A 72,089-nucleotide genomic window follows, 5' to 3' on the forward strand; every position below is an offset into this window, starting at 1 on the left:
GAAGAAACCATCGACGAGTGGCTGCGAACGGGAATCATGCGCGAGAGTGTGAATACGATTCCCGTGAATACGCAAGTCCCGTTACACTTGCACCGAAGAAAAACGGATCGCTGCGCGTGTGTGTCGATTACCGACAGCTAAACCGGAAAATAGTGAAAGACTGCTTCCCTATGCGGAATATTGAGGACCAAATCGATAGACTTAAAAATGCCAAAGTCTTCACCACTCTTGACTTGAAGAATTCTTTCTTCCACGTGCCGGTGGAGGCTTCCAGCCAAAAATACACAAGTTTTGTGACGCATATGGGACAGTATGAGTTTCTGAAGACCCCGTTCGGACTATGTAACAGCCCCGCGAGTTTTGGCCGTTTCGTCTTGGATGTGTTTCGTGATTTGATTAGGCGAGGAAAGCTGATCATTTACGTCGACGAGGCGATTATCGCGTCAGACACGCCGGAAGAAAACCTCACTATCCTACGAGAGGTGCTGAGCGTGGCAAGTGAGAACGGACTGCAGTTCAACTGGGAAAAGTCGCAGTTCCTGAAGAGTGAGGTCGAATACTTGGGATACCTAATCAGTGAAGGGAAGTACCTATTGTCTCCCGAAAAGATTCGCGCGGTGAAGAATTTTCGAGTGCCGAGTAACGAGAAAGAACTGCAACGATTTCTGGGACTGACCAGTTATTTTCGAAAGTTCGTGCCCGGTTATGCGGTAATAGCAAGACCGCTAACTGATCTGCTGAAAAAGGACGTGTCATTTATGTTCGGCGAGAAACAACGTGAGAGTTTCGAGCAGCTGAAGGAATGTCTTGTGTCGGATCCGGTGTTGAAGATCTATGACACAGCTGCTGAAACTGAAGTGCACACCGACGCGAGTAAAGAGGGATATGGTGCAGTGTTACTCCAGCGGGATGCAGATGGAAAATTCCATCCCGTTTACTACATGAGCCAGAAGACGAAGAGTGCGGAGAAAAACTACAGTGCTTATCACCTTGAAGTGCTCGCGGTCGTGAATGCAGTGGAACGTTTTCGAGTGTATCTGCTGGGCATACCGTTCAAGATTGTGACCGACTGTGCAGCGTTCCAGCATACACTGAAGGGGAAACATCTTAGTCCAAGGGTGGCTAGATGGGCGTTGGTACTTGAAGAATACACATACACAGTGGAGCATCGACCGGGCAGTCGAATGCATCACGTCGACGCTTTAAGCCGAGCCCCGGTCATGGTGACGACTGGTGACCCGGTGTTGGAGCTGATCAAAAATGCCCAAGGACGCGAAGAGAGACTACGAGCGATCTGCGAGCTGCTCAAGACGCAACAGTTCGAGGATTACATAGTGACAGGTGATCTGCTGATGAAAGTTGTGGATGGGCGCGAAGTGGTAGTCGTTCCTGTGGAGCTACAGAGCGAGGTCATACGGCGTGCTCACGAATGCGGACACTTTGGCGTAAAGAAGCTGGAAGACGTAATCAAGCGCGACTACTACATACCGCACCTCGGTGCCAAAATTAAAAGGCAAATCGAGTGCTGCATAAAGTGCATCCTTGCGGAGAGGAAACGAGGAAAAACTGAAGGACTTCTATCGCCGATCCCAAAAGGCGATGTTCCGTTCGACACGTATCACGTTGATCACGTGGGACCCATGGACGCTACGGAGAAACTCTACAAGTATCTGTTCGTGGTAGTGGATGGTTTTACAAAGTTCGTGTGGATTTACCCTACGAAGACGACGACTGCAGCTGAGGTGATCCAACGTTTGCGGCAACAGAGTGAAACCTTCGGAAACCCTAGGCGTATCGTCAGCAACAAAGGATCGGCCTTTACCTCCCACGATTTTAAGGAGTATTGCGCCGAGCAGAAGGTGGAGCACATCGAGATAACTACAGGTGTTCCCAGGGGAAATGGTCAAGTCGAGCGTGTTAATCAGGTGATCCTGGCCATGCTGACGAAGCTGAGTGTGGACGATAAAACCAAATGGTACAAACACGTCGGCAACATCCAACGCTGGATTAATGCTAGTGTTCATCAAAGTACGAGTGTAACACCGTTTGAAGCTCTCTTCGGTGTACAAATGCGACATGAAGGTGACGTACGACTCGGTGAGATGTTGGAGGAGATCAAGATAGCGCAGTTCGACGACCGTGACGTGAAATCCGAGAGAAGGCGAGAGCTGCCATTGATAAGGCGCAGGAAGATCAGCGTTCGGCGTACAATCGTCATGCGAAGCTGGCGACGGAGTACAGAGTAGGAGACGTCGTGGCCATCAAGCGTACGCAGTTCGGATCGGGAAAGAAGTACGCGGCGGAGTATCTGGGACCATACAAAGTGGTGATTGTAAAGCCAAACAACCGTTACAGCGTTGAAAAGGTAAGCGGCGAAGGGCCGAGACAGACGACAACTGCGGCGTGCTACATGAAGAGGTATCGGATCTGGAGTCCAAATCCCTCTCAGGATGACCGAGATGTAAGGCAGCAAGAGACCGCCGACGAGTAAACGGTGAGTGGCGAATCAAGAGAGAACCCGAAAGGAGTGTACCGCGAGAACCCACAGCAACAGGACGAGTTTTTACGTTGCTCCGCGTGAAAGTCAAGAACAGAAGGAAATCCCGTTACATTTTCAAATATTGTTATTGATCATTTGCCAAATAAAAACAATTACTTTATTACATTAATTTTACTCGTGGGAATCGTTCCGGTCACTTTCGGAGTCACCAAACATTCGATTTGGTTTCTGTATTCACTGTTTCGAGAGCAAAAGCGCACCGTAATATTGTCGCGTGCGAGCGTTCGCAGAGCGTTGATCCCAGTAATCGAGACATTGCATTTTTCTTCGGAATAGCTAATCGGTTAGCCATCTGTTCGGTGGTGAAATTAACAGTTGTGCAGTTGCAAGAACAGGTCGTATAAACTGGTGGTATATTCGTTGTGATTGCACTCGAAACCTCGGCTGACGGTTGTGATTCTTTTGGAATAGCAGCATTCAAACTTACATCGCGGTTTGCAACTTCTATATCGTCATGCAATTGCGTATGATGTCGCTTCTGGCATTTATGACACGTTTTCGGCGAAGGGCAATCCTCAGAACGGTGTCCCTTTCAAAGGCAGTTGAAGCATATTCCAAGTGATCATACCTTATCAATTCTCTGAGCAGCAGATAAATCGTTCAGTTTGTTAAACTGAAAATTCAGATGCTGACCTACACAAAAAGCGCAAGCGTTGGTGATGGTTTTTTCTTCGGCAGGTTTCGTGATAGCAGCGTGGCTTCTCGTTGCTGGCAGCTTTACAAGAACAGCTTTCGGTTTCGATTGTGATCCCGGCGGTTGAGTTGCATTCTCACAATTCTCCAATATCTGACATCTAGATTTGAGAAACACAATCGTCGGTTCGTATCTTGGCAAATTCGCCTCTCTTCAAAGTTGATTCCCAAGCCTTGCGTGTGGACCTATCTAGAGCATTGGCAATTAGATATACAACCATGTTCAAATATACCAGTGAGGTTTTGTTGTAGATAGCGCAAACTCTCAACATGGCGAGTTGCTTCATCAAGCAGTTTTCGTAAATCCTTGTGCGATTCAGTGGACATCTTGGGCAGGCTTAACAGTCCTCGAATGTGTGATTCAACAATCACTCGTTGGTTCTCATACCGTTCGGTCAGTACTTCCCATGCTTGATTATAATTACCTTCGCTCAATATTTTTGCATCAAGTACTATAACAGCTGATCCGATGAGAGCTTTATCAAGGTGATAAAGTTTGATAGAATCACTATCACCTGACATCGCCATCAGATCTTGAAAGACAGCTTTGAATTTAGGCCACGCGGAATAACTACCATCGAAAGTAGGTATCGGTGCTTTTAATGGTTGCTGTTGTATTATAACTTGCGGCTTGATTGTCGAGTTTTCATTCTTCGCGGTGAGAATTAAATCTTCCACAATCATTGACACGAAATTATACAGGTTTTCGAAATCCGCATAAATTTCTTCTTCTGCCGCAACTTCGTCGTCGGAAATAAGTGCCACCACTTCCCCGTGAAAGCCACTAAATTTGGTGTACGCTGACGATAAGTTTTTCGTAAAAACATTCATTCCTACATTTCGTTCCGCTTGTAATGATTTCTGTATGCGCACAACTTTTTGTTTGACCTGGTTGCGCTGAAGAAAAACTGCTGCTAGTTCTTTCGAACATAATGTACTTGCAGCACTCACATCACTTTCGTTGTCAGGAAAACCATGGAATGATTCATTATACTGCTCATCAGCATTTTACTGTTTCGGATTCGGGGAATGTTCTAGCGGCATTGTACCTATTTTCACTGGTGATTTATTTCGCTTTATAAATTCACACGCTGAATAAATTCAATCACATCGAGAACACGAGGCGCAAGCGAACAAGCCACGAAAATTTTCCACTCCACACGTGGAGAATCTCTTTTTTCGAAACAAAATGGTACTTTTCCACTGCTCGCGGAGTCACTTTTTCAGGATCGAACCTTTTTCAAAAACACTTTCTTCGCAAACGGATACACTTATGCTTGCGAGAAAAACACTTTTGACGTAGGACTACGTCTTTCATTTCTATACCGGGGTGTAAAACCAAAGTTTCGAGAACGAAAGCGTTACGCTGGAGACCGAGATTTTGAGCGTTAATAGCTCTTAAACAACTGAACGAAATGGTATGATAAACACTTCATTTGAAAGATAAAATGTCTACGCGTCATATACTTGTTACTTTTTCATCCAAAAACTTGTTTCAATAGTCTTAAAATTGCTTTCAAAACAGGCTATTGAAATCAAAAATCGGTATATAAGCGAGCGGCGCTCGTTAACCCACTCAGTTATGATTGAACAGCGATTGGAGCATGTTGTCGCTGTTGTTGTGAAGCTAATTTCGTTTATCATGAATGCGCTGATGAACGGTGTCACCAAGAGCCTGTTTGTGCACCTAAGGCCAAAAGGGAATCCATCAGGAGGAGAGTGCTGCCACGGTTCCGCTTGAAACATCGGAGCAGCCGCCACACATACACACACACACATACACGCGTGGAATTCTCGTTGCTATCATCGTTGCTGAAAAATAATCTGCCAGTTCCCCTGGGAATTGAAAAATACATTCATGCGAAATAGTTTATTTTAATGTTTTCTATCCATATAACACTGCAACCAAATACATTTGGTTTTGTTATTTTTCAATCAATCGCAATTAACAGGAAAGCTTCTGAATATTTTTTTCCCCATCAGTGGAAATTTTCGTATCCAATATTGGATGCATAACATGAAAAACGGAAAATGTTTCACATCGCGAAAATCAAGTCATTTTCGAGCGATTATTTGCTTTCTACTCATATAATGCTTCGACCAAATACATTTCGTTTTGGATTTTTTCAATCAAGTGCGATCAACGTAAGACCACGTCTTTCGGCAATTTATTAGAGGTGCAATGAATCTTTAGGAATTCCCGCTCTACGCGCACTAGCAAACAATGTTTACTCAACAATTTCTCAAACTAGAAATGGGTGTTGTGAGAGAGGATTAGCGAACGCGAAAACGACAAACGGGAGAAAGATACGTTTGGAGGTTGAAGGAAATTGGCAGAAACTTCTTCATTCTATCATTCAAATAATGTGATTCATACCACATCGTTTTGCCAGAAAGAGATTATTAATGCTCAAAGGATGAATCGAGTCCTCCGAGGAAATTACCCAGCGCAAATTAGAGTCGACTATCGATTGCGGCATTCGTACACAAATAATTTTATAATGCAGTTTCACCAAAGTGATTTCTTCGGATATATTCACTACATCATGTCATGTATTTCATATTCTTCATAAGGAAATCCATATCCATGGCACCTATCGGTAACGAATTATTATCGAAACCACGATTTTCGCTAAATGCTCCTTTCAGTTCGGCCTGTAAAAAACTTTTCTGTACTCTAATCCATCAAATTTGGAGCCCTGAAAAGGGCCGTTGATTATATGCTAAGCTAATATAGCACGCTCTCCTCGGATACGATGGGCCAGCTGGATGTCCTTGGGCATGATGTGACGCGTTTTGCATGGATAGCACACAAATTGGTATCTTCGAATAAGCCTCCTGCAGCGTCATAACCGCGGAACTTTGGAAGCGCAAGTCGGTTTTGAAGTCCTGAGCAATTCCACGAACCAAATGCTGCAAAGGTAGCTTACGGATCAGCAATTCGGTCGACTTCCGATAGCGATGAATTTCACGCAAAGTTCCCGGTCGATAGCGATGTGGCTTCTCCACCTATCCTGCTACTGGTGCGCTTATCCGAGCTGACTTCGTGTGTCTTACCACCGAATGACTAACGAGCTGTCTGCGAAAGACTAACGAGCTCGAGTCCTCACGGTGCGAGAGTAGAGTAAGAAATGAACGAAAGCAAAGGAAGTGTCATTTTATAAACCATAAAAGTATAGAATCTAAATCCCACCCTTATTATATTCGTGAGTATACAGTAAGCTTATACAATAAAGAGGGTGGGGTTTACATTCGATTCTTTTATGTTTTATAAAATGACACTTCCCTTGCTTTCGTTCAATTCTTACTCTACTCTCGCACCGTGAGGACTCGTTTCATCGGGACTAAGCAGACAGCTCGTTAATCTTTCGGTGGTAAGGCACCACGAAAGCAGCTCGGATAAGCGCATCAGCCGCAGGAAGCGTGAAGAAGCCACATCGCTATCGACCGGGAACTTCGCATGAAATTCGTCGCTATCAGAAGTCGACCGAATTGCTGATCCGCAAGCTACCTTTGCAGCATTTGGTTCGTGGAATTGCTCAGGACTTCAAAACCGACTTGCGCTTCCAAAGTTCCGCGGTTATGACGCTGCAGGAGGCTTATTAGAAGATACCAATGTGTGTGCTATCCATGCAAAACGCGTCACATCATGCCCAAGGACATCCAGCTGGACCATCGTATCCGAGGAGAGCGTGCTATATTAGCTTAGCATATAATCAACGGCCCTTTTCAGGGCTCCAAATTTGATGGATTAGAGTTCAGAAAAGTTTTTTACAGGCCGAACTGAAAGGAGCATTTAGCGAAAATCGTGGTGTCGATGATAATTCGATACCGATAGGTGCCATGGATATGGATTTCATAATGAAAAATATGAAATATATGACATGATGTAGTGAATATATCCCCATATCGAAGAAATCACTTTGATGAAACTGTTTATCGTTTGTCGTTTTTAATTGTTGGGAAAGGGCATTATTTCTGCTGACTAAATTCCAAGAAAAAATCCATTCCTTCTTTAAGCGTGATTCATTCTGCTTCGGATCAACGGAACAGTATGATAATCATTTCATACAAAAGATAAAATGTCCAAGAGTTATATGATTGCTATTTATTGAGTCGAAAAATTGTTTCAATAGCTTAATGATAGCTTCGAAAACAGGTTATTGAAATCATTCGTATCCGTATGTAGCGCGCCCACTTGGAAACCCATTAATCTTATTGGAATGTGAGATGGGGAAGCTCATACTTACGTCTATGCATTATGCTGTACACTACAGACTTTTTTCTCCGTACTGATTAAGAAGCCGACCGAACTATCGGTCGACAAGTCAGTCTGCAGTCGGCGGGGGCTCTTAATTTCGTTTTTGCAGGTCGAACCGAAAAAATTTCAGTCGAGTTAACTCTTTTTTACAGTAATGCTTTTGAATCCGGACACTTTGCATTACATTCAATATCATACCACAGCCATAACATTTTTTTCATGTTGAATTTATGCGATTAATAGTTGCTAATATAGTTACTGATAGTTTCTTGATAGTTACTTATCAATCGCATTAATTCAACATGCAGAAAATGTTGTGGCTGCGGTATGGTATTAAATGTAACGTAAAGTGTCCGGATTCAAATACATTACTGTATACTTACTTCGATGTTATTCGTTTCTCTCTCAGGGTAAGCAACGAATATAATAAGGGTGGGGTTTAGATTCTATACATTTATGGTTTATAAAATGACGCTTCCTTTGCTTTCGTTCATTTCTTACTCTACTCTCGCACCGTGACGACTCGTTTGTTTGGGACCAAGCAGATAGCTAGTTAGTCTTTCAGTGGTAAGGCACACGAAAGCAGCTCGGATAAGCGCACCAGCCGCAGGATAGGTGAAGAAGCCACATCGCTATCGACCGGGAACTTTGCGTGAAATTCATCGCTATCGGAAGTCGACCGAATTGCTGATCCGCAAGCTACCTTTGCAGCTTTTGGATCGTGGAATTGCTCAGGACTTCAAAACCGACTTGCGCTTCCAAAGTTCCGCGGTTATGACGCTGCAGGAGGCTTATTCGAAGATACAAATTTGTGTGCTATCCACGCAAAACGCGTCACATCATGCCCAAGGACATTCAGCTGGCCCATCGAATCCAAGGAGAGGGTGCTATATTAGCTTAGCATATAATCATCGGCCCTTTTCAGGGCTCCAAATTTGATGGATTAGAGTTTAGAAAAGTTTTTTGCAGGCCAAACTGAAACGAGAATTTTCGTTTGGATGCCATACAGCATCGAGAAAATTCCGGAAAGATCTAATCGTTGCTGAAAAATAATCTGCCAGTTCCCTGGGAATTGAAGAATACATCCATGCGAAAGAGTTTATTTTAATGTTTTCTAATTATATGGCGAACACAGCGACCAAATACATTTGATTTCGTAATTTTTCAATCAAGTGTAATTAGCTGGAAAGCTTCTGAAGATTATTCTTTCCCATCAGTAGGATATTTTCGTATCCAATATTGGATGCATAACATGAAAAACGGAAAATGTTTCGTATCGCGAAAATTATATAATTTTCAATCGATTATTGCTCAGTCGCCGAAATTTTCATACTCAGAGAGTTCATTCTCCTCTAGTTTGCCTTCCAAATTGCCATCGTAAACCACACCTTCTCTCGATTCAATCACGCACGAAAAGCATACTGAAATGATATTCTGGTGGTGAAACCGATTCATTTTTCGTGAGGCATCGTGCACAAATTACGTAACGCGATAAGGGGGGAGGGGGTAGATGTTGCGTTACTTTCTGCTTATTAGAGATAGGAAATTGCGTTACGAAAGGGGGGGGGAGAGGCGGTTCAAAATACGGATTTTTAGCGTTACGTAATTTGTGCACGACGCCTGAGGACATCGACAAGACAACATCGTTACTGAACGAGCTGAACGGCGAGGGATCGAGGGATTCATTACCTGGCCTGACCTGACCTGAAATGCAATCAGTTTGTTTTAACTGTGAGGGAGCGCAGAAAAGCCGATGCTGATACTCTCGTGACCAAGAGAGTATCAGCATCGAAATACGGTTCCTCGGGAAGACATAGAAGCAGCCGCCACACACACACATACACGCGCGCAACTCTTTTCGTTTGCTGGTAATCGAGAGGAAACCTGGAAAGAAATGATCGTTGCTGAAAAATAATCTGCCAGTTCCCCTTGGAATTGAGAATTACATTCAAGCGAGTTTATTTTAATTTTTTCTATCCATATAATACTGCTACCACATACATTTGGTTTTGTGATTTGTCAATCAAGTGCAGTTAGCAGGAAAGCTTCTGAAGATTATTCTTCAGAACAAGGTTTTTTGTATCCAATATTGGATGCATAAAACCTTGAGTCTCCAACGTAACACTCTCGTTTTTGAAGTCACCCAAATATTTATTTATTCATTCATTCAGGATGGATTTAGATTCAACTTCAAACAAATGATCTCTAAATCAACGATAGTCCTACGTCGCCCTTGCGGTTATACCATAGATATAACCCACTTCCTGTTTTTATGCTAGCGGAAAAACCCTTTCACTCGGGATCGATTCATTCACTGTAATCCGGTTCGTTTTGGACCAAATTATGTTCGGGGTCGGTTCTTCGATTTCGGTTCTCAAATGTGGACTGTAGAGATGTGCCATCCGCTCATGAGCTGTTCCGAAGAATCGACTCTTTGAAGTGAGTTGACGCGAACAGCTCGCAAAAAAAATCAAACAGCTCTTCAGCTCACTTTGATGATGATGAAGGAGAGAAAAGAGCTGTAGAATTGAAGAAAGTGTGTGAGCTGTAAGATTCAAATGAACTGACCGTCTCTCGCTCTTCGTGTTAAGACATCAGTTTAGTTTCATTTGTCCCTCGTCATTTCAACTGTTATATTCGCGTTGACGGCATTGAGCTTTGTTTACCAGTTTAGGGGGCGCCAAAAATAATAATTGGCTCTCAGGCAGAATGAACACGTTTTGACGTAGGACTACGTCTTTCATTTCTATACCGGGGTGTAAAATCAAAGTTTCGAAACCGAAAGCGTTACGCCGGAGACCAAGATTTTGAGCGTTAATAGCTCCTAAACAACTGAACGAAATGGTATGATAAACACTTCATTCGAAAGATAAAATGTCTACGCGTTATATACTTGTTACTTTTTGATCCAAAAACTTGTTTCAATAGTCTTAAAATTGCTTTCAAAACAGGCTATTGAAATCACCAATCGGTATATAAGCGAGCGGCGCTCGGAAATCCACTCAGTTCTAATTGAACAGCGATTGGAGCATGTTGTCGCTGTTGCGGTGAAGCTCTTTATTTATCATGAAAGCGCGGATGAACGGTGTCACCAAGAGCCTGTTTGTGCACCCTAGGCCAGAAGGGAATCTATCAGGAGGAGAGTGATGCCACAAACGGTTCCCTGGGAAGACATCGCTACACACACATACACGCGCGGCTATTAACAGGTGGTTATCGAGTTGGCATTAACAACTGGTGGGCTTCCAGTATCGAGGAAAATGTGGAAATATCTAATCGTTACTGAAAATAATCTGCCAGTTCCTCTGGGAATTTTCAAAATATATTCACGTGAAAGAGTTTAGTTGAATGTTTTCTATCCATGTAACACTGTGACCAAATACATTTGGTTTTGTGGTTTTTCAATCAATCGCAATTAACAGGATAGCTTCAGAAGATTATTCTTCCCCATCAGTAGGATATTTCCGTATCCAATATTGTATGCGCCCGCAATCGATTATTGCTCAGTCGCCGAAAGTTCCGAGCTCAGTGAGTTCATTCCCCTCTAGTTTGCCTTCCAAATTGCCATCGTAAACCACACCATCTCTCGATTCAATCACACACAAAAAGCATACTTAAGCGATATTCTGGTGGTGAGACACATTCATTTTTCGTAAGGACATCGACAAGACAACATCGTTGCCTAACGTGCTGGAGGAGGTGGACGGCGAAGGATCGACACATACACGCGCAGAACTCTTTCCGTTAGGATGCCATTCAGCATCGAGAAAGTTCCGAAAAGATCTAATCATTGCTGGAAAATAATCTGCCAGTTCCTTTGGGAATTTTCAAAATATATTCATGTGAAAGAGTTTAATTGAATGTTTTCTATCCATGTAACACTGTGACCAAATATATTTCAATCAAGTGCTATTAACAGGTGGTTATCGAGTTGGTATTAACCACTGGTGGGCTTCCAGTATCGAGGGAAATGTGGAAATATCTAATCGTTACTGAAAATAATCTGCCAGTTCCTTTGGGAATTTTCAAAATATATTCATGTGAAAGAGTTTAATTGAATGTTTTCTATCCATGTTACACTGTGACCAAATATGTTTCAATCAAGTGCTATTAACAGGTGGTTATCGAGTTGGCATTAACCACTGGTGGGCTTCCAGTATCGAGGAAAATGTGGAAATAACTAATCGTTACTGAAAATAATCTGCCAGTTCCTCTGGGAATTTTCAAAATATATTCATGTGAAAGAGTTTAATTGAATGTTTTCTATCCATGTAACACTGTGACCAAATATGTTTCAATCAAGTGCTATTAACAGGTGGTTATCGAGTTGGTATTAACCACTGGTGGGCTTCCAGTATCGAGGAAAATGTGGAAATAACTAATCGTTACTGAAAATAATCTGCCAGTTCCTTTGGGAATTTTCAAAATATATTCATGTGAAAGAGTTTAATTGAATGTTTTCTATCCATGTAACACTGTGACCAAATATGTTTCAATCAAGTGCTATTAACAGGTGGTTATCGAGTTGGTATTAACCACTGGTGGGCTTCCAGTATCGAGGAAAATGTGGAAATAACTAATCGTTACTGAAAATAATCTGCCAGTTCCTCTGGGAATTTTCAAAATATATTCATGTGAAAGAGTTTAATTGAATGTTTTCTATCCATGTAACACTGTGACCAAATATGTTTCAATCAAGTGCTATTAACAGGTGGTTATCGAGTTGGCATTAACCACTGGTGGGCTTCCAGCATCGAGGAAAATGTGGAAATATCTAATCGTTACTAAAAATAATCTGCCAGTTCCTTTGGGAATTTTCAAAATATATTCATGTTAAAGAGTTTATTTGAATGTTTTCTTTCCATGTAACACTGTGACCAAATACATTTGGTTTTGTGGTTTTTCAATCGATCGCAATTAACAGGATAGCTTCAGAAGATTATTCTTCCCCATCAGTAGTATATTTCCTTATCCAATATTGTATGCGCCCGCAATCGATTATTGCTCAGTCGCCGAAAGTTCCGAGCTCAGAGAGTTCATTCCCCACTAGTTTGCCTTCCAAATTGCCATCGTAAACCACACCTTCTCTCGATTCAATCACACACAAAAAGCATACTTAAGCGATATTCTGGTGGTGAGACACATTCATTTTTCGTGAGGACATCGACAAGACAACATCGTTGCCTAACGTGCTGGAGGAGGTGGACGGCGAAGGATCGACACAAACACGCGCAGAACTCTTTCCGTTAGGATGCCATTCAGCATCGAGAAAGTTCCGGAAAGATCTAATCATTGCTGGAATATAATCTGCCAGTTCCTTTGGGAATTTTCAAAATATATTGTTACGGAATTTACGGATACTCTCTGTGCGAACTAATTTATAATGAGAAGATGTATTCGTAGGGGAAGAAAAGGTAGACGGTAATAAAAGTTAGTCGATTATGGAATAGCAAACGAAGCTACACGTGTTTTACTCCGTCGTAAAAAGATTCATGAAACGTGGTATAATCCCAACTTCAGTATTCCGTTTTGTCTGTGGACACACAGGTTATTCGCATCTGTGATTGGAGAAACGAAAAACCAATAAATTTTGTAACATTGGTGTCAGAAGTGGGGTATAAGCATCCTCACAATACAGAAATTGGTTATGTCATTGCCTACCACCAATGCACCTTCCGTAAATAATCTGCATGTTCAGCATGCCGGTGCCGAAGGTGACATCCTCAAAGCTATTGAAGTAATGTTCACCGAGAAGCAGAAGAAGGATGACGAGGACAGAAGGAATCTTATACAGAAGTTCGAGGAACTTAATGCGTCGGTTTCATCATCAGTTAATGATTTGCGAAAAGAAGTGAACGAGCAGTCGCAGGAGTATGGAGTGGAATTGGATCACCTGCGAATTCAAATGAATGCATTGTCAGCATTAAAAGATTTCAGTGTAGCGTTAAACGCTATGCAAATCACTGGGAATCCGATAGGCCAAAGCTCTCCTCAGCCCACTCGACGTGAAAGCGTCCCCCATTTTGGTGCAAATACTTCTGCAATGCCGGGCTTCAGTGGCAACGGTGATCAAACAGCCGAGCATAGAGAAATCACGTATGCAGCTGCAACTAACGTACGAACCGAAATACCATCACATGTAAAAATTACTCCGGACATATACGATGGAAGTAAAAATTGGTCAGATTACGTTCCATCGTTCGAGATGGGAGCCGATATCAATGGATGTTCTATGGAGCTTCGAGCAAAATATTTAGCCGCGATGCTGAGAGGCCCTGCACTCGAGGTCCTCCGAAATATCGCGCCAGAGATTCGTAACGATTATTCTGTTCTCAAAAATTCTCTAAACCAACGCTTCGGAGATGAGTTCCGAAGAGGACTGCATCATGCACAGCTGCGGTCAAGGCAACAGCAACGATGTGAAGACCTCACGACCTGTTCCGATGCTGTCAAAAGACTCGTATCTTCGGCTTACCATAATTGTCCTAATGATGTTCGCGATTTAATTGCTCTCAATCATTTTATCGACGGTCTAATCGATCCTCTTGTCCAAGACCGAGTTCGGCTAGCCAACGTTAAAAAACTCGACGAAGCGGTTCAAATGGCTCTGCAAATAGAATATAGCCGAAATGCGACCAGATCGGCCCAAAAAGCAGTTAGATTAGTAGCATCAGCTACAACCGAAAGCGAACAATCGTTCAGTGATGCATCGTATGAAGAGAATGCGATCGCGTTCGAAGCAAGAGCTGTAGGTACACAAACCAGACCATTTCGTAAAAGGTACCAATACAAAACTAAAAACCGATCGGGAAACGATCGTTCGCCGGCTTAGTGGGGCATAGGTCGGCAAAAACTCAAGCTCCATCCAGCATCTATTACGTTCACACTTTAACGCGACATCATGGCAGTTATCTCGCTTCAATTAGTATAGAAGGTAAACCGTGCGAAGCAATTGTTGATAGTGGAGCAGCAAAAACTCTCATCAGCCGAAATTTCTATGAGAAACTGGGACAATTGATCACAAGTGTTAACAAAAAGTTCATACGGACCGTATCTGGACAATTAATACCAGTTTTGGCAGAAATCACAGTAACTTTCGCGATCGGACAGCTTAATGTTGACCACACAGCTTGGGTCGTTGACCAGAAGACTGTATCCTAGGGAGTGATTTTTTGGCCAAAAATGCTTGTAAAATGGATTTCGTGCGAGGAACGTTACAATTCTTGGAGACTCGGTCAATTCCGCTGACGCGATACAGCATAGAGGAAAGATCATTCCCAGCTGTGCTCCTAAGTGACGTGAAAATCCCAGCCAACAGCGAATTCATTGCTCCTGCTAACTGTGTTGTGAATCAGAGTCAACAAACGCTCATGGTTGAAGGAAACATAGATAACTCAGAACTCGTCATCGCGAGGACGATTTCCGACGCAGCACAAGAAATCGTTCCTATTCGGATGCTAAACACTTCAACGTCTCCTGTCATTTTAAAAGCCGGAACAATCGTCGGCGAGTGCCACCCGGTTTCAGTAATTCAACCCTCTGGAAATCAAGGTATCCGTAAGAGTGTTTGCGTCGGGCGAATCCCCAAGCACCTTACTGCGCTTTTCACTGCGTCCAGCAGTAAACTTGATGCAAATCAACAATTAAAACTAGCAAATCTTTTAGAAGAATACCAGGATGTCTTTAGCCAAGACCCAAATGACATGGGAAAAACAACTGTAGTGAAGCATAAAATAAATACCGGTGACCACAAGCCAATTAAAATACCTCCAAGAAGAATACCTTTATCCAAACGAGAAGAAATGGACAGTCTGTTGATGGAGATGGAATCGCGTGGAATTATCAAGCCCTCCCAAAGCCCTTGGTGCTCACCAGTCGTTTTGGTGAAGAAGAAAGACGGATCAACCAGGTTTTGTGTCGATTATCGTAAGTTGAACGATCTGACTATAAAAGATTCTTACCCTCTTCCCAGGATTGATCTGACCCTCGACGCCTTGAATGGGTCACGATGGTTTTCGGTAGACATGCAGAGTGGCTTTTGGCAGGTTCCGTTAGATGAGGCAGACCAACATAAAACTGCTTTTTCCACTGGCAAGGATCTATGGAAATTTACCGTCATGCCCTTCGGTTTATGTAATAGTCCGGCCACCTTTGAACGTCTTATGGATCTGGTGCTAAAAGGACTCCCTTGGACGATTTGCTTGGTGTACATGGACGACCTAATCGTACACTCAGAGAACTTCGAAGGTCACCTTGAAAACTTGGCTGCAATCTTTAAAAGATTGCGTATCGCTAATCTGAAGCTAAATCCAAATAAGTGTACCTTGCTTGAGCACACGGTGAGATTCCTGGGACATACTGTTTCTTCAACCGGTGTGCATACAGATCCAAGCAAGATTCGGGCAATCCTCGAATGGTCACGTCCAAAAGACAAAACGGAACTGCGAAGTTTCATTGGAATCTGCGCTTACTATAGGAAATTCGTGAAGGATTTTTCTGCCATAGTGAAGCCACTACATCAATTAACTGAACCCAAAATGAAATACGCCTGGAGCCCAAGCTGCGAAGAAGCCTTCGTGAAATTGAAGCAACTACTAACAACAGCTCCGGTCTTAGCATTCCCCGACGGACAATCATCTTTTATCCTCGATACCGACGCAAGTTATTACGGAATAGGAGCAGTTTTGTCCCAGATGCAAGATGGGAAAGAGAAAGTAATCGCCTACTACAGCAAATGTTTGTCAAAAGCGGAACGTAATTACTGCGTGACCAGAAAAGAACTTCTTGCTGTTGTGAAATCGGTAAATCATTTTCATCATTACTTGTATGGACGACAATTTCTACTCAGGACCGACCACGCTGCCTTACAATGGCTCCGCAATTTCAAATGTTTGGAAGGGCAGTTGGCGCGCTGGGTGGAACGCCTATCAGAGTACGATTTTCGATGTGAGCATAGACCTGGACTGAAGCATCACAACGCTGATGCACTCTCAAGGAGACCCTGTTACGATACCAGCTGCCAGCATTGTGATAAATTAGAATCGAAAAATCAAAACGAGCTGGAGGATTGTCGAGTGATTTACAATGGAGGACGGGACTTATCAGCAGTTCAATTAACCGATGTCGATTTAAAATTAGTTGTCGGATGGGTGAAGGCAGGACACCGACCGAAAGCGGACGATATTGCTGGACTTTCTACTATTTGCAAGTCTTATTGGAAAACCTTCGACGACCTGGGAATCGTAAATGGAGTCTTGATCCGCAGATTTCATAAATCAAATGGAACATTCTTTCAGACAGTTTTACCAAAAACTTTGGTACCTGAAATTCTAACAAACATACACAACGGTTTGACTGGTGGCCATTACGGTGTCAATAAGACTACATCGAAGGTTAAAGAAAGATTCTATTGGCCTGGAATGTCTCGTGACATAAAATTATGGTGCATGCAGTGCAGTGCAGTGCGAGGAAACTTAGAACCATCACTTGTCGGGGAACCGTTTGAAAGACTCGGTATAGACATTCTAGGTCCATTGCCTGCCTCTTCTATCGGAAACAGATACATTCTGGTAATCTGCGATTATTTCACCAAATGGCCAGAAGCTGTAGCTTTCCCGACTCAAACTGCCGAAAACGTTGCTGAAGCTCTGGTAGCAACTGTTATTTCGAGATTTGGCGTGCCTCGTAGCATACATTCGGATCAAGGAAGAAATTTTGAATCAGATGTCTTCAGAGGTATGTTAAAGCTTTTAGGTGTTGATAAGACTCGTACTACAGCTTTACATCCACAATCTGACGGTTTAGTAGAAAGGATGAACAGAACGCTTCTGGACTATCTCGCGAAATTTGTCGATAAGGATCAACACAACTGGGATAAGCTTCTACCCTTTGCGCTAATGAGTTATAGAGCAGCTGAACACAACTCCACCAAATTTTCTCCTGCTCTGTTAAACTTAGGAAGAGAAATCAGACTACCCATAGATCTCTGGCGACCCCCACCTCCAGACAGCGGTGTCTCATCTTTACCAGCATTCCTGCAAACAAAACTGGAGCAAATGCATAAAACAGCTGATATCGTCAGAACAAATTTGAAGATAACCGCAGACAGCATGAAGGAATGGTATAATCATAGTTCAAATCAAATCGACTTGTATGTTGGGCAGCTTGTTTGGTTGTACAATCCAAAGCGCAGTTTGGGTAGATCTCCAAAGCTCCAATCAAACTGGGAAGGTCCGTATCAAATCGAAAGGAAGTTGAACAAGCTGATTTACGAGATTCGACGGGGTAGAAGTGATAAAAAAATTGTTCACATCGATCGTCTTGCACCCTATTCTTCAACAAGATAACTTGTCGGGACGAACAAGTCCTGAGAGGAGAGCTGTGTTACGGAATTTACGGATACTCTCTGTGCGAACTAATTTATAATGAAAAGATGTATTCGTAGGGGAAGAAAAGGTAGACGTTAATAAAAGTTAGTCGATTATGGAATAGCAAACGAAGCTACACGTGTTTTACTCCGTCGTAAAAAGATTCATGAAACGTGGTATAATCCCAACTTCAGTATTCCGTTTTGTCTGTGGACATTCGCATCTGTGATTGGAGAAACGAAAAACCAATAAATTTTGTAACAATATTCATGTGAAAGAGTTTAATTGAATGTTTTCTATCCATGTAACACTGTGACCAAATATATTTCAATCAAGTGCTATTAACAGGTGGTTATCGAGTTGGCATTAACCACTGGTGGGCTTCCAGTATCGAGGAAAATGTGGAAATATCTAATCGTTACTGAAAATAATCTGCCAGTTCCTTTTGGAATTTTCAAAATATATTCATGTGAAAGAGTTTAATTGAATGTTTTCTATCCATGTAACACTGTGACCAAATATGTTTCAATCAAGTGCTATTAACAGGTGGTTATCGAGTTGGTATTAACCACTGGTGGGCTTCCAGTATCGAGGAAAATGTGGAAATAACTAATCGTTACTGAAAATAATCTGCCAGTTCCTTTGGGAATTTTCAAAATATATTCATGTGAAAGAGTTTAATTGAATGTTTTCTATCCATGTAACACTGTGACCAAATATGTTTCAATCAAGTGCTATTAACAGGTGGTTATCGAGTTGGCATTTACCACTGGTGGGCTTCCAGTATCGAGGAAAATGTGGAAATATCTAATCGTTACTGAAAATAATCTGCCAGTTCCTTTGGGAATTTTCAAAATATATTCATGTGAAAGAATTTAATTGAATGTTTTCTATCCATGTAACACTGTGACCAAATATGTTTCAATCAAGTGCTATTAACAGGTGGTTATCGAGTTGGCATTAACCACTGGTGGGCTTCCAGTATCGAGGAAAATGTGGAAATAACTAATCGTTACTGAAAATAATCTGCCAGTTCCTCTGGGAATTTTCAAAATATATTCATGTGAAAGAGTTTAATTGAATGTGTTCTATCCATGTAACACTGTGACCAAATATGTTTCAATCAAGTGCTAATCACAGGTGGTTATCGAGTTGGTATTAACCACTGGTGGGCTTCCAGTATCGAGGAAAATGTGGAAATAACTAATCGTTACTGAAAATAATCTGCCAGTTCCTTTGGGAATTTTCAAAATATATTCATGTGAAAGAGTTTAATTGAATGTTTTCTATCCATGTAACACTGTGACCAAATATGTTTCAATCAAGTGCTATTAACAGGTGGTTATCGAGTTGGCATTTACCACTGGTGGGCTTCCAGTATCGAGGAAAATGTGGAAATATCTAATCGTTACTGAAAATAATCTGCCAGTTCCTTTGGGAATTTTCAAAATATATTCATGTAAAAGAGTGCATTAGAATGTTTTCTTTCCATGTAACACTGTGATCAAATACATTTGGTTTTGTGGTTTTTCAATCAATCGCAATTAACAGGATAGCTTCAGAAGATTATTCTTCCCCATCAGTAGGATATTTCCGTATCCAATATTGTATGCGCCCGCAATCGATTATTGCTCAGTCGCCGAAAGTTCCGAGCTCAGAGAGTTCATTCCCCTCTAGTTTGCCTTCCAAATTGCCATCGTAAACCACTTCTTCTTCTTCTTCAATGGCACTAACGTTCCTAGAGGAACTTCGCCGTCTCAACGTAGTATTACTTGCGTCATTTTTTTTTATTTGTACTTAGTTGAGATTTCTATGCCAAATAACACGCCTTGAATGCATTCTGAGTGGCAAGCTCTAGAATACGCGTGATCACAGTGCAAGTCGGAGGAAATTTCTTTGACGAAAAATTCCCCCGACCAGAACGGGAATCGAACCCGAACACCCGGCATGTTAGTTATGACGCTAACCACTCGGCCAAGGGAGCACATCGTAAACCACACCTTCTCTCGATTCAATCACACACAAAAAGCATACTTAAGCGATATTCTGGTGGTGAGACACATTAATTTTTCGTGAGGACATCGACAAGACAACATCGTTGCCTAACGTGCTGGAGCAGGTGGACGGCGAAGGATCGGCACATACACGCGCAGAACTCTTTCCGTTAGGATGCCATTCAGCATCGAGAAAGTTCCGGAAAGATCTAATCATTGCTGGAAAATAATCTGCCAGTTCCTTTGGGAATTTTCAAAATATATTCATGTGAAAGAGTTTAATTGAATGTTTTCTATCAATGTTACACTGTGACCAAATATGTTTCAATCAAGTGCTATTAACAGGTGGTTATCGAGTTGGTATTAACCACTGGTGGGCTTCCAGTATCGAGGAAAATGTGGAAATATCTAATCATTACTGAAAATAATCTGCTAGTTCCTCTGGGAATTTTCAAAATATATTCATGTGAAAGAGTTTAATTGAATGTTTTCTATCCATGTAACACTGTGACCAAATATGTTTCAATCAAGTGCTATTAACAGGTGGCTATCGAGTTGGCATTAACCACTGGTGGGCTTCCAGTATCGAGGAAAATGTGGAAATATCTAATCGTTACTGAAAATAATCTGTCAGTTCCTTTGGGAATTTTCAAAATATATTCATGTTAAAGAGTTTATTTGATTGTTTTCTTTCCATGTAACACTGTGATCAAATACATTTGGTTTTGTGGTTTTTCAATCAATCGCAATTAACAGGATAGGTTCTGAAGATTATTCTTCCCCATCAGTAGGATATTTCCGTATCCAATATTGGATGCATAAAACCTCCTACCTCCAACGTAACGCTCTCGTTTTCGAAGTCGCCCAAATATCCATTCATTCAGAATGAATTCAGATTCAACTTCAAACAAATGATCTCTAAATCAACGATAGTCCTACGTCACCCTTGCGGTTAAACCATAGATATAACCCACTTCCTGTTTTTAAAATTCAAATTATTAATGAAAATTAACTTCTGTGTATCAAATGAGTATTCTATTTCAATGAAAAACACTTTGTTTGCAGGCGGTGCAAAAATCTCATAAGATTTTTTTGACGTAGGACTACGTCTTTCATTTCTATACCGGGGTGTAAAATCAAAGTTTCGAAAACGAAAGCGTTACGCCGGAGACCGAGATTTTGAGCGTTAATAGCTCCTAAACAACTGAACGAAATGGTATGATAAACACTTCATTCGAAAGATAAAATGTCTACGCGTTATATACTTGTTACTTTTTGATCCAAAAACTTGTTTCAATAGTCTTAAAATTGCTTTCAAAACAGGCTATTGAAATCACCAATCGGTATATAAGCGAGCGGCGCTCGGGAATCCACTCAGTTCTAATTGAACAGCGATTGGAGCATGTTGTCGCTGTTGCGGTGAAGCTCTTTATTTATCATGAAAGCGCGGATGAACGGTGTCACCAAGAGCATGTTTGTGCACCCTAGGCCAGAAGGGAATCTATCAGGAGGAGAGTGATGCCACAAACGGTTCCCTGGGAAGACATCGCTACACACACATACACGCGCGGCTATTAACAGGTGGTTATCGAGTTGGCATTAACCACTGGTGGGCTTCCAGTATCGTGGAAATATCTAATCGTTACTGAAAATAATCTGCCAGTTCCTCTGGGAATTTTCAAAATATATTCATGTGAAAGAGTTTAATTGAATGTTTTCTATCCATGTTACACTGTGACCAAATATGTTTCAATCAAGTGCTATTAACAGGTGGTTATCGAGTTGGCATTAACCACTGGTGGGCTTCCAGTATCGAGGAAAATGTGGAAATATCTAATCGTTACTGAAAATAATCTGCCAGTTCCTTTGGGAATTTTCAAAATATATTCATGTGAAAGAGTTTAATTGAATGTTTTCTATCCATGTTACACTGTGGCCAAATATGTTTCAATCAATTGCTATTAACAGGTGGTTATCGAGTTGGCATTAACCACTGGTGGGCTTCCAGTATCGAGGAAAATGTGGAAATATCTAATCGTTACTGAAAATAATCTGCCAGTTCCTTTGGGAATTTTCAAAATATATTCATGTGAAAGAGTTTAATTGAATGTTTTCTATCCATGTAACACTGTGACCAAATACATTTGGTTTTGTGGTTTTTCAATCAATCGCAATTAACAGGATAGCTTCAGAAGATTATTCTTCCCCATCAGTAGGATATTTCCGTATCCAATATTGTATGCGCCCGCAATCGATTATTGCTCAGTCGCCGAAAGTTCCGAGCTCAGAGAGTTCATTCCCCTCTAGTTTGCCTTCCAAATTGCCATCGTAAACCACACCTTCTCTCGATTCAATCACACACAAAAAGCATACTTAAGCGATATTCTGGTGGTGAGACACATTCATTTTTCGTGAGGACATCGACAAGACAACATCGTTGCCTAACGTGCTGGAGGAGGTGGATGGCGAAGGATCGACACATACACGCGCAGAACTCTTTCCGTTAGGATGCCATTCAGCATCGAGAAAGTTCCGGAAAGATCTAATCATTGCTGGAAAATAATCTGCCAGTTCCTTTGGGAATTTTCAAAATATATTCATGTGAAAGAGTTTATTTTAATGTTTTCTATCCATGTAACACTGTGACCAAATACATTAGGTTTTGTGATTTTTCAATCAATCGCAATCAACAGGATAGCTTCTGAAGATTATTCTTCCCCATCAGTAGGATATTTCCGTATCCAATATTGGATGCATAAAACCTTGTGCCTCCAACGTAACGCTCTCGTTTTCGAAGTTCTCCAAATATTCATTCATTCAGAATGAATTCAGATTCAACTTCATACAAATGATCTCTAAATCAACGATAGTCCTACGTCACCCTTGCGGTTATACCATAGATATAACCCACTTCCTGTTTTTTTTTTGAAGAAAACTTTCTATTGTAATGTAAAGCCTCAGTAAAAATGTCGGAAATGTTGTACTCGCCGAGTCTGTTGTAAATAATAGTCTGGAATACGTGTTTCAAGTAATTAATAATATGATGTGAAAAATTTCATTTGAATTTTAACATTTTCAAACTGGCTTCGTGGCTATCGAGTTTAGGACCCCAATTGAAAGTCGGCACTGACAACTGAGCTGAAGAGCTGTTCATAAAGAACAGCTCATTTAGATGAGCTGATATGATCAGAGCTGTTCATCATGATGAGCTGATTTGCACACCTCTAGTGGACTGTATTAAATTTTACTCGATTTGGTCGGATAAAAAACACTGTTTACACACTTAAAAATATTCTTTATTAGTTCTAAGTTTATCGGTTCGATAGCTAAAATAACTTTGTCGGTTTGGTTCGCAGAACTAAACTTCGAGTCAAAAACACGTCGTTTCGGAAGGCAAGAACTAACTCAATGAATTTTCATCGTTGCGCACGCATTTCTTTCGGCGCTCGGATTTGTCGTTGTATATGTGTGTTCGCGTATACGAAGACAGCGGATATTGTTCAGCGCTTTTTCTTGATGTAGCTCAAGCATTCGATAAAGTCCGGCACGAAGGACTACTCTATAAAATTAAAAATATGCTACCTCAATTGTATGAAATTATGCGTTCTTATCTACTGGGAAGAAAGTTTCATGTTCGGTATAACCAGGCTCTATCACCAGAGCGAGAAATTTATGCTGGTGTTCCACAGGGCAGTGTCCTTGGACCGATTCTCTATCTCATCAATACAGCTGATCTCCCGATCGCGCAGAACTTAATGACTACAACATTCGCAGATGACACAGCAATCCTCAGCAGTTACAAAAACAGAACGATTGCTTCACGGGATCTCCAGGAACATATAACGGTAGTGGAAAAGTGGCTTCAAAAATGGAGAATTAAAATAAACGAAACAAAATGTGTCCATGTTACGTTCACACTTAATCAGAACACATGTCCACAAATCAAGTTCAATGGATCTGCAGTGCTCCAATCGAATGAAATAAATTATCTCGGTGTACACCTAGATCGCCGTTTCACCTGGAAGAAACATATAGGAACAAAGAAAACGCAACTGAAGATGCGAGCAATCGGGAAGAAGTCGAAATTAAAACTTGAGTTCAAACTACTTCTATACAAATCCATGCTGAAACCTTTATGGTATTACGGCTGCCAATTATGGCGAACAGCTTCGGTGATGAGTGAAAATTTGTTTGTTTCAGAATTCAACATTCCCTTGGTGAAAAGTTGAAAACAATTAGTTGTAATTTACGGTTCCAGGTTAAAGGTTTCTGGGAAAGTTGAAGTTATTGTTGAATATAAAGGGAAGAAAGTGAAATAAATCTTTTGAATCTTTTGGTTATTGACTGTGATTACCAGTTCGTTCCATTGCTGGGTAGAACAAGGTTGGATGATTTTTTTTCCAACTGGAGACATTTCTTGATGATTCAATACCAATAAATTATATTACAGAAAAACAGGAAGTGGGTTATATCTATGGTTTAACCGCAAGGGTGGCGTAGGACTATCGTTGATTTAGAGATCATTTGTTTGAAGTTGAATCTGAATTCATTCTGAATGAATGGATATTTGGGCGACTTCGAAAACGAGAGCGTTACGTTGGAGGCACAAGGTTTTATGCATCCAATATTGGATACGGAAATATCCTACTGATGGGGAAGAATAATCTTCAGAACCTATCCTGTTAATTGCAATTCAATGAAAAACCACAAAACCAAATGTATTTGATCACAGTGTTACATGGAAAGAAAACAATCAAATAAACTCTTTAACATGAATATATTTTGAAAATTCCCAAAGGAACTGACAGATTATTTTCAGTAACGATTAGATATTTCCACATTTTCCTCGATACTGGAAGCCCACCAGTGGTTAATGCCAACTCGATAACCACCTGTTAATAGCACTTGATTGAAACATATTTGGTCACAGTTTTACATGGATAGAAAACATTCAATTAAACTCTTTCACATGAATATATTTTGAAAATTCCCAGAGGAACTAGCAGATTATTTTCAGTAACGATTAGATATTTCCACATTTTCCTCGATACTGGAAGCCCACCAGTGGTTAATACCAACTCGATAACCACCTGTTAATAGCACTTGATTGAAACATATTTGGTCACAGTGTAACATTGATAGAAAACATTCAATTAAACTCTTTCACATGAATATATTTTGAAATTCCCAAAGGAACTGGCAAATTATTTTCCAGCAATGATTAGATCTTTCCGGAACTTTCTCGATGCTGAATGGCATCCTAACGGAAAGAGTTCTGCGCGTGTATGTGCCGATCCTTCGCCGTCCACCTCCTCCAGCACGTTAGGCAACGATGTTGTCTTGTCGATGTCCTCACGAAAAATTAATGTGTCTCACCACCAGAATATCGCTTAAGTATGCTTTTTGTGTGTGATTGAATCGAGAGAAGGTGTGGTTTACGATGTGCTCCCTTGGCCGAGTGGTTAGCGTCATAACTAACATGCCGGGTGTACGGGTTCGATTCCCGTTCTGGTCGGGGGAATTTTTCGTCAAAGAAATTTCCACCGACTTGCACTGTGATCACGCGTATTCTAGAGCTTGCCACTCAGAATGCATTCAAGGCGTGTTATTTGGCATAGAAATCTCAACTAAGTACAAATAAAAAAAATGACGCAAGTAATACTACGTTGAGACGGCGAAGTTCCTCTAGGAACGATAGTGCCATTGAAGAAGAAGAAGAAGAAGAAGTGGTTTACGATGGCAATTTGGAAGGCAAACTAGAGGGGAATGAACTCTCTGAGCTCGGAACTTTCGGCGACTGAGCAATAATCGATTGCGGGCGCATACAATATTGGATACGGAAATATCCTACTGATGGGGAAGAATAATCTTCAGAACCTATCCTGTTAATTGCGATTGATTGAAAAACCACAAAACCAAATGTATTTGATCACAGTGTTACATGGAAAGAAAACATTCTAATAAACTCTTTTACATGAATATATTTTGAAAATTCCCAAAAGAACTGGCAGATTACTTTCAGTAACGATTAGATATTTCCACATTTTCCTCGATACTGGAAGCCCACCAGTGGTTAATGCCAACTCGATAACCACCTGTTAATAGCACTTGATTGAAACATATTTGGTCACAGTGTCACATGGATAGAAAACATTCAATTAAATTCTTTCACATGAATATATTTTGAAAATTCCCAAAGGAACTGGCAGATTATTTTCAGTAACGATTAGATATTTCCACATTTTCCTCGATACTGGAAGCCCACCAGTGGTTAATACCAACTCGATAACCACCTGTTAATAGCACTTGATTGAAACATATTTGGTCACAGTGTCACATGGATAGAAAACATTCAATTAAATTCTTTCACATGAATATATTTTGAAAATTCCCAAAGGAACTGGCAGATTATTTTCAGTAACGATTAGATATTTCCACATTTTCCTCGATACTGGAAGCCCACCAGTGGTTAATACCAACTCGATAACCACCTGTTAATAGCACTTGATTGAAACATATTTGGTCACAGTGTTACATGGATAGAAAACATTCAATTAAACTCTTTCACATGAATATATTTTGAAAATTCCCAAAGGAACTGGCAGATTATTTTCAGTAACGATTAGTTATTTCCACATTTTCCTCGATACTGGAAGCCCACCAGTGGTTAATACCAACTCGATAACCACCTGTTAATAGCACTTGATTGAAACATATTTGGTCACAGTGTTACATGGATAGAAAACATTCAATTAAACTCTTTCACATGAATATATTTTGAAAATTCCCAGAGGAACTGGCAGATTATTTTCAGTAACGATTAGTTATTTCCACATTTTCCTCGATACTGGAAGCCCACCAGTGGTTAATGCCAACTCGATAACCACCTGTTAATAGCACTTGATTGAAACATATTTGGTCACAGTGTTACATGGATAGAAAACATTCAATTAAATTCTTTCACATGAATATATTTTGAAAATTCCCAAAGGAACTGGCAGATTATTTTCAGTAACGATTAGATATTTCCACATTTTCCTCGATACTGGAAGCCCACCAGTGGTAAATGCCAACTCGATAACCACCTGTTAATAGCACTTGATTGAAACATATTTGGTCACAGTGTTACATGGATAGAAAACATTCAATTAAACTCTTTCACATGAATATATTTTGAAAATTCCCAAAGGAACTGGCAGATTATTTTCAGTAACGATTAGTTATTTCCACATTTTCCTCGATACTGGAAGCCCACCAGTGGTTAATACCAACTCGATTACCACCTGTTAATAGCACTTGATTGAAACATATTTGGTCACAGTGTTACATGGATAGAAAACATTTAATTAAACTCTTTCACATGAATATATTTTGAAAATTCCCAAAGGAACTGGCAGATTATTTTCAGTAACGATTAGATATTTCCACATTTTCCTCGATACTGGAAGCCCACCAGTGGTTAATGCCAACTCGATAACCACCTGTTAATAGCACTTGATTGAAATATATTTGGTCACAGTGTTACATGGATAGAAAACATTCAATTAAACTCTTTCACATGAATATATTTTGAAAATTCCCAAAGGAACTGGCAGATTATATTCCAGCAATGATTATATCTTTCCGGAACTTTCTCGATGCTGAATGGCATCCTAACGGAAAGAGTTCTGCGCGTGTTTGTGTCGATCCTTCGCCGTCCACCTCCTCCAGCACGTTAGGCAACGATGTTGTCTTGTCGATGTCCTCACGAAAAATGAATGTGTCTCACCACCAGACTATCGCTTAAGTATGCTTTTTGTGTGTGATTGAATCGAGAGAAGGTGTGGTTTACGATGGCAATTTGGAAGGCAAACTAGAGGGGAATGAACTCTCTGAGCTCGGAACTTTCGGCGACTGAGCAATAATCGATTGCGGGCGCATACAATATTGGATAAGGAAATATACTACTGATGGGGAAGAATAATCTTCTGAAGCTATCCTGTTAATTGCGATTGATTGAAAAACCACAAAACCAAATGTATTTGATCACAGTGTTACATGGAAAGAAAACATTCAAATAAACTCTTTAACATGAATATATTTTGAAAATTCCCAAAGGAACTGGCAGATTATTTTTAGTAACGATTAGATATTTCCACATTTTCCTCGATGCTGGAAGCCCACCAGTGGTTAATGCCAACTCGATAACCACCTGTTAATAGCACTTGATTGAAACATATTTGGTCACAGTGTTACATGGATAGAAAACATTCAATTAAACTCTTTCACATGAATATATTTTGAAAATTCCCAGAGGAACTGGCAGATTATTTTCAGTAACGATTAGTTATTTCCACATTTTCCTCGATACTGGAAGCCCACCAGTGGTTAATACCAACTCGATAACCACCTGTTAATAGCACTTGATTGAAACATATTTGGTCACAGTGTTACATGGATAGAAAACATTCAATTAAACTCTTTCACATGAATATATTTTGAAAATTCCCAAAGGAACTGGCAGATTATTTACAGTAACGATTAGTTATTTCCACATTTTCCTCGATACTGGAAGCCCACCAGTGGTTAATAACAACTCGATAACCACCTGTTAATAGCACTTGATTGAAACATATTTGGTCACAGTGTTACATGGATAGAAAACATTCAATTAAACTCTTTCACATGAATATATTTTGAAAATTCCCAGAGGAACTGGCAGATTATTTTCAGTAACGATTAGTTATTTCCACATTTTCCTCGATACTGGAAGCCCACCAGTGGTTAATGCCAACTCGATAACCACCTGTTAATAGCACTTGATTGAAACATATTTGGTCACAGTGTAACATGGATAGAAAACATTCAATTAAACTCTTTCACATGAATATATTTTGAAAATTCCCAAAGGAACTGGCAGATTATTTTCAGTAACGATTAGATATTTCCACATTTTCCTCGATACTGGAAGCCCACCAGTGGTTAATACCAACTCGATAACCACCTGTTAATAGCACTTGATTGAAATATATTTGGTCACAGTGTTACATGGATAGAAAACATTCAATTAAACTCTTTCACATGAATATATTTTGAAAATTCCCAAAGGATCTGGCAGATTATTTTCCAGCAATGATTAGATCTTTTCGGAACTTTCTCGATGCTGAATGGCATCCTAACGGAAAGAGTTCTGCGCGTGTATGTGTCGATCCTTCGCCGTCCACCTCCTCCAGCACGTTAGGCAACGATGTTGTCTTGTCGATGTCCTCACGAAAAATTAATGTGTCTCACCACCAGAATATCGCTTAAGTATGCTTTTTGTGTGTGATTGAATCGAGAGATGGTGTGGTTTACGATGGCAATTTGGAAGGCAAACTAGAGGAGAATGAACTCTCTGAGCTCGGAACTTTCGGCGACTGAGCAATAATCGATTGCGGGCGCATACAATATTGGATACGGAAATATCCTACTGATGGGGAAGAATAATCTTCTGAAGCTATCCTGTTAATTGCGATTGATTGAAAAACCACAAAACCAAATGTATTTGGTCACAGTGTTACATGGATAGAAAACATTCAATTAAACTCTTTCACATGATTATATTTTGAAAATTCCCAGAGGTACTGGCAGATTATTTTCAGTAACGATTAGATATTTCCACATTTTCCTCGATACTGGAAGCCCACCAGTGGTTAATGCCAACTCGATAACCACCTGTTAATAGCCGCGCGTGTATGTGTGTGTAGCGATGTCTTCCCAGGGAATCGTTTGTGGCATCACTCTCCTCCTGATAGATTCCCTTCTGGCCTAGGGTGCACAAACAGGCTCTTGGTGACACCGTTCATCCGCGCTTTCATGATAAATAAAGAGCTTCACCGCAACAGCGACAACATGCTCCAATCGCTGTTCAATTAGAACTGAGTGGATTTCCGAGCGCCGCTCGCTTATATACCGATTGGTGATTTCAATAGCCTGTTTTGAAAGCAATTTTAAGACTATTGAAACAAGTTTTTGGATCAAAAACAGGAAGTGGGTTATATCTATGGTATAACCGCAAGGGTGACGTAGGACTATCGTTGATTTAGATATCGTTTGTTTGAAGTTGAATCTAAATCCATCCTGAATGAATGAATAAATAAATATTTGGGTGACTTCAAAAACGAGAGTGTTACGTTGGAGACTCAAGGTTTTATGCATCCAATATTGGATACAAAAAACCTTGTTCTGAAGAATAATCTTCAGAAGCTTTCCTGCTAACTGCACTTGATTGACAAATCACAAAACCAAATGTATGTGGTCGCAGTATTATATGGATAGAAAACATTAAAATAAACTCGCTTGAATGTAATTTTCAATTCCAAGGGGAACTGGCAGATTATTTTTCAGCAACGATCATTTTTTTCCAGGTTTCCTCTCGATAACCAGCAAACGAAAAGAGTTGCGCGCGTGTATGTGTGTGTGTGGCGGCTGCTTCTATGTCTTCCCGAGGAACCGTATTTCGATGCTGATACTCTCTTGGTCACGAGAGTATCAGCATCGGCTTTTCTGCGCTCCCTCACAGTTAAAACAAACTGATTGCATTTCAGGTCAGGTCAGGCCAGGTAATGAATCCCTCGATCCCTCGCCGTTCAGCTCGTTCAGTAACGATGTTGTCTTGTCGATGTCCTCAGGCGTCGTGCACAAATTACGTAACGCTAAAAATCCGAATTTTGAACCGCCTCTCCCCCCCCCCTTCGTAACGCAATTTCCTATCTCTAATAAACAGAAAGTAACGCAACATCTACCCCCTCCCCCCTTATCGCGTTACGTAATTTGTGCACGACGCCTCACGAAAAATGAATCGGTTTCACCACCAGAATATCATTTCAGTATGCTTTTCGTGCGTGATTGAATCGAGAGAAGGTGTGGTTTACGATGGCAATTTGGAAGGCAAACTAGAGGAGAATGAACTCTCTGAGTATGAAAATTTCGGCGACTGAGCAATAATCGATTGAAAATTATATAATTTTCGCGATACGAAACATTTTCCGTTTTTCATGTTATGCATCCAATATTGGATACGAAAATATCCTACTGATGGGAAAGAATAATCTTCAGAAGCTTTCCAGCTAATTACACTTGATTGAAAAATTACGAAATCAAATGTATTTGGTCGCTGTGTTCGCCATATAATTAGAAAACATTAAAATAAACTCTTTCGCATGGATGTATTCTTCAATTCCCAGGGAACTGGCAGATTATTTTTCAGCAACGATTAGATCTTTCAGGAATTTTCTCGATGCTGTATGGCATCCAAACGAAAATTCTCGTTTCAGTTTGGCCTGCAAAAAACTTTTCTAAACTCTAATCCATCAAATTTGGAGCCCTGAAAAGGGCCGATGATTATATGCTTAGCTAATATAGCACCCTCTCCTTGGATTCGATGGGCCAGCTGAATGTCCTTGGGCATGATGTGACGCGTTTTGCGTGGATAGCACACATATTTGTATCTTCGAATAAGCCTCCTGCAGCGTCATAACCGCGGAACTTTGGAAGCGCAAGTCGGTTTTGAAGTCCTGAGCAATTCCACGATCCAAAAGCTGCAAAGGTAGCTTGCGGATCAGCAATTCGGTCGACTTCCGATAGCGATGAATTTCACGCAAAGTTCCCGGTCGATAGCGATGTGGCTTCTTCACCTATCCTGCGGCTGGTGCGCTTATCCGAGCTGCTTTCGTGTGCCTTACCACTGAAAGACTAACTATCTATCTGCTTGATCCCAAACAAACGAGTCGTCACGGTGCGAGAGTAGAGTAAGAAATGAACGAAAGCAAAGGAAGCGTCATTTTATAAACCATAAAAGTATAGAATCTAAAACCCACCCTTATTATATTCGTTGCTTACCCTGAGAGAGAAACGAATAACATCGAAGTAAGTATACAGTAATGTATTTGAATCCGGACACTTTGCGTTACATTTAATACCATACCGGAGCCACAACATTTTCTGCATGTTGAATTAATGCGATTGATAAGTAACTATCAAGAAACTATCAGTAACTATATTAGCAACTATTAATCGCATAAATTCAACATGAAAAAAATGTTATGGCTGTGGTATGATATTGAATGTAATGCAAAGTGTCCGGATTCAAAAGCATTACTGTAAAAAAGAGTTAACTCGACTGAAATTTTTTCGGTTCGGCCTGCAAAAACGAAATTAAGAGCCCCCGCCGACTGCAGACTGACTTGTCGACCGATAGTTCGGTCGGCTTCTTAATCAGTACGGAGAAAAAAAGTCTGTAGTGTACAGCATAATGCATAGACGTAAGTATGAGCTTCCCCATCTCACATTCCAATAAGATTAATGGGTTTCCAAGTGGGCGCGCTACATACGGATACGAATGATTTCAATAACCTGTTTTCGAAGCTATCATTAAGCTATTGAAACAATTTCTCGACTCAATAAATAGCAATCATATAACTCTTGGACATTTTATCTTTTGTATGAAATGATTATCATACTGTTCCGTTGATCCGAAGCAGAATAAGTCACGCTTAAAGAAGGAATGGATTTTTTCTTGGAATTTAGTCAGCAGAAATAATGCCCTTTCCCAACAATTAAAAACGACAAACGGTAAACAGTTTCATCAAAGTGATTTCTTCGATATGGGGATATATTCACTATATCATGTCATATATTTCATATTTTTCATTATGAAATCCATATCCATGGCACCTATCGGTATCGAATTATCATCGACACCACGATTTTCGCTAAATGCTCCTTTCAGTTCGGCCTGTAAAAAACTTTTCTGAACTCTAATCCATCAAATTTGGAGCCCTGAAAAGGGCCGTTGATTAAATGCTAAGCTAATATAGCACGCTCTCCTCGGATACGATGGGCCAGCTGGATGTCCTTGGGCATGATGTGACGCGTTTTGCATGGATAGCACACAAATTGGTATCTTCTAATAAGCCTCCTGCAGCGTCATAACCGCGGAACTTTGGAAGCGCAAGTCGGTTTTGAAGTCCTGAGCAATTCCACGAATCAAATGCTGCAAAGGTAGCTTGCGGATCAGCAATTCGGTCGACTTCTGATAGCGACGAATTTCCCGGTCGATAGCGATGTGGCTTCTTCACGCTTCCTGCGGCTGATGCGCTTATCCGAGCTGCTTTCGTGGTGCCTTACCACCGAAAGACTAACGAGCTGTCTGCTTAGTCCCGATGAAACGAGTCCTCACGGTGCGAGAGTAGAGTAAGAAATGAACGAAAGCAAGGGAAGTGCATTTTTTTTTTTTTTTTTTTTTTGCATAAATTCATTTATATTTCTTATACGTTTTTGGTTAATACAAAGTTCTATACATTTTAATTGGCCAGCTAACGCTTCACATCTTTGTTCAGCAAGGGAAGTGTCATTTTATAAAACATAAAAGAATCGAATGTAAACCCCACCCTCTTTATTGTATAAGCTTACTGTATACTCACGAATATAATAAGGGTGGGATTTAGATTCTATACTTTTATGGTTTATAAAATGACGCTTCCTTTGCTTTCGTTCATTTCTTACTCTACTCTCGCACCGTGAGGACTCGAGCTCGTTAGTCTTTCGCAGACAGCTCGTTAGTCATTCGGTGGTAAGGCACACGAAGTCAGCTCGGATAAGCGCACCAGTAGCAGGATAGGTGGAGAAGCCACATCGCTATCGACCGGGATCTTCGCATGAAATTCGTCGCTATCAGATATCGACCGAATTGCTGATCCGCAAGCTATCTTTGCAGCATTTGGTTCGTGGAATTGCTCAGGACTTCAAAACCGACTTGCGCTTCCAAAGTTCCGCGGTTATGACGCTGCAGGAGGCTTATTCGAGGATACCAATTTGTGTGCTATCCATGCAAAACGCGTCACATCATGCCCAAGGACATCCAGCTGGCCCATCGTATCCGAGGAGAGCGTGCTATATTAGCTTAGCATATAATCAACGGCCCTTTTCAGGGCTCCAAATTTGATGGATTAGAGTACAGAAAAGTTTTTTACAGGCCGAACTGAAAGGAGCATTTAGCGAAAATCGTGGTTTCGATAATAATTCGTTACCGATAGGTGCCATGGATATGGATTTCCTTATGAAGAATATGAAATACATGACATGATGTAGTGAATATATCCGAAGAAATCACTTTGGTGAAACTGCATTATAAAATTATTTGTGTACGAATGCCGCAATCGATAGTCGACTCTAATTTGCGCTGGGTAATTTCCTCGGAGGACTCGATTCCTCCTTTGAGCATTAATAATCTCTTTCTGGCAAAACGATGTGGTATGAATCACATTATTTGAATGATAGAATGAAGAAGTTTTCTGCCAATTTCCTTCAACCTCCAGACGTATCTTTCTCCCGTTTGTCGTTTTCGCGTTCGCTAATCCTCTCTCACAACACCCATTTCTAGTTTGAGAAATTGTTGAGTAAACATTGTTTGCCAGTGCGCGTAGAGCGGGAATTCCTAAAGATTCATTGCACCTCTAATAAATTGCCAAAAGACGTGGTCTTACGTTGATCGCACTTGATTGAAAAAATCCAAAACGAAATGTATTTGGTCGAAGCATTATATGAGTAGAAAGCAAATAATCGCTCGAAAATGACTTTATTTTCGCGATGTGAAACATTTTCCGTTTTTCATGTTATGCATCCAATATTGAATACGAAAATTTCCACTGATGGGGAAAAAAATATTCAGAAGTTTTCCTGTTAATTGCGATTGATTGAAAAATAACAAAACCAAATGTATTTGGTTGCAGTGTTATATGGATAGAAAACATTAAAATAAACTATTTCGCATGAATGTATTTTTCAATTCCCAGGGGAACTGGCAGATTATTTTTCAGCAACGATGATAGCAACGAGAATTCCGCGCGTGTATGTGTGTGTGTGTGTGTGTGTGTGTGTGTGTGTGTGTGTGTGTGGCGGCTGCTCCGATGTTTCAAGCGGAACCGTGGCATCACTCTCCTGATGGATTCCCTTTTGGCATTAGGTGCACAAACAGGCTCTTGGTGACACCGTTCATCAGCGCATTCATGGTAAACGAAATTAGCTTAACAACAACAGCGACAACATGCTCCAATCGCTGTTCAATCATAACTGAGTGGGTTTACGAGCGGCGCTCGCTTATATACCGATTTTTGATTTCAATAGCCTGTTTTGAAAGCAATTTTAAGACTATTGAAACAAGTTTTTGGATGAAAAAGTAACAAGTATATGACGCGTAGACATTTTATCTTTCAAATGAAGTGTTTATCATACCATTTCGTTCAGTTGTTTAAGAGCTATTAACGCTCAAAATCTCGGTCTCCAGCGTAATGCTTTCGTTCTCGAAACTTTGGTTTTACACCCCGGTATAGAAATGAAAGACGTAGTCCTACGTCAAAATCTTGGAGTCTTGAAGTCGGTTGTCACAATTGTCACAAGTCATAATCTATGCATGGTGGCATTGGAAATAAATTCAATATTATTAGCTTCTACCAAGCAAACAGCATTCAGCATTCGGCGGGATAAACATACTACTGTCAAAGTAGTTGTTGAAACAAAGTTTCTTTTCCGACTTCGGCCCCCAAACATCTTCGGTCACACATCTTTTAATTATACTCCGAAGAATTTGACAAAGTATCATTGAGTAGTTTCCCTCGGATTTCCCTCGGTGATCCGGAACACAGCACTGCCCACAGTTTCAGCTATAATCACAATCAAACTACACGAATGAGGCGAATCGCCATCAAAGTAGCGTATGCAGCTGTCAAAACTCAACACAACAGTTGGCGAACAGAGAAACGATTTTCGCAAGCATTTTCTGTTTAAATTTTATTTAATTCATTTTAGATTGGCTCAATCAAAGTACCGAACGGAATAGTAGACGAATTGGACCTTCCATCTCCCCTGGATCAGAAGGCATCATAGTAAATACAGGTGAGCGCAATGGATTTATGTTTGCATATCTTTCATGTTTTTGTTATGAGTTATGAGGAGAATCGATCTAACAGTTAAAATCGTTCATTGTTCCGTTTTTTCTGGAACAAGGAATGATTTTTGTTATCGTTTCTATTGTCTTTAACATGTAATGCACTTACGTGCTAATTATATTATGTATTTCCAGGTTGTTCTCGCATGCCTTTCATCTCCCCAGTTCCAGCAGGCATAGTAAATACAGGTGAGTGAGATTTTTATGTTATATGTTATAAGTGAAATCACTTTAACCAATAATTGGAACGGTTTCATGTTCCAGCTTTTTTCTTGGATTAAGAAATGTCTTTTTCATTGAGTTTAACATTTGATGTGTTCATTGTTTTATTTTTTTTTGTGTTTCCAGGTTATTTTTCAAAGCGCCATCATTAGCGGAAGTTCTAGATAATACATTACTGAAAACATTTGTACTAAACGAAAAAAATATCAGTGTATATAGTGTATTAATATATATTAACAAATAATATAATAGAAGTAGATTAGTAGTAGAGAAAGTAGAGAAAGAAATGTAATGTTTAAAAAATATATATTCATATATTACACATACTTTTAACAAGAAAAATGTATATATAACAGAACATCATAAAACTATGTAAATAACCGACAAATTGTAATTGTATTTTTTTGTAATTTAAGTATAAAATTGCTTTTTTCTAGAAATAAAATGCATAATTTTTATCAACGGTATTTTTTTCTTTGTATTTTATTTTCATTTCCCTGAAAAGAAATAGCGCCATAATGAGGTTCGAGTAGTTTTGCGTTTGGCCGACGTGGTGCCAGATTGGCACAATGTTGGCTCGAAATTGGTTGTCAAATACGAAGAGTAGATCGACAAAATCATTGCAAAATGGCACGATATCGGCACCGTTGTCGACACCATTTGTTGGGACCAATCTGACTCAACAAAGTAGACTGGGTAGTTTTACATCGTATTCTCTTATTTGGGATATTATTGATGTTAGCTATAAAAGTGGGGGCAATACCCGCTCTAAATGATTTTCGAGTGGTTATCGACATCATGTTGACCGAGCGACGAAAAGTGCTACAAAAGTGATGGAATCCAACCCCGTCTTGCCCTCCACAGGCAGCACGGCCTATTGTTTCAGCCATAATTTTACATGATTACTTTTACTGAGCGAAATGGCATCACTGCAGCGATTGTAGTTCTTCTCTTTCGCACTAGACTGTCATCCAAAACAAAAGCGAGCGAATGGATGATGTTATCTTGTATTCTTCAAAACATGGAAACCATGTCTGCATGTTTCTTCAGCTGTGAACCTGCGATCTTCTTGAAACACAAAAGCTGAAATTGAACGCTGCATGGGAAAATCACAGTAAGTAATGCGTAAATAAATAGTTAAATTAATTGAATGTTATTTTCAGATGGACACTTACACGATTTCTTAGAATGACCTTATGGGTCACCAAAGCAAAAGGAACAATTCTAATCGATACGTATCGAACAGCAGAGTAATGAAACGAGTGATTCAAGCTTATTGGAGTGATGGTGGAGTTCCTGGAGTTCATAATTGGTTATGAGGATGATGGTGATTTCACTGTTGTGCTGGTTTCCAGCGAAAGAAGAGACAGACGAAAATAAAATTTCAGTGGATGAGATGAATTTGGTGGTAAGAACCCTATATTTTTCTCAAAATACATAAGGCAGAAAACAATTTTATATTACAGCACAGCGAGAAAAGGGATGCGGCTAGTGTATTGATTGGAAACAACAATCTGAAGGAAGATCCATCAGCAAAACGAACGCAATAACATTAAACAGATATCATCGTAGCGTAATTTTCCTGGATGTCATTTTTCATTATTTTAGTCATATATTAAGAAAAGTGGAAATGGATTATATTATATTCTGAATCGGAATATTCGTATAAAAATTGATTATCAAATCAACACTCTCTTTACTTTTTATTTCAACTTTCTTAGAAACAAACCGAGCCATAAGAACGGTCGAACAGTGCTGTAATGGGTCGACGCGGTGCAAGATTGGCACAGGTTTGGCTCGTAATTGGTTGTCAAATACGAAGGATAGGTCGACAAAATCATTGCAAAATGGCACGATATCGGCACCGTTGTCGACACCATTTGTTGGGACCGATTTGGAACAACAATGTAGACTGGGTATTCATAGTAACGCCGCCACTACACCGCAATACTGGCAACATTACGCTGTAATGGGTCACACACTATTTGTGACCCATTACATTCAAGGATCGCATCTCCATTGGCGACTCGCGTCATAAACGCAATGGAAACACAACGTTTTTGTAGCAAATTGTAACGGATGATGAAAAATTGAATCATTTACAGTAATGTTGAGCGAAAAAAATCTTGGAGTCTTAAAGTCGGTTGTCACACAAAAAAGTCATACTGTATGTACGGTGGCATTGGAAATAAATTCAATATTATTAGCTTCTACCAAGCAAACAGTCGATAACTTCTAACAAATATTCCTCGCAACTGAACGGATCAGCAATCCAGAACAATCGTCTGGAATTAGCCAATATTTTGTTTATTCATTGACCCAAGTTGGAGTCACTCAGCCTCAGTCTCACTTCGCCAATTTGTTCCGAACTTTCGATATTGCCAGACAACAGTTCGACTTGCTAATAGCGTTTCCAATTTAACTAGCCTTTAACTTTTTTTTAATAATTTTTAACTAGACTTCAATAATGTTCATATTAGGGTAGATGATATGAACATTATTCATCGTTTCTTTGGCAGTAGTCTCAGAACATATCGGATGAAATAACGTTGCATCTTCTCTATTCGAGTATTATGAGTTGTGTGATAAACAGACCACACGCATGTGACATATAATCCAATACCATTCATACCAATAAGCAGTACAGAGACATTCCGGAATGGTAGGGAGTCCTGCCGAATGAATCCCAATTCTGCAAATATTTTTGCCATAACAGTGTTGATATGCTCAGTAGATTTCAGTTTTCTGTCCATGAGAATATCGATATCCCGGATAAAATCGGCATGCTCGATTGCTTTGGAGTTGATTATGTAAACATGAGTGAAACACGACTGACGTCGTTTTGAATACCTCAGGAAACGTGCTCTCACGAAGAGATCGGATGTAAATAAGCCTGATCAGAATCTTCAAGGCATCCACAGTCCTTAAAAATGGCGGAGCACTTTTCGAATTGACAATTTTTATTGAGGCCGTAACCCGTAATCTGCAAATAACTTAACAGAACTTGCTAGTGTGACTGCGTTTGTACCGGCATCCGTCATGTCGTTAGATTTCCTGTAGTCTTTTTCCAGGTTTCTAAAGTAGGGCCAGAAGGATGTCGGCTCATATTTCAGATTCAATCGATACGGTTGGTGTAGGCTTGATTAGTAAACTTTTCCGAGCTTACAACATTTCGCATTTCTGCTGTTCACCATGAAATTTTTTTTTATTATTTTTGGTAGTTAAACGCTAGATTTTTCACTAACGATTTTGCATTGCAGGAATACGAGCAGACGACATTGCGCGTACTGTTTACAGGAATATGATAGATGTCGTGTTCTACCGGGATAATGCCAAATCTCATGTCTCATTGACGACCCGGCCAATGTTTCCTGGAATTTGGCTGGGATATGCTACTCCACTCGTCGTACTCACCAAATATTGCATCTTCCGATCATCACTTGTTCAGTCCCTACCAAATTTTCTCACAAGCAAGAACTTCGACTTTTAAATAGCATAGAAAAGAACCTCGACCAGGTGCGACCCGAGCATGTTGATGAGAAACCGAGAAAGTTCTGGAAGGACACAGATTATTGTAGAACAAAGCGTATAAGAATGTCTATAAAAAAATGTTTTTGTTTTTTCCTTCAAATCGGTCCAAATTTTCCATGCAATCCAATATTTTTAAAGATTCATGGAGTTGTACAGGAATCATTAGTAGATGAAACCATCAATTACGAGATGATATTGCATTTTCATTGTTTTGACTAGGTTATTGTATCCGCTATGCACCATCCCTACCAAGTTATGTGCTCTGTGAAAACTTTTCTTGGATAATTTTTAATAACTATTTTTTAGCGAAGCCCTTCAATTCAATGAAAGCTCACACAATTCAGTCTTCTCACGTTGGTTTATAACCACATGAAAAATCGAAATTAGATTCACAAGTAATGTTTTGATATAGATTCTAGAGGGAAAACGTCAATACTACATAATAGCACATATTATCCGGAAGAAACTAAATTGCGATAAAAATAACCTTCCTGGATAAAAATAGAAAGTGAAAACAAACCACTTCTATTAATAAAATTAATACTTTAATCAATAAAAATATAGGACAGAAAACAGAATGAAGTTTAAAATGGAATTTGGGTGCAATTTAATTTTTTTCTCGACTGTTTCCAAAATTGGTGGGATGTCCACGTAGACAACGGGGGTAGGGGTATAGGAAATGTCCACGCTTGTCCACGAAGGGGGACGGGCGTCTTAAATGGTGCTTTTTCTGTCCATGTGGTATGTGGACAGCCCCATATATGTTTATTAGTATGGATGAAAATAACTATAGATTGGTAGTCAAAAATTCGTTATATTTACTGATTATTTCTCTCAGTGTGAAAACATATTTTACAGACATTTATTCAATTTGCAGACATTTCAAATAAATTTGGCATCTCTGTTGACAAGAAAAAGGAATCATTCTTTTCCAGTTGTTCGTCTTTGAGATCACCGTCGAAAAGATTCCATTTGTAAAAGGAATACTTTTATCTTTGAAGAGATCCTCGAGGTATACAATGAAATAATGTTTGTGTGCAACCTTATGTAAATATAGCTTTTCGTTTTCTCTAGGAATTGTATCTGAAACGTGATTTCATTTCTAATCGCGTGTGAAAAATTTTCCTGATCACTCAAGAAAACCAAAATGGCTTTCAGTCAGAAAAATCCACCATGGCAGCGTAATACCGGGCAGAACATTGCCGGTATGCAAGCAATTGTAAGCTTTCAACAAGCGCAACCTGTGTTCAATCAAAATCTTGGTATGTCTGTTTATTTTTCTAGCTAGATGTTATATTTTCATATTTCATTTTCATAGCATTGCAACAACAACAGAATTTGCAACTGATGCCGCAGATGGGATTATCGCAGCAATCAATATATTCGCAGACAGTTCAATATCCAACGTCACGGCCCATGAACACTATTGCGTTTCAAAATCAACCGCAGGCTCAAACGTCTCCACAGGTGAATCAAACTACGTCAAAATTTAACCCAAATCAGCGCGTGTTCAGTGGAACCGGTCATATCACGAAGGTGCAGAATGAGTTTGGCTTCATCGACGAAGAAGTGTTTTTCCATAAAAATGTCTGCAAAGGTGCATTCCCTAAAGTGGGCGACCGCGTATTGGTTGAGGCAGCTTACAATCAAAATATGCCTTTTAAGTGGAATGCTACACGAGTACAGGTACTGCAGGCTGCTTCATCATCCAGCAGCATCAATCAGCCGAGACATGTTTCTAACTACAGCTCGAGCGGTGACCGATCCGGGCGCAACCGATATTCTCCACGAAAATCGCCGGAACGTCATGGACATCGTTCTACGAATCATGATTCTCGTCAGAGAGACGTTGACGTATGTTTAGTTATAATTACTATCATCAAGAGTCCCTAAAAGATTTTCGCTTTTCAGGATGACGATCGTCGTCGGCGCCGTGATGACAGGGATAACGACCGTTACCGTGACAAGCGTGACCGCACGCCTGAGCGTGATCGTAAAGATCGTGAAAGAAGCCCAATTCGTAAGATTTCTCCGAAACGTAGGAAGGTTCGTCCAATTCCCCGTTATATGGTCCAAATGCCTAAGCAATTGTTAACACTGTAAGTCCTATCGTGATATTTTTTTTCTCTCCAAATGTTAATCAATGCATATTCGCAGCAAAACTGTTGATATTTTGGAGCTTCGTCGTCGCTACCACACACTTTACGTTCCATCTGACTTCTTCACATCAGAGATACATTGGGCTGAATCGTTCCCACCCAACGAACCGTTTTCAATAAAAAAGCCTTGCGCCTTTCATGTAATGCACAAGGATGTGGAACCACTTCAGTCGACGGATAACAATCTTGAACCGCCAGATGCGGATTACCTATACAGTGCCAAAGTGATGCTGATGAGCACTCCTCCAATGGCTGAAATTTATCAAAAAAGTTTTGCCACTACTGAAGAACGTGACCGTTGCGAAGATGAGCGGGATTTCATGCATCCCACGAGATTGATAAATTTTCTAGTGGGCATTCGAGGAAAAAATGAAACAATGGCTATTGGCGGAGCATGGTCGCCTTCGCTGGACGGAGAAAATCCTCATTCTAATCCGAATGTGCTCATAAAAACAGCCATTCGCACTTGTAAAGGTCTCACTGGAATTGATCTGTCCAATTGTACCCGTTGGTAAGTGTCTAGTGCCAAGAGTTACTTGAATTTGTTTTTGTTTGTTATTTTTTGTTGGGAACTGCTACCGGTTAATCTGATCATGATTCACTTCTTAAATGTTATACTGCATTTATACCATTTGAGCTGTACTTCAAATTAATGTTGTTAATGAATATATAAATCAAAATTTGATTAGTGGGTATATTCTCGAATCGTATTTGTAGAAACCAAATTCATAATATATATGTTTCCACACAAATGAAAAGTGTAAGTATGCAAGCGAACACTTTACTGAAATCTCAAGAATTAGATATAATCTTGTTTTATATTAGTCGAAAATTTTTTATGGTGATCATTAGACAGAAGTATGAGTCTCTGTTTTTCACTTGAATTTTGACACTGACTTGATTTAATTTTGTGACCAATCCACAAGTAAACATTCAGTTATTTTTCTAACTCACCCAAACCCCGTTAAAAGTAAGGTTTCCGTCTTTTTTTTATTTGTTCACTTAATTCCTCTAGACACGTATCGATTGAGCTTAACGAAAACACAATCTCCATCCATCCTGTTGACTGCTAATATTTAATCTGAACTCAACTACTACTATATACCAACACAGGTACCGTTTCGTGGAGCTCTATTATCGTCGTTCAGAAACCTACCACAAGGGTCGTTTGATTCCAGCACGTGTTGAAACGGTGGTTATCTTTCTGCCCGATGTACGTTCCTGTCAGCCAACACCAGTCGAGTGGGATGAGCAGCGTCTTAGTTACAAATCGCGCTTAGAGCGTATAGTTAATAATCAGAATTCTGACAGTGCGACGAACTCTACGGCAGCAGGTGGGGAATCGTCGACGTCACAGATTCCAGCTGAAGGCGCAACCATTGGCAGTTCCTCCGAGGCCGATACAGTTTCCTCTGACCGTGTAGCAGCATCCAGCACGAACGAGGTGGATTCCGAACCCGCCGCCAAGGATAAGGATACTCCAAATGATCAACCGTCATCTTCCGAGTGTGCAGATATCAAGCTGGCAGCAGAAGACAATCAAAAGGCATATGCATTATCATTTTATGTCCATTTTTTTTGGGTTTTTGTAGTTGTAAAGATTCTCTGGCGTATATTTGCATTGTAAAGCTGTTTATTAAGATGCTTAGGCCATCGAATCATGAAACTTCAAAGATATTTGTGTGAAGTTAGCAAACATATTGATTAATCAAATACCAAAGATTGATCAAAGTATGCGGAATCCGAATAAGTGGTTTATATGCAACATTTAACGCATTCTTTCTTCAGTATGTTGGAGCTAGCCTTAAGTTCATTTATTCATTGTTTCTTGTTTTGCTTGTTCATGTGCGTTTGCAGGAAAGTGCCGATGAAACTAACGTGAATGCTGATACGAAGGATAATTCAACCAATGCGACAACAAAGGTGGATTTGAAGAAAATGAAGGTAGCTGATTTAAAGATCGAGCTTGAAGCAAGGAATCTTTCGACCGATGGTATGTATGAACCGCATGATACATTACACCTTAAAGTAAACAAAGAAATTCCAATCTCTACTTAAAACATTGGACCCTATTATAGAAATCTAGTCGATAAGAATTTTGCTCGTTAGCTTCATTTTACCATTACAGATACCGAGCAAGCCGATAGCATCGATCTAGTGAAAGCGATCGGTGCAATTGTCAGGGTTTTTCGAGCTGTTGTGTTTGCTTGTTGCATATCTTCAGTTTGTTTGCGTCCCTCATATTTCCCTTTGGAGAAAATGGGTGGGTTATATATATGATATAACAGCAAGGTTGACGTTAGACTACCATTGGTTCGGTAATCATTCGTTTGTATTGATTAATTGATTGAATGAAACAATTTTCGAATTCCATTGAATTCAACATATTTGCTGTGTAAGTAAAGAATTTGAACAACGCCATGTAATGTAAGGCACCTTGGTTTAGATGGCTGTGTTAGGGAACACATGTCGGTGGGAACAAAAGTTCCCTCAACTAGCAATATTTGCAATGCGAATATCATCAGGTACATTGGTTCTGATGGCTGAGTAATAAGGTGCCAATGAATGTATGGGAAAAAATCGACCTTCAAATTTCAAAAAGTTACCCTATACAAAACGTTCACCGCCTCGAAAAAACACTCTATGCCGAATTTCAGCTCAATCGGACTCAAGGAAGAGTGGCGCAATTTTTTTGAAATTCGAGATGACCATTTTCATTGGCACCCTAATATACTGAAAAACATACAGAATCAAACTGGATAAATACAACTTTTTTGTTATCATTAACTTTCTAATCACTGCAATAATCAAAATTCTAATTGGCGGAATTTAATTTTTTTCCAGATTGGTGACGAAATTCCCTGATTTTGCCTGACTTTAATTGAATTCTCTGTTATTCCCTGCGCTCGGTCGTGACAAAAAAAAATGTTTTGAAGTGACCGTGACCGCGAAGTACCCATATACCGCTCAGCTAATATTTAACGTTTGTGTACTCTCTTTGGGTTTCGATAAAACTAGCAGCGAGAGTTTTGTATATTTGCGTTGTGTATTTTCCTCCCGATCGCATTCGAGATACCGCATTGATCGACGTTCATCTACAATCGCTGTCAACAATAGCTGCACGTGCGCTTCCAGCAGATGAAATTATCATCTTTGGTGACTTTAACTTCCCAGATCTGAAGTGGCGAATAGGGTCTGGAAGATTTCTGTTCGCTGATCCGGCCAAATCGACATTTCATGCGGGTACGAACGCTTTATTAGATGGCTATAGCTCCAACTTGCTTCAGCAAATCAATTCCGTTAGTAATGACAACGGCCGCATGCTCGACCTTTGCTTTGCGAGTAAAACTGACGAAGCTCCAACACTATTGGTAGCACCAGCGCCTCTTGTGAAATTAGAACCTCATCACCCTCCACTATGTTTAGCACTGGAAGTCTCTGCGAATAGTTTCAGCGCCGTTCCTATCGCCGTCTACTACGATTTTAAAAATGCTGACATCAGTAGCATAATTAATGTGCTCTTGAATATTGACTGGAACGCAATTTTGGACAAGGACGACGTGGACGGTGCTGTTCAAACCTTCACGAACATCATGAGCTACCTAACTGACAGGCATGTTCCTAAGAAAAATAGACATTCATCTACTCACCAATCGTGGCAAACCATCGAAATTCGACGACTCAAAACTGCCAAGAGGGCTGCACTCAGGAGATATTCAAAGAACCGTCTCCCAATCTTCAAGCAACACTATTTACGACTGAACCATCAGTACCAAAGAACGTGCAAACGATGTCATGCAATATATCTACGTGGAGTTCAAAGAAAGTTTAGAAGAGATCCAAAATCATTTTGGAAATACGTCGATGAGCAACGTAAAGAGTCTGGACTTCCATTATCTATGTTCCTTAACGGACAAAGCGCGTCTGATGTTCAAGGGATTTGCAATCTTTTCTCAGCGAAGTTTTCAAGCATTTTCTCAAATGAGAGCCTTTCTCAAGAGCAACTCTCAATGGCCACAAGAAGTGTTCCACTTCAGAACAACTCTTTTTTCCGCATCGATGTCGACGATTCAATGCTACAATCAGCGTTCAACAAATTGAAATCCTCGAAATCTGTTGGACCGGATGGAATCCCATCATTGATTTTAAAAAATGTGCTGTTGGATTGATGTCTCCAATGCGGATTTTGTTCAGCTTGTCCTTGTCAACGGGTATCTTTCCGTCGCTTTGGAAGAGAGCATACATTTTTCCGATCCACAAAAAAGGGGACAAAATGAACGTTGATAACTATCGAGGAATCTCTGCCCTGAGCGCGGTTTCTAAACTTTTTGAACTCGTAGTTATGGGACCGATATTTTCCCATTGCAAGCAATACATTTCCATCGATCAACATGGATTCATGCCGAAGCGTTCTACCACAACGAATCTTCTCTCTTTCACAACGTACATATTCGATGGAATGTCCAATGGTGTGAACCAAACGGATGTTATCTACACCGACCTGTCAGCCGCCTTCGACAAAATCAACCACGATATTGCAGTGCAAAAGTTAGACAAGCTTGGTTTCAGCGGAAATCTCCTGCATTGGTTGAAATCCTATTTGACCGGACGCTCTCTCACGGTGAAAATTGGCGATGGCCTCTCTGTTGAATTTTCGGCTACATCAGGAATACCTCAGGGAAGTCATCTCGGTCCCTTGATTTTTTTGATCTACTTCAATGATGTAAATCTAGTCTTGGAGGGCTCTCGGCTTTCCTTCGCAGACGATTTGAAGCTGTTTTGCCACGTGAAGTCTGAGGTTGACGCATTATTCCTCCAACGGCAATTGGAAATTTTCCAGATATGGTGTGTGAACAATCGTATGACACTGAATCCGAATAAATGCTCAACGATCACTTTCTCAAGAAGAAAAGATCCAATTCATTTCGACTATCATCTAGATGGTGTTCCACTAGACAAAGTCGAATGTGTGAAGGATCTGGGTGTTTATTTGGACACCAAACTCAACTTCAAAGCACATGTCAACTACGTCGTAGGTAAAGCCTCCCGCAGCCTTGGGTTCATTATGCGTATTGCGAGAGATTTCACCGATGTCTATTGCTTGAAATCTCTATTCAGTGCTTTAGTTCGCTCTACGCTGGAATATTGCTCATCGATTTGGAATCCATTCTACCTGAATGGAGTCAACAGGATTGAAGCCGTGCAGAAACGGTTTATTCGGTTCGCTTTACGGCATCGACCGTGGAACAACCCTCATCAGCTTCCAAGTTACGAGAGCCGATGCCAACTAATAAGTCTAGAAACGCTACATGTACGGAGAGATCTAAACCGCGCCTTATTGATGTATGACGTCTTGATGGCTAGGACTGAATGCCCAGTGATCCTCGAAAACATCAATTTTAACATTCAATCTCGAACTCTACGAAACTACGTCTTCCTTCGAGTACCTTTCCGTCGTACTAGCTATGGATGCAACTCAGCCGTTCAAGGCCTGCAGCGGCTGTTCAACAAAGTAGCTTCGGGTTTCGACTACCATATTTCACGAAGTGCGGTTCGGCGAAATTTCATTGTTATGATAAGAAATTTTCATTAATATCATTAGGACAGAAAGTGTCTGTTGATTTACCAAATAAATAAATAAATAAATAAATATTTTCTTGGGACATTCTCAAGCATCAGAGATCAACATGCAACTTTTAAAGAAGGCCTGGGAGTTAAATATTTGAGCGAAATTCTTCTTGTGTTAATGGATGGTATAAACGTGAATTGTCATATTACGGCATATTACGCGAGCTGCAACTGGTCTTTCAAAAGCTAGTAGAAAAACTCTTGAATTTGGGTAGCTTCGTATTGTATATTTTGAACGGTTTATCAAAGCATGAATGAATTCAAAAAAAAAAATCGCCAAAACTTTACGACCGACAAATCTTAAACTTTTGTCTGAGGCGCAAAACACAAAATTAAACAAAAATTAAAATCGGTTCAAAATTCATGGTAAAAAATTAAAACAAGAAAATTCATACCGTGAAAAGCTTCTAGGATTAGTACTTGGTCGTGTAGCCTTTGTTACGCATCACTTCACGCACCCGGTTTGTCATGGATTCCACCGGCTTCTGGCACGTGGTCACCGGGATGGCGTACCAACAAACTAGGATTCAATCCCACAGTTGCTGCTTATTCTTAGACTTCTCCGTGTACACCGACCTTCTCACGATATCCCATAGGTTCTCCATAGGGTTCACATACGTTGACTGCGCTGGCCACTCCATGACGTCGACTTTGTTATCCTGGAACCAATTTTTGACGGTACTGGCGGTGTACTTCGGATCGGACCCACTCGGTCCGACATTCCTTAGGATTTGGGCGTAGAGGCACTCATCCATGATTTTATCCACCCAGTAAAGGGGGCCAACGCCGTACCAAGAGAAACACCCCACACCATACTATCCCCCTCCTCCATGCTTGAATTTTTTCGTGGTATGCTGTTGCATGTAAGCTCAGCCTATTGGGCGATGGACCCATGTTTTCCCGTCCAAACCTTTTTACCTTCGTCTCATCAGTATATTTTGCCACTGCTTTTCCTTCTCCGTATCGATCCAATCGAAGTGGTTTTTCATTAACTTCGGCCGCGCCTTCAGATGCTTCAGCGTCAACATCGGGATCTTCCGGGGGCTTTTACCGCCTAGCTCCCGCTGCTGTACTGTCCGGGAACTCACGGAAAGGTTCAGATCGTCCCGCATCTTTTTCGAGGCCTTAATGGGATATTTCTTGGAGGCTCACTTTATGACAGAGTTGTCCTTCGCGGTAGTTTTCCTTGTTTCGCGGGCGTCCAGTTTTTTTTGTCTTACAACTATGTTAGTAATGTGTAACCGAATACTCGCGGTTGACTCGAGGTTAGTATTACAAGTGTTCTCATAATTGGTATGTTGCAGTCTTCGATGCTCTGTACGTGTGCCCGACACGGGATACTTCATATTGGGATGCAGCTGACCATTAATCAGCAACGCCCCCCTAGTCTGTTCCCCATATCTAGCGTGGTGCGTCTTTCTCGCCTCGAGGAATCCATGATAGAATGGTCACTAGCCGGCGCAATCATCAGCTCGTGTAGAGTTGTCATGAGCGGTACAACCTGTGGCTCTTGTTGAATGATCAGTGGACTGCACAACCTTCGGCCCGTGCATCTGTAAAAAGTGTGTATGTGTAGCCGCGACTGAGTAAAAGTTTATCGATCGGATAGGAGGGATATGAAACGGGGACACAACGAAGGAAACATCATTAAACGTTGACATCGGCGTTTCTGAGGAACAGGTATAGATGAAGCAGAAGATCAGGATCCCGGCAATCCAAAAATATATCCCGGACGGGGATATCCGATTGTCTGCCTTGTGCTCTCAGTGCTCTAAAGAGCTGAGAGCGAGCAGCATGGAACCGGATACACGACCAGAAAACATGCTCGATGTCGTGGTAGCCATCGCCACAATCACAAAGATTGTTTGCTGCGAGCCCAATGCGATAGAGATGCGCGTTTAGGTTGTAGTGATTGGACATAAGCCGAGATATCACAAAACACTCAATAGTTGTCTTATTCTTGTTAGGAAATAAGATGAGCGTTTATCAGCTTTCATTGAGCGGATTGCCTCTATTGAGCTGCGACTGTCTGAAAAAATAAAATAGTGGTCGATGGGCAATGTTTCAATGATCCTTAATGCGTAATATATCGCACCCAGTTCAGCGACATACACGGAACAAGGATCTTTGAGTTTGAAAGAGATGCTGGAACTTTCATTGAAGATGCCGAAGCCAGTGGACCCGTTTATGAATGAACCGTCAGTAAAGAACATTTTATCAGATCTAACTTTCCCATATTCTGCCGAAAATATCGGCGGAATAGAATCGGAGCGTAGGTGATCTGGGATTCCATGGATTTTTTGTCGCATGGACAGATCAAAAATGACAGAGGAATTGCAGAAGTATGGGAAGCAAACTTGGTTGGAGATGCCTGGTGAAGGGTGCACGTCGTGGGTAAGGTACTCATAGTATAAAGACATAAAACTTGACTGAGGATGGAGTAGATTTTCGAAGATATCAATCACCAATGGATTCATGATCTTGCAACGGATGAGAAATCTGTGGGATAATTCTGTGAACCGAAGAATTATTCTACAGATTTCTCATCCGTTGCAAGATCATGAATCGTGGTTCGTATCATGTAACAATAAACGAGTGCCACCGAGTGAAATAATTTCTGCAAGATCATATCTGACAAGCGAAAGCGAGTTTAATGAAATGTTCAAACACCGTGTAAACACTGTAAACCAGTTTTTGGGCGAACCTTTTTGTGTAATTTTATTATTTGTGCTGTTCAAGTTTCAATTTTAAAATAAAATCACACAAATTACGTTAATCAAACATGCCAAACAGTGGAAGTGACTTACTGTACAATTCGAAGGTTTTGGTGGGTTTGGTTCAGGACCAAACTCCTCAATTTGCTATAAATTCACAATTATGTTTATTTCCAAATGCCAGTTATAATGTATGCTACATTTGTTACACCATTGAAATACGTTTTATATCATTCGTTTAATCGTTGCAAACTTAATTTTTTATTCTCCATCGACACATATAGGTATCAAGAACACTCTAGTGGCTAGATTATCCAAAGCTTTAAAACAAGAAGAATCAGCTGAAAGCAATAAGGATGCTGCTGAAAATGAACCAATAGAACAGGAAACTCAAATCGAAGGGAAATCAGGAAAAGTAGAAAAAGAAGAGGAGGAGTTTGAAACTATGGACAACATAGACATGTCTGAGGTGACAGTAATTGATGAGTACGATTCAACTAAGGTTGAAGAAAAATCGAACGATGAATCATCGAAGAAACCGGAACCGGTTAAACTCAGAATGAAAGAGCGTCAGTTATTGGAGCGACGATATTCCCTCCCAGAACAACCGCATATTATCGTGCATCCTTCCCGTACAGCGAAATCTGGTAAATTTGATTGTGCAGTTATGTCATTGTCTGTTTTGCTTGACTATCGTCCAGAGGATACTAAGGAGCATTCTTTCGAAGTGTCTCTATTTGCTGAGCTTTTCAATGAGATGCTCACCCGCGATTTTGGCTTTAATATCTACAAGGCTCTCTATTTGCTACCAGCTAAAAACGAAGACGATCCCAAAAAGGAAACAAATAAAGAAGGTGTTAAGGAAGGCGAGGTCAAGAAAACCGTCAATGATGGAAAAACAGAGGATACGGATGTTGAGCCAAAGAAAGACGAAAATGATGACAAAGACAAGGAGCGTTCCAAAGAACGTGATCGCGATTCACGAAAACGATCTCGCATGGACGACACCTCAGATGAAGATCGCCGTCGTCGCGAGAAAGAGAAGGAAAGGGAACAGGTTTACACTGCTGATCGAGAGCTGTTATTGTCATTTACATACTTTGACGTTAGTCACTGTGGTTATGTATTCGATAAAGATATTGAAGACTTGCTCTATACACTGGGTTTAAATTTGTCTCGCTCACAAATTCGCAAACTGATGTCGAAGGCGATTACCAGAGATGCATTATACTACCGGAAACTGACCGATAAGCCCAAGAATACAGTCGAAGATAAAGAAGAACTTGCAACAGATGAGACTGTTTCTGATACAAAGCAAACAGACGACAAAGCTTCCATAAATGAAGATAAACATAACAATGAAATTATCAGTGAAGATGAATTGAATAACATAGTTATTGGAAATAACAATTATATGCAGCAACTTAAAGCAAATCTTGAACTGATATTAAACACATCAGATGACGGGGAACCAGATTCCAAACGAATTAAAATGGAATCAGCATCAAAAAACGATGAGGATGTACCTCACACATGTGGTGGTTAGTTAGAAGCATCTTAAATCACTCAATTCCATATATTCTGACGCGTGAAATTTCATTTCAGGTTTGGTTGTACACAACGGGGGTGTACTGGACATACCCAAGATGCTGGAACAAATCAAAAGATCAGAAAAAATCCGCGAAGACACTGAACTTCTCTTGATTGACTTACGTCGTCAGAATGCGGATCTGCTGAAAAATAACAACCGTGCTAATGATAAAATAAAAGATCAGTCAGCGGACCTTAAAAGCCTTTCCCGGAAACTTATTGACGCAGAACATAACCTGCGTGAGTTAACGGTGAGCACAGTCGTTTACAGGGTAGTGATTGGACAAATGAATTAGATTATTTCGCTGGTCTATGTTCAAGCTGTGAAATTCTTAACATTCGTGTGTCAGAAGCAAGATAACAAAACTAGATAAAGTTCCCGGTCAAATGCAATCCGTTGTATCTGAATATGTGTTTTCTTTCAAAGAGATGTGACTCTTGAACGTCGGGCAAATTTTATCATTCTCCTTCATTTTTGTCTATTCCCTTTCTAAATTATTCCTTTCTGTTACAGAAAAAAGCTAACGAATATTTCTCAACACTATCGAGTGTCTACGATCGAGTTAGTGTGGTTATGAATCGCTCCGAAGGGAAACGATCTTCTTCGATATCCTCTTCGAAACGTGAAAGGTCCATATTGTAACGATGTTTGAATTTCAACTTGACTTACGGTTATCATTTTTTGCAGTGTGCGTGAGCACTCGAATCGAAAGGACGCACGATCCAAGGATAAAGAAGCGGAGTCTGCTAAAGACAACACAGAAAAAAATAAGGCTGATAAAAAATCTGGAGAATCTTCTGATGTGGACGTAGCTAAAACAAACAGCGAGACCAAGATGATGGAAAGCCACGATGCAAATAAACCAGAGGACACTGATGCTAATAAAAAATCTCCTGGTAAGGATGTTCCGGAGAAAGGGCAGCCATCCAACGAAAAGCCTATCGACTCAACTATCACTAATGAGGAAAAGTAATGCGATTTTTTCGCAATATGATTAACAATTAAAACATTTATATTCTGTTTCTCAAAGAATACATCATCTGAATTGGTATGAATTAAAATATAGTTTAGATTTTATCGTAAAATATACTGAGAACAATGATGATCTGCTGAAAAAAAAATATGTTAAATTATTCCTCGCCGATATCTCAAAGTAGTTGAACGTGCATTTGTTCGCGTCTTCGTTACGGTTATCGGCATCGAGGTGTTTTTCTCTCCCAAGAATTCATTTTTCTCGCACCTCACACACTCCGTGATGAAACTGAAGATCCAAAGAAATCGGAGCAGCGAAAACGGTACCCTTTCAATGATGGTGGGATAGGTGACTGTCCATCGAGTGTATTCACAGTAGTAGGGGAAGTGGGGGCATAGTGGTCACCCTAAGGAATATGGCCTTTTTCAGCGCCCACATACCGATTCAATTCCCGTTCCGCGAAGAATATTATAGTTCAACTCATTGTTCTTCAAGATAGCAAACGACTTCCTTATATATAAAAGAAGGATTTTCCCACGTACGTGTAAAATATCATCACGGGAGAATGGCTGATCAGATCCACCCATCCATATATTTTGTGAGTTTATCTTCACCCAAATTATAATGATAGGTTACTTTGGAAAATATTTGAGATGATTAGAAAAATTCCAAAAAATTGACTATGCATATCTTTATATATAAAAGAAGGATTTTTTCCACGTACGTGTAAAATATCTTCACGGGAGAACGGCTGATCAGATCTACCCCATCCATATATTTTGTGAGTTTATCTTCACCCAAATTACAATGATAGGTTACTTTGGAAAATATTTGAGATGATTAGAAAAATTCGAAAAAATTGACTATGCATATCTTTATATATAAAAGAAGGATTTTCCCACGTACGTGTAAAATATCATCACGGGAGAACGGCTGATCAGATCTACCCCATCCATATATTTTGCGAGTTTATCTTCACCCAAATTACAATGATTACTTTGGAGAAAATTTGAGATGATTAGAAAAATTCGAACAAATTGACTATGCATATCTTTATATATAAAAGAAGGATTTTCCCACGTACGTGTAAAATATCATCACAGGAGAATGGCTGATCAGATCCACCCCATCCATATATTTTGTGAGTTTATCTTCACCCAAATTATAATGATAGGTTACTTTGGAAAAAAATTGAGATGATTATAAAAATTCCAAAAAATTGACTATGCATATCTTTATATATAAAAGAAGGATTTTTTCCACGTACGTGTAAAATATCTTCACGGGAGAACGGCTGATCAGATCTACCCCATCCATACATTTTGTGAGTTTATCTTCACCCAAATTACAATGATAGGTTACTTTGGAAAATATTTGAGATGATTAGAAAAATTCGAAAAAATTGACTATGCATATCTTTATATATAAAAGAAGGATTTTCCCACGTACGTGTAAAATATCATCACGGGAGAATGGCTGATCAGATCCACCCCATCCATATATTTTGCGAGTTTATCTTTACCCAAATTACAATGATTACTTTGGAGAAAATTTGAGATGATTAGAAAAATTCCAAAAAATTGACTATGCATATTGTTCGGACCCTATCCTACGCACTTTGAACACCTTTGTAGCACGTATGTTTTCCGTATATTTTTACCGTTGAAAAATATATAAATTTCTAGTAAAACTCGCGATACGAAATAGAATCTATTGTTTTATTGCTCGAAATAAGATAAAATAGTGACCGACTGATCTGGCGTTTTATTGCATAAGAGAGAGTAGTGACCGGCTGATCCGACTTAAATAGTCAGCTAAGGCCCCGTGTAGCAAACTAAAATGAGAGTACAACTGAGAATTTTATGCTACACGGGGGGCGCTCGGATGGAGCGTATCAAGCTACCTAACATGCCGGCCACCTAAATTCTGTTAAGGAATTTACAAAAAATCAATTACGAATTCATTTGACTTAAACATATTACAATCATGAATTCATTATTATTTTGAATTCAGTGTTCCTCCTATATCATCCGGAGTTGCACTAGTGAGTAGTGGGTTGGCAGCTATCTTCTCGAATGGTAATAGACAAACACGTGAAGCCTGACGTTTGTAGACGGCTCCACTCGGTGTTCGTAGTTCCACTACTCTGACTACATCGTCGGGGCCAGGGTAGACTTCGATGATGCGAGCTAGAGGCCACTCGATAGCCGCGTTGTTGTCCTCCTTGAGCATCGCGACGAAGGCAATTGCTGCACAGCTTCTTCGAGTTTACGACTTGGAACCGCTTATCCAGCGTCATTAGTACAAAAGCCGGACAGTTACTAATGTAATGTGAACCGCTACAGGACACACATTTCGGCGAAGATTTTTCCGACATTGAATGGACCGACAGTTTCGACACTGGTTTCTTAAACGGTAGGGGAGTAGAAGAAAATGGAGCATGTTCACTTTCGGAGTGCTGGTCGACTGCTATCGCATCAAGGATTCGTGTTTGTCCCTCCAAAAATTCCATCACGTGCAAGTACGCAGGTTCTTCCTTTTTCACAGCAAATTCTTCCCAATCCTTTTGCGAGACATCGTCCAGCTTCGATATTAACAGCTGTGTCAGCATCGCCCCCCAGCCCGTAGTTACTTCCCCCAATTGATCCAAGATTTTTAGATGTCGGTCAAAACAATCAATGACATCATGAATCCCACTTGCATTCATCCTTTTCAATTTCGGATACTGTAGCAGAGCGTTGACGTGGCGCTTCTTCTGCAAGTATACATTTGAATAGCGCTTAGTTAACGCGGACCAAGCAGCCCCGTAACTCGCTTCGCTCATCGGGAATGCATCTACAACTTTTAGCGCTTCACCCTTTAAAGACGCTCGCAAATAATGAAAACGTTGTATAGCGCTCAGATCCGGATTCCCATGGATCAGCGATTTATAGGTGTCAAAAAACGGTAACCATTTCTCAAATTCCCCGTTAAATTCTGGCAAGTTTATTTTCGGCAATTGAATACTCGCACATGTCCCCATACGACTAGTGGCACCGGCAGATGTGGAGGGAGAAAGTGGAGTGATAGGTGGTAACTTCGATATCAACCCTGCCCTTACCTTGAAGTACAACTCCTCGAACTCGGCCCGGGTCTTCGTGTGCTGATCCGCCCTCTCCTCCTCAAGCTCCTCCAGCTCCTCTATTTGCGTCTTTTACTTCCTCGAATTCTTCCCATTTTTCGTCGAGTTTGTCGATCCATGCTTGCACCTGGAGAGCGTGGTTGGCCGGATCATAGTGTTTCAGGAAACGATCCGTACGAACGAGAAAGTCGACTATGTTGTCGCGTACATTCAGCTTCTGCTTCAGCTTTTTCGTCATCTCGTACTAGCCGTCGTCGTGTGAAAACTGTGTGCCTAATTGAATAGGCCTTGTATGATTGAATAAAACTTCCTACAGTAAAACTTCAGATCCTCCAGAATATTATTCCTTCTAGTACAATGCCTCGATTTTCGGCGGCGTCGTCACCGTCGTACAGGATGGCGCCAATTCTCCATACAAAGCAATGAAGATGGAGTGGAAGAAAATGGTCGCAGAATTATCCGTCGAATAACGACTACTTCAACCAAGTACTCACCGTTTGAGCTTGGCTAAACATGCCTTGTATGCAATCGTATGTACATACGCGCCTCCGGTAACTATTACGGGTTCGTAGAACCACTGCTTAGGTCCTACAGCCCAGTTCCAGATCCTCGATCGAATCCGTCGCCCAATGGATGGTCAGTCGATCAAACTTATTGTGATCGTCCAACAAACAGCAAACAATAGAACTAGCAGCAATTTGGTGATTATCCTTTTCACCTTTCTCAAGCGAAGCAATCGGTGAACGATGGCGCCTTGGCGCTGAAATAGCGATGAACAATGGTATCCAAAGTAATGCGTCCTGCGTTGACCAGACCAATCCTGGTCACGGCACCAATGTTCGGACCCTATCCTACGCACTTTGAACACCTTTGTAGCACGTATGTTTTCCGTATATTTTTACCGTTGAAAAATATATAAATTTCTAGTAAAACTCGCGATACGAAATAGAATCTATTGTTTTATTGCTCGAAATAAGATAAAATAGTGACCGACTGATCTGGCGTTTTATTGTATAAGAGAGAGTAGTGACCGGCTGATCCGACTTAAATAGTCAGCTAAGGCCCCGTGTAGCAAACTAAAATGAGAGTACAACTGAGAATTTTATGCTACAAAGTCCTGCGGTATTTTTTTTGAATTTTCATTTGTTCATAAAATTAGTTACAATCATCTGTTTTAAGTCAAATATGCACCGTTTTGTTCGATGACTTGTTCCCAACGAGATGCCAACTTCATAATACCCCTGTTTTAGAAGCTCGCTTCCTTATTGGCAAAAAACTCGGATAGCCAATTTTCACAGGCCCCTTTTGTGGCTAACTTCTGACTACCTAGTTCGTTCGCCATGGACAAAAACAGGTGGTAGTCACTTGGTGCAAGGTCCGGACTATACGGCGGATGCAAAAGAACCTCCCATCCGAGCCCCTGGAACTTCTGGCGCGTAACCAAAGAAGTGCGTTGCCTGGCGTTGTCCTGATGGAAGACAATGCGGCCTCTGTTCATCAAAGATGGCCTCTTCTTCATGAGTGCTACTTTCAAGCGGTCCAGTTGTTGGCAGTACAGGTCCGAATTGAGCGTTTGGCCATAGGGAAGCAGCTCATAATAGATTATTCCTTGACAATCCCACCAAACAAACAGCAGAACCTTCCTGGCCGTTAATAAGGGCTTGGCCACCGTCTGAGCCGCTTCAGCGGACTTCGGCTACGACCGTTTGCGCTTCACGTTGTCGTAAGTGACCCACTTTTCATCGCCAGTCACCATCCGCTTCAGGAACGGGTCGATTTTGTTGCGATTCAGCAGCGATTCACATGCGTCGATACGGTCAAAGATGTTTTTTTGCGTCAACGTGTGTGGCACCCATACATCGAGCTTCTTTGTGAATCCAAGCTTCTTCAAATGGTTAATAACGGTTTGATGACTTATCCCCAGCTCTTGGCCGATGCTACGGATGTTACTATGCCGGTCTTTCTCGGCTAATTCAGCGATTTTGTCGCAATTTTCGACGACATGCCTTCCGAAGCGTGGCGCATCTTCGACGACCTCTACGCCAGAACGAAAACGTTGAAACCATCGTTGTGCGGTGGAAATGGAAACTGTATCGGGTCCATAAACTGCACAAATTTTATTGGCAGCTTGAGATGCATTTTTGCCTTTGTCATAGTAGTACTGTAAAATATGTCGGATTTTCTCTTTATTTTGCTCCATATTTGCGACACTATAACTCACGAACGACTTAACCAAACAAAACACTGTCAAGGACTATATTATAGCGCAAAAATACCTTTCCAACAAGCTATAGTATGACTCGATACAATGAATACAACTAGAACTACGCGCTTACAACGACACCTCGCGGAAATACCGCAGGACTTTTTTGACAGCCTAATATAAAAGAAGGATTTCCCCACGTACGTGTAAAATATCATCACGGGAGAACGGCTGATCAGATCTACCCCATCCATATATTTTGTGAGTTTATCTTCACCCAAATTACAATGATAGATTACTTTGGAAAATATTTGAGATGATTAGAAAAATTCGAAAAAATTTACTATGCATATCTTTATATATAAAAGAAGGATTTTCCCACGTACGTGTGAAATATCATCACGGGAGAACGGCTGATCAGATCTACCCCATCCATATATTTTGTGAGTTTATTCATTTTTCAATCAATCGCAATTAACAGGATAGCTTCTGAAGATTATTCTTCCCCATCAGTAGGATAATTCCGTATCCAAAAAATAAACAGGAAGTGGGTTATATCTATGGTATAACCGCAAGGGTGAAGTAGGACTATCGTTGATTTAGAGATCATTTGTTTGAAGTTGAATCTGAATTCATTCTGAATGAATGAATATTTGGGGGACTTCGAAAACGAAAGCGTTACGTTGGAGGCAAAAGGTTTTATGCATCCAATAACAGGAAGAAAAATAAATTGGATGCATAAAACCTTTTGCCTCCAACGTAACGCTCTCGTTTTCGAAGTCCCCCAAATATTCATTCATTCAGAACTTCAAACAAATGATCTCTAAATCAACGATAGTCCTACGTCACCCTTGCGGTTATACCATAGATATAACCCATTTCCTGTTTATTTTTGACGTAGAACTACGTCTTTCATTAAGGGTGCCAAATCAGAAAACAGGTCACGTTTTTATGAAATAAAGTTAACGTTAATAACTATTTTTGCCGTAAACGGATCTTGACGATTTACATACTAAACGAATCGGAAATTCCGTAAGATTTGTTTAATATGCTATACATTAGAATTCCCTGGTTTGTAAATGGTTAAAATTCATGAAAAATTTGAGCGTTTTCATTTTCCCATACATTTGTTCTGTCCATTTGTGTGCTTTCCCGAACAGAGATGTCAACAACGAGCAACTTATCGACGACCAACGGAGGGGAAGTCGTAAAATTTAAAGTCTCCGTGAACAAAGAAAAAGTAGAAGAATGAAGGGGAATACTTGCCTAGAATATAAAGAGTGGATCTCGCTAAAGCAAACTTTCATTAGGCATCGGACTGTTGAGCAATCCAGTTCACTTTTGCTTTCGCTGCGCTTCGATCTAAGATTGGACCCCACCAGTGGTAATCCAACTTGGATATCGTCGTGTGGTTTTTTCAGTTCGTTTTTGGCGTTATTCGTATCGTGTGTTTTTCTTTCCGCGTCATAAATTGGACGCTTCGCGTAGTGTGTGATGAGCAAGAAAAAGAAGAAGGCAGGCTCGAGCCCTGCAAAAAACGAACGCATTGCCAGGGACAATAAAATTTGGAGGCAAGCGTCATCAAATGATGCACGCGATGTTGGTGCAGTGAAAAGCGCTCACACTGAACCGAACCTTCGCGAGTGTGACACCGCATCGAACAACAGCGAAGTAGGCGATTTCGGCGCGTCGCTCGAAAATGTAAACGCCGTTACCCAGGCAGCAACCAAATCAAGCTCCCCCCGCTGGTGATGAAGGCGGTCGCTCTTGACAAAATCATCAGCGAATTCGCATCGATGGGTGTTACAGCAGGGTACAAGCTGTGTGGCATAATTTAGTCTTTTTCCAAGCAGTTAATATTGTTTGTTTTCCGTCATCAAAAGGACTCCTTTGGTGCCTTTGAGGATGCATCAATGCATTAAACTGACGTTATGGCGAAGCAGACGTTAAGATTGTGCGCCAAAGCATTATAGAATAATATCCGAACATATAAACAAGCGACTTATATAAAAAAAGCGTAGTTCTACGTCAACAATGCGGTCGTATCTTGGACACAACCTCGTATAATTTTTTGGATACGGAATTATTCTACTGATGGGGAAGAACAATCTTCAGAAGCTATCCTGTTAATTGCGATTGATTGAAAAATCACAAAACCAAATGTATTTGGTCACAGTGTTACATGGATAGAAAACATTCAAATAAACTCTTTCACATGAATGTAATTTTAAATTCCCAGAGGAACTGGCAGATTATTTCCAGTAACGATTAGATATTTGCACATTTTCCTCGATACTGGAAGCCCACCAGTGGTTAATGCTAACTCGATAACCATCTGTTAATAGCACTTGATTGAAACATATTTGGTCACAGTGTTACATGGATAGAAAACATTCAAATAAACTCTTTCACATGAATGTATTTTTAAATTCCCAGAGGAACTGGCAGATTATTTTCCGTATCTTTCTCGATGCTGAATGGCATCCAAACGGAAAGAATTCCGTGCGTGTATGTGTGTGTGTAGCGGCTGCTTCGATGGTCACCTTCTCTTCTCCTGAAGGATAGGCTTCTCTGTGCTCCCTCACAGTTTCAAACAAACTGCTTGCGTTTCAGGGCAGATCTCGATCCTTCGCCGACCAGCACCCTCAGCAACGATGTTGTCTTGTTGATGTCCTTACAAAAAATGAATGTGTCTCACCACCAGAATATCGCTTAAGTATGCTTTTTGTGCGTGATTGAATCGAGAGAAGACGTGGTTTACGATGGCAATTTGGAAGGCAAACTAGAGGGGAATGAACTCTCTGAGCTCGGAACTTTCGGCGACTGAGCAATAATCGATTGCGGGCGCATACAATATTGGATACGGAAATATCCTACTGATGGGGAAGAATAATCTTCAGAAGCTATCCTGTTAATTGCGATTGATTGAAAAATCACAAAACCAAATGTATTTGGTCACAGTGTTACATGGATAGAAAACATTAAAATAAACTCTTTCACATGAATGTAATTTTAATTTCCCAGATGAACTGGCAGATTATTTTCAGTAACGATTAGATATTTCCACATTTTCCTCGATACTGGAAGCCATCCAGTGGTTAATGCTAACTCGATAACCATCTGTCAATAGCACTTGATTGAAACATATTTGGTTACAGTGTTACATGGATAGAAAACATTCAAATAAACTCTTTCACATGAATGTATTTTTAAATTCCCAGAGGAACTAGCAGATTATTTTCCGTATCTTTCTCGATGCTAAATGGCATCCAAACAGAAAGAATTCCGCGCGTGTATGTGTGTGTGTAGCGGCTGCTTCGAGATCTTCCCGGGGAACCGTTTGTGGCATCACTCTCCTCCTGATGGATTCCCTTCTGGCCTAAGGTGCACAAACAGGCTCTTGGTGACACCGTTCATCCGCGCTTTCATGATAAACGAAGAGCTTCACCACAACAGCGACAACATGCTCCAATCGCTGTTTAATTTGAACTGAGTGGATTTCCGAGCGGCGCTCGCTTATATACCGATTGGTGATTTCAATAGCTTGTTTTGAAAGCAATTTTAAGACTATTGAAACAAGTTTTTGATCAGAAAGTACAAGTATAGAACGCGTAGACATTTTATCTTTCGAATGAAGTGTTTATCATACCATTTCGTTCAGTTGTATAAGAGCTATTAACGCTCAAAATCTCGGTCTCCGGCGTAACGCTTTCGTTTTCGAAACTTTGATTTTACACCCCGGTATAGAAATGAAAGACGTAGTCCTACGTCAAAAGGGAAAATTCGGATAAGAGGTACGCATATGTATGTTTCGCAGTGAAAATCATCATTTGAATCAATTTTACAGATCTGAACGATTACATACAAACACTCTAGAAATCTATTCGTTATTTTTTGCTAACCAAAAATGTTCTCCAGAAATAAATAATATGGCAGAACAACGTTTGCTAGTTTAATATTTTATACATTTAATATTTTTTTAATCATTTATTTTCAATTGGCTCAGCAACGTTAAGCATCAATGAGCCGTGTTTGTGAATAGGGAAAAGCCCTTGTGAGTAGAACTATGCAAATGTTCTTTCTCAAAAAGGCATAAAAACCCTATAGTTTTTTCGAGAAATGATACAGTATAAATAATTATATAACAATACATAATAAAATAATATTTGAGGCTTCTTCTTGAGGATTTTTTGATAGAGATAACCACCTCCTTGAAGATTGCGTGCGAATGCGTGAATCTGAATGTGTTTAAGTTCTGAGGGAAATAGTTGGAGAAAGCCAGAACGTCGCGGATCGAAACATAGGGGGTCATTCCCTTTTCGCGGAAATTTTCTATTAAAGATAACCTGTTATTTTGAAAATCAGAGCAATACCACACAATGTGATCAATATCGTGATAACCTATACCGCAAACACATAAGTTACTATCACTAATATTAATTCGGAAAAGATGTGCATTCGAGGAATAATGATTAGACATTAGTCTGCACACTACCCGTATGAAATCACGAGAATAATTATATCCTTTGAACCATGATTTGAGGGAAACTTTAGGAATGATAGAATACAGCCACCGACCTTTATCACTTCCATTCCAACTTGTCTGCCAAGATTCAAGTGCACGTTCACGAGGAATATTGAGATATTCATCAAAAGTAATGGGCCTATGAAATAAGACTCCTTCCATTGCGCCCTTTTTAGCTAGAAAATCTGCTTTTTCATTTCCTGGTATCGAAGAATGAGAGGGAATCCATACAAAAGTGATATTAAATGATCTACTCATCAAAACACTTAAAAGCTGTTGGATTCCAGACAAGAAATACGAAGAATATCTAGACCTTACCGAACGAAGTGCCTCTAAAGAGCTGAGACTATCAGAAAAGATGTAAAAATGTTCGGGTGACAAGGACTGAATATGTTGTAAAGCAGTGTATATCGCAGCCAATTCCGCAACAAACACCGAACAAGGTAAACTAAGCTTTCGGAATGTGGAGAAGTCAATATTAAATACCCCAAAGCCTGTGGAACCATGAAGACTGGATCCACCAGTAAAAAAAGTTTTGGTTGAGTCAATATGTTTATATCTTGACAAGAATATTGCAGGCATAACTATTTGGCGGAGATCACCTGAAATACCACTAACATAAACTTTCATTGTCAAGTCAAAATTAATAGAAGGATTGAACAAAATTGAAGGAATGGATTGGAAACCAGATGAAGCCGATGGGCTTTCCAGGGTCAGAAATTCATGATATAGTAACATTCGCTTAGATTGAGTACCTAAAGTTAGCATTTTTTCAAAGTTTGCTATCACTATCGGATTGAGTGTTTCACAACGTATCAAAAAACGGAATGATAACTCGAAAAAGCGCACAGAAAAAGGAAGGATGCCAGCTAAAATTTCTAGGCTCATTGTATGCGTTGACTGCATACATCCTAGAGCAATACGCAAACAGCGATATTGAATTCTCTCCAGTTGCAGAATATGAGTACGGGCAGCGGATCTGAAGCAAAAACTTCCATACTCCATAACAGATAGAACGGTTGTTTTATACAACCTAATTAAGTCGTCAGGATGGGCCCCCCACCAAGTCCCTGTTATGGATCGAAGAAAATTTATTCGTTTCTGACATTTTTGTTTCAAGTAGCCTATGTGTTTACCCCATGTGCCTCTGGAGTCAAACACAACTCCTAAATACTTGAATGACAAAGAGAGCCTAATTGTTCTACCCAAAAGTTTAAGTTGCAGTTGAGCAGGATGGTGTTTTCTTGAAAACACAACCATCTCTGACTGTTCAGTAGAAAACTCAAAACCCAATTTACAAGCCCAATCAACCAAATTATCAAGAGAAATCTGCAAGGGATTATACAGATCAATACTGTCTTTGCCCATTACCGACACTACGCAATCATCTGCATATTGTCTCAAAGTACAATTACCTGATAAACAAACATCAATGTCATTTACATAAAAGTTGTAAAGGATTGGACTTGGAGATTGTATTGGAGATATGAGCCTTGAGGGAGACCCATGTAGCTAATTCGTAAAACTGACGAAGAACCATGGGAAAAACTCATATGTTTTTCACGCATAAGGTTAAACAGAAAACTATTTAATTTTGGAGAAAACCCATTTAGATGAAGTTTTTCAAAAAGAACCTCAATGGAAACTGAATCAAAGGCACCCTTGATGTCTAGGAACACTGATGCCATTTGTTGCTTTTTACTCAAGGCGATGTCAACCTCTGATGAAAGCAGAGCAAGACAATCATTAGTTCCTTTGCCTCTACGAAACCCGAACTGCGAAGGTGAGAGAAGGTTGTTGGATTCTATCCAGCTGTCTAAGCGACTTAGAATCATTTTCTCTAATAATTTTCTCTAATAATTGCAAGAAAGCATTGCTATTGGTCTATAAGAATTATAATCAGACGCAGGTTTACCAGGTTTCAGAATAGCTATAACTTTAATCTGTCGCCACTCATGTGGAACAACGTTCTGCTCAAGAAAAACCCCGGATCGGTTCAGTAGTTTCCAAGTCCATAAGAATCAGACAGACAGACAGACAGACAGAAATCCATTTGCAGATGAATTAATTTTATATGAAACAGGAAGTGGGTTATATCTATGGTATAACCGCAAGGGTGACGTAGGACTATCGTTGATTTAGAGATCATTTGTTTGAAGTTGAATCTAAATCCATTCTGAATGAATGAATAAATGAATATTTGGGGGACTTCGTAAACAAGAGCGTTACGCAAAAAGGTTTAATGCATCCAATATAGGATACGAAAAACCTTGTTCTGAAGAATAATCTTCAGAAGCTTTCCTGCTAACTGTACTTGATTGACAAATCACAAACCCAAATATATTATATGGATATTTTATGGATAGAAAACATTAAAATAAACCTTTTCGCTTGAATGTAATTTTCAATTCCAAGGGGAACTGGCAGATTATTTTCAGTAACGATTAGATATTTCCACATTTTCCTCGATACTGGAAGCCCACCAGTGGTTAATGCTAATTCGATAACCATCTGTTAATAGCACTTGATTGAAACATATTTGGTCACAGTGTTACATGGATAGAAAACATTCAAATAAACTCTTTCACATGAATGTATTTTTAAATTCCTAGAGGAACTGGCAGATTATTTTCCGAATCTTTCTCGATGCTGAATGGCATCCAAACGGAAAAAATTCCGTGCGTGTATGTGTATGTGTAGCGACTGCTTCGATGGTCACCTTCTCTTCTCCTGAAGGATCGGCTTCTCTGTGCTCCCTCACAGTTTCAAACAAACTGCTCGCGTTTCAGGGCAGATCTCGATCCTTCGCCGTCCAGCATCCTCAGCAACGATGTTGTCTTGTCGATGTCCTCACGAAAAATGAATGCGTCTCACCACCAGAATATCGCTTAAGTATGCTTCTTGTGCGTGATTGAATCGAGAGAAGGTGTGGTTTACGATGGCAATTTGGAAGGCAAACTAGAGGGGAATGAACTCTCTGAGCTCGGAACTTTCGGCGACTGAGCAATAATCGATTGCTTACGCATACAATATTGGATACGGAAATATCCTACTGATGGAGAAGAATAATCTTCAGAAGCTTTCCTGCTAATTACACTTGGTTGAAAAATTACAAAATCAAATGTATTTGATCGCTGTGTTATATGGTTAGAAAACATTCAAATAAACTCTTTCACATGAATGTATTTTTAAATTCCCAGAGGAACTGGCAGATTATTTTCCAGAAATGATTAGATCTTCCCGGAAATTTCTCGATGCTGAATGGAAAGCCAAACGGAAAGAATTCCGCGCGTGTATGTGTGTGTAGCGATGTCTTCCCGGGGAACCGTTTGTGGCATCACTCTCCTCCTGATGGATTCCCTTCTGGCCTAGGGTGCACAAACAGGTGACACCGTTCATCCGCGCTTTCATGATAAACGAAGAGCTTCACCACAACAGCGACAACATGCTCCCATCGCTGTTCAATTAGAACATGAGTGGATTTCCGAGCGGCGCTCGCTTATATACCGATTGGTGATTTCAATAGCTTGTTTTGAAAGCAATTTTAAGACTATTGAAACAAGTTTTTGGATCAAAAAGTAACAAGTATAGAACGCGTAGACATTTTATCTTTCGAATGAAATGTTTATCATACCATTTCGTTCAGTTGTTTAAGAGCTATTAACGCTCAAAATCTCGGTCTCCGGCGTAACGCTTTCGTTTTCGAAACTTCGATTTTACACCCCGGTATAGAAATGAAAGACGTAGTCCTACGTCAAAACATTGAACAATTTTAACAAACGTTTCTTCGCATTATCAGGAAGGTTTTTCAATAAGTTGAATTTGATCCTATCTGACCCCGGAGCCGAATTGTTACATGACAGAAGTGCAAGCGAAAATTCAGCCATACTGAATGGAGGCGCAATATCATCAGATGTCTCCAGGAAGGGAGGTGGAGCGGGGGCTGAATCTGGGCATATCTTCTTGGCAAAATCATAGATCCACCTTTCAGAATATTCAATCTGTTCATTTGAATGAGAAGAATTTCTCATTTGTCTGGCAACTCTCCAAAGAGTGCTCAAAGAAGACTCTCGGGAAAGCCCATTCACAAAATTACGCCAATAACCTCTTTTTTTGGCTTTTATGAAGCTTTTGAATTTACGCTCCAGATAAATGTAATTGTCGTAACGTTCGCAGGAACCCGATTTATGCCAATCCTTGAACGCATTCGATTTTTCTTTATAAAGATCTGTGCAATCTTGATCCCACCACAGATTAGGAGGACGACTGCGAAACGAATTCCCAGGAAAACGTTTCGTCTGAGCATCAATAGCACTATCATAAATTAATCCAGCTAGAAAATTATACTCTTCTAACGGGGGTAACTCATGAACTAATGCCACTGATTCTGAAATAATTGAAGAATATCTCTTCCAATCAATGTTTCTAGATAAATCATGCTGAACATTCATAGTTCCTGACGATTCATAATAATTCGAAATAGAAACGGTAATTGGCAAATGATCACTTCCATGTGGATCTTGGATAACCTTCCAATAACAATCTAATGATAAAGAGGAAGAACAAAGGGATAGATCTAAGCGACTTGCGCGGCCTGGTGATGGAGCAATTCTTGTTATATCACCTGTATTCAAAATTGTCATGTTGAATTCATCGCATAGATCATAAATAGAATTAGCTCTGCGATCGTCAAAAGACTCACCCCAGCCAATTCCATGTGAGTTGAAATCTCCTAAAATAAGATGAGGTTGCGGTAGAAGCTCAATTATATTCACAAGGTTTCGATAATTAAGCATTGTACTTGGTGGAATATAAATAGAAGCAATGCACAAATCTCTACCCTTGATACGTGCCTGACACGCAAGAATTTCAATTCCTGTGACTAAAGGAAATCCTGTAAAATGGATAGCATTTTTTAATACCTATGAGAACTCCTCCATAGGAATCATCACGGTCTAAACGAATAATATTGAAATCATGGATGTTTAACACATTGTCCGAACGAAGCCATGTTTCAGATAAAGCAAACACATCACAATTCAAAAAATGGAGCATTTGCTTGAAAGAGTCAAGTTTTGGTAGAAGACTTCTACAATTCCACTGTAAAATAGTAGATTTCTCTGACTCATTCAATAAATTAGGCATCGAAATTAATGAAGGAGAGGAGGGGCCACTTTGAAACCATTTGCTTAGCTAACTGACTGATAGTAGGGAGCCAAGCAGAAATGAGACATTTCATTGAATCTGAAATTCCGAAAATATCAAAGATCCATCCAACAATCGAAGAAAAAGAAATACCTCCTGTAAATGATTGGGGTTCAGGAGCCGATTGAGAAGCGAATCTGGAATGACTTGACAACTCAGGGAAATGAACGTCATAGTTAGAGGATCCCCAACCAGGAGGGTTATTGTTGGAAGGAGCCGAAAAATGAGAAGAAGCTTCTGGTTGATTAGAGGATAACCCTCTTTTTTTAGCAGGCTTGGAGGAGGAAGTATTTTTTCTCTTTCTAGCTCTTCTCGCGATTATTGGATCGAAAGTAGTATCCGATTCATCATCCTCTGATAAAACAGAGAAACGATTTTCTGAAACCTCGGATACCTGAGGTGAAGCTGCCTTAAGAATATCAGCAAAGGTTCGCTTAGAACGATCCTTAAGTGATTGTTTAAGTTTAATAGAACGGGATTTGTATTTTGGACATTCCTTAACTGTGTGAGGAACACCTCCACAAAGAATGCATTTATCAGCATCCTTATTGCAAGTGCTTTCATCATGGTCGACTCCACATTTAGAACATTTAATTTTATTGCAACAGAAAGTTTTAGTGTGACCTAACTATTTGCAATTAGTGCATGTCATAATTTTGGGAGTAAATAATCTAACTGGAAGACGAAGCTTATCAATGAGCACATAATTTGGAAGAGCTGTGCCCTCAAAGGAGATTCTGAAAGAACCAGATGGGAAATATTTCTTTTCGTTACCATCCATTAAAAATGAATTCAGGGATCTTACTTCCAAAATTTTCACATGAGGAAGTTTTACATCATGAAAAATACCCTCTGCGTTATCGAAATCTTTTAGTTGGAGAGATTTTTCCGAAACCACACCATCGATTTCAACAATGTGTGCCGGAATATACACTCGATATTCATCAGTGAACAAAGAATTATTAACAATCGCATTAGCGTCTTTGCAATCCGAGAGCACAACACGAAGTTTGTCTTTATTCACTTTTGTAATTTCCAAGACACTTGAGTACTTAGACTTCAAGTCTTTGCAAATTTGGGTCACCCTTAAAGGTTTCCCTTTGGGACGGAAGAATACCACCCAACGTGTTTTCGATGATCCCGAAACGTTCTGGTATTGTCGAATTCGAGAAAGATTCTTGGAAGGAACATTCTCAATGATTGAATGCTGAAGAGAATTAATTGGATTTTGAACCGAGGTGAGTGATACAGGATCATTTGTTGGCTGTGTCGAATTTTTTGTTGGGTTGGGTGTCGAATTTGACAGTAATTGGTTCTTCTTTTTATTTGAAGGACGAACTTCAGAAAAACAATTATGAGGAGTATCTACGATAGTCATATCAACATCGGAGGTTTCGTTCCCCTCCATTTAGAAAAATTTATGAAACAAAACTGAGAGTAGAAAGAGCATAAAACGTCTAACACGTACAGAAGTTAAAATAATTATATATGTATTAAAAAAAATTATTAAAAAAATAAAGAAACAGATAAATAGAATAAAAACAAAACAAAAACTTAGCTGCTTTATATTTTCCAGTGGCAAGAAATCTTCAAAAATCCTGTTCCAAGGTTCAATACAGCTTCACACACCGAAAGTACTTGAAAATGCAAAAATCGAATATCTTCTTCGGGGAATTTCACTCGCTGAACAAATGGGTCCAGTTACTGCACTATTTCTTCCGGAAAAAGTTTTCAAAACGCTGAAATGTCTTAGAGAAAGAAAAATCACAAAGAAAATCTGAAATATTCGTTATGATGAAAATTATACGTCATCTTTATTCCACGGCTTGCTGATGTATGATATTTAATATAAAAGGTGAAAAATCGAACTTTTTTTTGCTTGGAGGTAAAGTGGTCACCTAGTGGGGGCAAAGTGGTCACCCCTACTTATCAAGCTAAATGGGATAGGTGTATGCGTTTTCTTCGTCCAAATTTGTTCAAATCATATTTGATATAGTAGATACATGTATGAAATAAGCTAGGCCTATTCACCTAGAGTCTCAATTAAAAATTTTCTCTTGCTTACAAAAACGTAGTAAGAAACACATAACGATCCGCATTATGAGGCTTGGTTTAGTTGGAGTGGCATATTTATCCAGAGTCAAAGCCACAGAAGGATATTCGTCAACAGCAGAATGTGATGAGGTATATCAGCTATAGTAAACAGACCATTGTAAGTTGTTATTCACCTATGACCACATTGCCCCCAAACATCAAAATAATGTCTATGCTAATTAATCGCTGAGATTAAACAAAATATCTGTTCACCTCTCCTAGAATATGTGAACAGTTGTCCAAACTAATGATTTGTCCAATATATTAGGCTGTCAAAAAAGTCCTGCGGTATTTCCACGAGGTGTCGTTGTAAGCGCGTAGTTCTAGTTGTATTCATTGTATCGAGTCATACTATAGCTTGTTGGAAAGGTTGCGCGCTATAATATAGTCCTTGACAGTGTTTTGTTTGGTTAAGTCGTTCGTGAGTTATAGTGTCGCAAATATGGAGCAAAATAAAGAGAAAATCCGACATATTTTACAGTACTACTATGACAAAGGCAAAAATGCATCTCAAGCTGCCAATAAAATTTGTGCAGTTTATGGACCCGATAGAGTTTCCATTTCCACCGCACAACGATGGTTTCAACGTTTTCGTTCTGGCGTAGAGGTCGTCGAAGATGCGCCACGCTCCGGAAGGCATGTCGTCGAAAATTGCGACAAAATCGCTGAATTAGCCGAGAAAGACCGGCATAGTAACATCCGTAGCATCGGCCAAGAGCTAGGGATAAGTCATCAAACCGTTATTAACCATTTGAAGAAGCTTGGATTCACAAAGAAGCTCAATGTATGGGTGCCACACACGTTGACGCAAAAAAACATCTTTGACCGTATCGACGCATGTGAATCGCTGCTGAATCGCAACAAAATCGACCCGTTCCTGAAGCGGATGGTGACTGGCGATGAAAAGTGGGTCACTTACGACAACGTGAAGCGCAAACGGTCGTAGCCGAAGCCCGCTGAAGCGGCTCAGACGGTGGCCAAGCCCTTATTAACGGCCAGGAAGGTTCTGCTGTGTGTTTGGTGGGATTGTCAAGGAATAATCTATTATGAGCTGCTTCCCTATGGCCAAACGCTCAATTCGGACCTGTACTGCCAACAACTGGACCGCTTGAAAGTAGCACTCATGAAGAAGAGGCCATCTTTGATAAACAGAGGCCGCATTGTCTTCCATCAGGACAACGCCAGGCCACACACTTCTTTGGTGACGCGCCAGAAGCTCCGGGAGCTCGGATGGGAGGTTCTTTTGCATCCGCCGTATAGTCCGGACCTTGCACCAAGTGACTACAACCTGTTTTTGTCCATGGCGAACGAGCTAGGTAGTCAGAAGTTAGCCACAAAAGAGGCCTGTGAAAATTGGCTATCCGAGTTTTTTGCCAATAAGGAAGCGAGCTTCTATAACAGGGGTATTATGAAGTTGGCATCTCGTTGGGAACAAGTCATCGAACAAAACGGTGCATATTTGACTTAAAACAGATGATTGTAACTAATTTTATGAACAAATGAAAATTCAAAAAAAATACCGCAGGACTTTTTTGACAGCCTAATATCAGATTGAATAAACTAAATTCCACGAGAAATTTCTTAGATACCATGAGCACAGAACTACGGCCGAATGGCTATCGAGAGAGCAATTTTCGTTTTTATTTTTATTTTGACATGCGACAGCTCTAATGAAGTACAGGGTGACTCAAAAGTCATTAAATTCTTCACACATAAGGTGACTATCAATACGACATCTATAGTCAATAGTTATACTGCCAAACAAACAGGTGACCACTTTGCCCCCCATGGCCAATTTGCCCTCACTACCCCTAATGATATCGTTCTTGTGATGTTTCGGCTTTTAATTTATGACTTCAAATTAGGTACTTATCTGTTCTATAGTACAGTATAGTCAGATTCCTCTTTTATTCCACACACCTCAAATCGGTTCCTTTCCCGAGATTCGCGCTTTCCAACACATTTGGCGATCTGTTTCTATTTATATAGTTATAAGATATAAGAGTGCGTTTTTTCTCATGAAAATCCATTTCCTCTTTCGAATAAAGATTAAAGCAATGGGGACTAACAACTCTTGTCACGAAATAATTTTAGAACATACGAGAATTCAATTTTCCCATTTTCCTTCAGAAGTTTCCGAAAATTTTTAATTATCGTGTTTAGCTGGAATAATATGTTAAAATATGTTTAGCAACCTTGCGCATATTGTCCTATTTAGTAAAAATGTACCCCTCGAATTTTTAAATGTCACCCGTCACTATGACAAGTTAGCGTTTGTGTACAT

At 40.1% G+C, this 72,089-nt stretch overlaps 1 protein-coding gene and 2 long non-coding RNA genes across 4 annotated transcripts; all 3 read left to right on the top strand.

Moving 5' to 3' along the window:
* The first annotated feature begins 35,699 nt into the window (after positions 1-35,699).
* On the top strand, positions 35,700-36,280 carry LOC129762163 (uncharacterized). The gene is made up of 3 exons (XR_008740558.1): positions 35,700-35,787; positions 35,975-36,028; positions 36,188-36,280. It is a non-coding gene; the product is annotated as an uncharacterized LOC129762163 (long non-coding RNA).
* Positions 36,281-36,993: 713 nt separating this feature from the next.
* LOC129763138 (uncharacterized) lies at positions 36,994-37,714 on the top strand. Of its 2 annotated transcripts, none has more exons than XR_008740800.1 (3): positions 36,994-37,175; positions 37,225-37,469; positions 37,528-37,714. It is a non-coding gene; the product is annotated as an uncharacterized LOC129763138 (long non-coding RNA). The 2 variants fall into 2 exon arrangements; XR_008740801.1 differs by having other exon boundaries at positions 37,249-37,469.
* Positions 37,715-40,468: 2,754 nt separating this feature from the next.
* Positions 40,469-52,749, top strand: LOC129771036 (cell division cycle and apoptosis regulator protein 1-like). The gene is made up of 11 exons (XM_055774285.1): positions 40,469-40,604; positions 40,667-40,854; positions 40,911-41,446; positions 41,504-41,691; positions 41,750-42,262; positions 42,865-43,297; positions 43,609-43,744; positions 50,378-51,634; positions 51,699-51,934; positions 52,198-52,313; positions 52,372-52,749. The coding sequence occupies exons 2-11, from the start codon at positions 40,740-40,742 to the stop codon at positions 52,655-52,657; spliced, it is 3,816 nt and encodes a 1,271-aa protein (XP_055630260.1). The 5' UTR covers positions 40,469-40,604; positions 40,667-40,739; the 3' UTR covers positions 52,658-52,749.
* Positions 52,750-72,089: the final 19,340 nt, after the last annotated feature.

The sequence above is a fragment of the Toxorhynchites rutilus genome, chromosome 1 (assembly GCF_029784135.1).
Source record: "Toxorhynchites rutilus septentrionalis strain SRP chromosome 1, ASM2978413v1, whole genome shotgun sequence".
Classification (NCBI taxonomy): Eukaryota; Metazoa; Arthropoda; class Insecta; order Diptera; family Culicidae; genus Toxorhynchites; species Toxorhynchites rutilus.

What these genes read in the sequence shown, in the direction of transcription:
- LOC129771036 (XM_055774285.1), top strand. Translation starts at nt 40,740, where the DNA reads ATGGCTTTCAGTCAGAAAAATCCACCATGGCAGCGTAATACCGGGCAG. An exon ending in CAGCAGAAGACAATCAAAAG is followed by an intron (nt 43,298 to 43,608) that starts GCATATGCATTA and finishes GTGCGTTTGCAG; the next exon opens with GAAAGTGCCGATGAAACTAA. An exon ending in TGTACCTCACACATGTGGTG is followed by an intron (nt 51,635 to 51,698) that starts GTTAGTTAGAAG and finishes ATTTCATTTCAG; the next exon opens with GTTTGGTTGTACACAACGGG.